At 38.4% G+C, this 72,089-nt stretch overlaps 1 protein-coding gene across 2 annotated transcripts; it reads left to right on the plus strand.

Moving 5' to 3' along the window:
* The first annotated feature begins 470 nt into the window (after positions 1–470).
* KATNBL1 (katanin regulatory subunit B1 like 1) lies at positions 471–42,397 on the plus strand. 2 transcript variants are annotated; one of them, XM_032417235.1, is made up of 10 exons: positions 471–620; positions 27,599–27,729; positions 28,638–28,678; positions 30,277–30,556; positions 34,384–34,502; positions 35,598–35,648; positions 35,737–35,826; positions 36,173–36,262; positions 37,074–37,167; positions 38,872–42,397. In XM_032417235.1, the coding sequence occupies exons 2-10, from the start codon at positions 27,613–27,615 to the stop codon at positions 38,902–38,904; spliced, it is 915 nt and encodes a 304-aa protein (XP_032273126.1). In that variant the 5' UTR covers positions 471–620; positions 27,599–27,612; the 3' UTR covers positions 38,905–42,397. The 2 variants fall into 2 exon arrangements, with proteins under 2 accessions (XP_032273126.1, XP_032273127.1); XM_032417236.1 differs by lacking the exons at positions 35,598–35,648; positions 35,737–35,826 and having other exon boundaries at positions 478–620.
* The last annotated feature ends 29,692 nt before the right edge of the window (positions 42,398–72,089 follow it).

Genomic DNA, 72,089 nt, shown 5'->3' on the forward strand with positions numbered 1-72,089 from the left:
AGCCCCACATCGGGCTCCCCGCTCTGCGGGAAGCCTGCTTCTCCCTCTCCTACTCCCCCTGCTTGTGTTCCCTCTTTCGCTGTCTCTCTCCCTGTCAAATAAATAAATAAGATCTTAAAAGAAAAAAAAAATACTTCGCCTTAGTGCATTTAAATGGGAGTGAATGAATACATCTCTCCGTGCACCTCTCCGTGCACTTATAGCAGATTGTTTCATCTCCTGGGACAACACTTAAGGCATGGTCTCCCTCACCAGACTGTCACTAGCTCAGGGTCATTCTTTGATGACCCTCAGTTCCTAGAGCTCAGTTCCTACAGCCTTATTACTTGCCGCCCCATTGCAAGACTACTGTGCGGGCCCGTGGCCACCAGGGGGCGTGATGGCCACACGTCCTCTTCCCCTTCTCTCCGGTCCTGCGCGACCCGAGGAGGGCGGAGCCAGCGTTGGGCGGAGCCGGCCAGACCTCCCCGGGGAAGCTATCCCGGCGGGCTGCGCGCGCGGCCGCGTTTGAATGGCTCAGAGTGGGGCACGGCCCGGGAGCCGAGGGACGTCCTGGGCTGCCGGGCGTAGTTGGTTAGTCCCGGGGCTGGGCTGAGGCGCCGCGGTACCATGAGGCGCCGGTAAGTGACCGCCGGGCCTGCGCGAGCCCGGCGCCCGCAGCTGCCCTGCGGAGGCCGCGCGTCTCCTCGCGCCCGGACGCGCCCTGGGCCCACCTGAGGCCCCGCGGCGGCCTCCGCTCGGCCGAGCCGGCAGCGGGGTCGGGGGCGGGGCGGCGAGGCCGCGGTGTCCGGGCGGGAGCCCCTGCCCCGCCGCGGCGAGGAGCATCCGGGCGGAGGGCGCTGGAGGCCGCCGGGAGCGGGGGGGGGGGGGGGGGGCGCCGGGGGCCCGGCCCGGGCCGGGAGAGGCGTGGACGCGGCCAGCTGTCACTTAATTTATCTGCGGGTGGGGCCGACTGCTGCACGCCGGGGAGGGGGAAGGACGGAACGCGTCTGCGGCGGTCTGTTTGAGGACCTGTTTTCCCGAGCCGCCTAGGCCGGGCCTTGGTATTTCCTTATTTTCTGACGGGTCCGTGGTTCCCTGACAGATAAGCTTTTGTTTAGCAGCACAGAAGCTTGACATAACTGCATAAGAATTGCTGATTGCAACTTTAAAAATCTCATTGTATTTTCTGAAAAGTTGTTCTGTAACAGTACTTTTACAGGCTTTTGCCACGCTTTTAAATTGGCTTAAATATGGAGATAACAAAGAGTTCAATTGTTTTCTTGTGGCTTGTAAAGTTCCTTGAAAACAGAGGTGTCTATGTCAGTTTCTTTACAGATTAAAAGAAAAAAAACTGACAAAAATTAGTTGTGTAATAGTTTAGCACTAGCAAAAAAATTCTAAGAACCTAGACCACCTAATAATAGCTTAAACTGTGTCAGTAGTTTATTCTGTTTTGTTTGAACCTGCTTCAGACTTGAATCAGAATTTTATACATTGAGGCTTTTACTTGGCTAATAACTAGCATTGTAATAATAATAATGGTAAGTATTTTGGGGGGGCATTCTATATGCTAAGCAGTGTTTGAGAGCTTTATATTTTGGGACGGACTATTATTATCCCCTTTTTGACAAGGAGGAAACTGAGACACAGAGAAGTTGAGTAACTTGTACAAGGACACGCAGCTAATATATTTGGGACCCAAGCAGGCTGGCTTCATGCTTTTAACTATGCTTCTTTAACTGCATCCTTTATATTGTGACTCTTTTTACTTTACAAAGCTCTTTCATTTATTTCTCTCAACTGGGGATATATGTGAAGTGTGTTCGTGTATATATATACATTCACACACTATTCAATTGAGTTCTCTCCTCTTGTTGACCATACTTAAATTTTGTGCACTGAGCAAAAATTCCGCTGGATATTTTAAGATAAATGGAGTTCATAAAGTTCATGTTTGTGTTTATAGTTTTAATTCCTTTATATCATTCCTGACAGTGTAGAGAACAGTTTGAAACCTATATATTCCTTAAAATATACCATTATATATTTTTGTTCTGAAATTCTATTGAGTGGTTACTCTGTATCTGGAATGATTATACTTATAGCTCCATGACAAGAAATAAAGGTTCAAAGCAAAATCATTTCATAAGAAATCAGTTTACAGTGATTTGCAGCAGAGCATTTAAATTTCATTCATCAGTTATCAAGCTTTTGATTGTCTCTATGCCCAGCAGTGTTAGGTGCAATTGTTTATACAAAAGAAATGTGCCAGGGCAACAAACCTTAGTTTGGGATATGAGATTAACAGCAACAATATAAAATACTGTTGTTTAGTGCAGACTGTATATGGTGAACTGAACTAGGCTGAACAGTATTGCTTCTGCAAAGAACCAGCTACTAAAGGATGGATGTAGGGCATTGAATAGAAGCGTGAATGAGGAATTTTAGTGAGGAAACGGTGTGTCAAAGACTTGGAAGTGAGAAAGAAATTATTTTTCTAGGAACAGTGGACCTGATCTATTTGGAAAGTTCCTTTTGAGAAAAGGGAGATTATGTGGGCAAGACTGAGAATAAGTATAATTGTATAAGACACACATGGGAAAGAAGTTTAGGCTTGACATATATGTATATACACAGATGATTTTGGAAGTTTAAAACTTTTAAATCAGTGGCTCTCAACTGGGGACAGTTTTTGTCCCTCAGGGGACATTTGGCAGTGTCATGACTAGAATTGGGGGAGGTGCTACTAGCATCTACTGGATAGAGACCAGGAACGCTGCTGCTAAACATCTTGCAATAAGACAGCCCCTCCATGAGAAATAATTACCCCCAAATGTCGGTGGTACTGAGGGTGAGAAACCCTGTTGTGAGCTGATTGTTTATATGGCCAGCCTCTGCTTCCATGTGCTTTATATAAGTATGAATGATGAATGTTAGGAGCATGAGTACAAGTAATATTAAAGCTAGGGGAAGCTGGCTCAGAGACCTAAAGAAGGAGGCTGTTGTTGGAGTCTTTCGGAGGAGGGGAGGCTGTAAGGAAATAGGATGAGGGCAGTGAGAATGACATGTAGTGGTAAAATGAGACAGTTATTTAATTGACATTTTTTTCTGAGTTTGAAAATAATGTCTCTTCACTGAAAATAATGCATGTTCATTGTAGGAAATTTTGGAAATGTAGAGAGTGTGAAAAAAAAAAAATTAAAAGCACTTAGAACCTCCCACCCCCACCCCAAGCAGAAAGAACAACTGTTAACATTTTCATGTGGTGGGTTTTTTTTAAGATTTTATTTATTTGTCAGAGAGAGAGAGAGAGAAAGTGCACAAGCAGGGGGAGCGGCAGGCCAGAGGGAGAAGCAGGCTCCCCGCTGAGCAGGGAGCCCGATGCAGGACTCGATCCCAGAACCCTGGGATCATGACCTGAGCCGAAGGCGGACGCTTAACTGACTGAGCCACCCAGGCGTCCCTTTTTCAAAAATTTTTTATGCTGATAATTATTTTCCTTTCTATAAAACTAGGATTATACATTTTTCTCCCTGTGGGTTTTTATTGTTCTGCCTTTTTTTTTGACTCAGCATGTCATGAGTATTTTCCATTGCATGAAAAATGCTCTTTTTAATAGTCACAGTCTTTGTTGTGTGTGTGTTCTTTTGAAATTGGGAATTTTGCTTATATTCAAAAGAGACATTTTGAAGGAAGAAATAGAATATGGTGACCGATTAACTATAGAAAATAATAGGGGCAAAAGTCTATGGTATCTTCAAGGTTTTAAACATTGGAAGCTAAAAGAATGGCAGAGCTACTGAAATAAATTGGAAGTCTCATAATAATTTTTTTGAGGGGGGTTTCTCATAATAATTTTCACCTTAGATGTAGAAACTGCCATCACAGACACCCATAATGAGATTTTAATGAGGACCCTTGCTGCCTGTCAGTTTACATTCTTCCTAAAACTTTTTTTTCTTCGTAAAACTCTTAAAATTAATAATCTTTCTTTGTTTTCTTTTGTTTTTTTGGTACAAAGCTTATTTTTCAATTCTTAGCAAGTCTTTTCCCTCTTCTTGAAAAGTTTTTTTAAATGCAGTTTCTATTAGAATACTAAATAAGTCTCAGGTTGGTTCATGAACCTTTGAGAGATTAAAGGACGAGTTTGAGTTTTTCAAATGTATAGATTGGAACAGTTTATAAGCAAGAAATGAGTATAACTGTTTTGTGGAGGAAGAGGCATTATCCTTAAAAATGCTTGCCTAGTGCCTCATAACATCACCCCCATCAATATTACATTACTATTTTATCAATCATTATACCCATGACCCATATCAGTTAATTTGGTGCTTTCTGATAAATGTTTTTAGGAAAGTAATTAAAAAAAAAAACCTTGAACTTAATACAAATGGTACCTTTACTGGGACCATACACTTTCAACTTGGATAAGGTACAGTTTGACTTTGCTAGATTCAAATGCTGTGTTTACTACTTCATGCTCATGTCCAAGTATCTCCTCTAATATGCATTAACTTTGGAGAAGTTTTGTATTTACTGTCTTTGTTTTGGGGACATGATGAAGGTAGAGATGGGAGAAAGAGTCTTCTGAAAGGTACCCCCAGTTAGCTTCCCCTATAACCACCTCTCAAGTTTACACACTGCCTGAAATTCTTTTTGCCTTGAACAGTCATCCAGGAACGTATCACCTATGTATGAATCATGAATGCCCATTCTAGCATCTCTCCTGCTCACTAGTGTAATCTTAAAACAGGCAGCTTGGTGTTATATGGAAAAGGCACTAACACTGGAAGTCACAGTTCTAGGGTTTGCTCTCCTACTGGTGACTGAGTGTTCTTGGGCAGATCCCTTAATCTAATTTGTAAATTGAAATTATCTCCAAGGTCCTTCCCAGTTCTAAGAGTCTGTGAATCTGTGAAGTATTTACTTTTCAAGGGTAATTATCTCTGGTGAGACTATTAGTCTTTCACATCTTAGTGTGCATTAATCAGATGATATCTGCCAAAGGCATTTGTAAAAGCTACTCCCATAATAGGATTGGGGGAGAAATTTTAGAATGGAATTTAAGTGCCACTAGCATATAAACTCCAGGAGGGCAGGGATCATTGTTTTGTTCACTCATGTTTTCTCAGTGCCAAGAATGGTAATTAGCCTGTAACATGTACTTAATATTTGTTGAATGAAAGGAATGGATTGTTGTTGAGGAAAAAACAAGCTTGTTGGAGTACTGCACAGATGCTCTGAGTATCTTGAAAGAACTCAGAATACAAACCAACTTGATTACAACCCAGTCATTCCTATAATATAAAAATACCTCTAACTGATAGTAAAGCGTCTATTGTTCACTTGGTTGCCTTTCAGAACTCTGTAGTAATTACTGACCTGATTGCCCCTCATGCTCAGTACAGTTTTGTCCATTACCAGATCTTACTTTAGTGCAACTTTGACTTTTGAGTGTGCCTTTTATTCTTATTTGCAAAAACTTAGGCCTTGCTGGGGCACCTGGGTGGTTCAGTCCGTTAAGCATCTGCCTTCAGCTCAGGTCATGGTCCCAGAGTCCCAGGATTGAGCCGCATCTGGGCTCTCTGCTCAGCAGGGAGTCTACTTCTCCCTCTCCGTCTGCCCCTCCCCCTGCTCATGCACGCTCTCTCTCTCTCTCAAATAAATAAATAAAATCTTTGCTCATGCACTCTCTTAAATAAGTAAAATCTTTTTTTTTCTGCCAATGATTTTTTTTTTAGTAAATAAAATCTTTAAAAAAACCCAACAACTTAGGCCTTGCTTATTTCCTGTACCACTTAGTACATCATTAACAGTACGTTTAGTGTTGTAACCAAAATAAATCATATAGATTGATTAAAATTAGGCCTTTCGTCTGTGGAGGATTCATGGCACAGCTGTTGGAAATTAGTACTCTTGGCACTCCTGTTCCAATCATCCTATTTCTACAACTGCCGTATAAAATAATCTTCAAGAATAGTTTTTTAAAAATTAAAAAAAGTTTAATCTCTCAACCCAATGTGGGGCTCAAACTCACGACCCTGAGAACAAGAGCCTCCTGCTTTACCGACTGAGCCAGCCAGGTGCCCCAACAATAGTTTTTAATCATATGATTCCTATACAAAGCTTCTCAGTAAGTGTATTTTGTCTATAAAATTAAAGTCCATGTTCCTGACCCAGTATCCAGGGACTTGTGCATTTTATCCAGTCTACTTTTCTAGTCTGTTTCCTCGACAATGACCTGAACTCAGTAACTAATTATTGAATAGTTGGTGTAGATAATAAACAAAAAGCACAGTTATTCTCACCTGTTTCCAGGTAAGGAAGGCTAGTAGGTATGCCTGTATAGGGTGGCATTCATTATTTGGGAAATATTTATTGAAAAATAGCATCAGGGACAAGAATTCATAAACTCCATGTAAACAGTTTTTTCTCTTCTTGTTGGCAGACCTATTTAGAAACTGAATAATAACCAGAAGGAAATTACTTGTGTATTCTTAGTGGCATCACTTGACTACTTAGTAAGACTGATTACATTATTATGTGCCCACAACATTGTTAGGATGGTTTATCAGTCTGGATGGCCTGTGTTATTTTACAGTAACAACGCCCAAATCTCAGGGCTTCAAATAACAAAGGTTTATTTCTCCTTGATTCTTCTTACATGTGAGTTATCTGGGGGCTCTGCTCTATGTTATCCTTGCTAAGGAATGTGGACAGATGGAACCTTAATCTCTGTCCTGTTGCTAGTTGCCACAATAGAGTGATGGTGATAGGAGTGAATCACAGAAAGTGATTCTCAAAGATTTCTGTTTATATTTCATTGGCAAGAGCAAGTCATGACCATACCTAACTTCAAGATGATGGGCAAATATAAACCTATCATGTATCTGAAAGGAGAATTGGAATATCATGGCACAGTTTTAATGTTAACCACAGTTAGGCACTCTCCCATTGACATTTTTAAATAATATTTTGTGACGCCTCACTCCCAGCTGACCATTATCTTTCATGGTTGACATTGTCTTTCTTTAGATAGGTTCCTTTGTTCATCAGCTATTTATTAAGCACCCCCTATGTGCCAAGCACTTTTCTAGGTACAGTGAACATGATTCCTGCTGTCATGGAGCTCACAGTCTAGTTGGGAGGACATGAACGATTAGCAAATAAGCAAACTAATTTCAGATACTGATAATTGCTCTGGTGGGAAAAAAAAGTACAAGGTGCTGGTATAGAGAATGGAGGTGAGGTTGGGGTTATTCTTGATTGGGTGGTCAGGGAAATGCTCTTGGGTGGGTAACAACTGAGCTGAGAAGTAGTAGCCCTGGGAGTATATGGGAGGAATGTTTTAAGCAGAAGGAATGGTTTGGCCACAAAATGGAAATGAACTTGGTGTATTCAAGGATAGAAGTCCAGTGTGGCTAGAGGATTTAGGAGGAAACTGATATAGTCCAAGAGAGAAATGGTGGTAGTTTGGTCTAGGATGGTGGTATCAGAAATGGAGAGAAATGAAGTTTGAGAATATGTTAAAAAGGCAGAATCAACGGATTGGAGATAGGGAATTTATGAAAAGAGAAAATAATGAATCATTCGGGGCTTTCAGCAACTGGGACGATGTTCACTGTATCTAGAAAAGTGCTTGGCACATAGTGGGTGCTTAATAAACAGCTGATGAACAAAGGAACTGAATAATTTACTGAATTAGGAACAGTTGAGAGGATCAGATTTGAGAGGATGGATATTAAGGGTTCTATTTTCAATATGTTAAGTTCAAGAATTGTTGACTGTGGAACTGACATCCACATGGTGCTACTCACAAGCAGTTGGTGATATGAGTTCAAAGTTGAGGGGAAACATTGAGAGGGGCGATTTTTTTTTTTTTAAATGAGGTTAATATGTTAAATTTGGTTACAGTTAAGTTTTAGACCTGGGTGTCATTATACCTTATTAAGGCAGTGTGATTCCTACGCTGGAAAAGGGTATTCCCTAAGAGAAGGGGGCGTTTTCAAATTTCAACATATATTCTGATTTCGGCCCAGGGGACATAATGGTAAGAAACCACTGTAATGGATAGGGATATGTGGTAATCCTTGTAAGTGTTGGAGTGTAAGAAGGATTAAGAACTATTGTTATACAGATGAATGGATAAAGAAGATGTGGTATATATATACAATGGAATATTATGCAGCCATCAAAAGGAATGAGATCTTGCCATTTGCAACGACGTGGATGGAACTGGAGGGTATTATGCTGAGCGAAATAAGTCAAACAGAGAAAGACATGTATCATATGACCTCACTGATATGAGGAATTCCTAATCTCAGGAAACAAACTGAGGGTTGCTGGAGTGGGGGGTGGGGTGGGAGGGATGGGGTGGGAGGGATGGGGTGACTGGGTGATGGACACTGGGGAGGGTATGTGTTCTGATAAGCGCTGTGAATTGTGCAAGACTGTTGAATCTCAGATCTGTACCTCTGAAACAAATAATGCAATATATGTTAAGAAAGAAAAAAAGAAGAAGAAGAATGTAGCAGGAGGGGAAGAATGAAGGGGGGGAAATCGGAGGGGAGAAGAACCATGAGAGACAATGGACTCTGAAAAACAAACTGAGGGTTCTAGAGGGGAGGGGGGTGGGAGGATGGGTTAGCCTGGTGATGGGTATTGAGGAGGGCACGTTCTGCATGGAGCACTGGGTGTTATGCACAAACAATGAATCATGGAACACTATATCTAAAACTAATGATGTAATGTATGGGGATTAACATAACAATAAAAAAATTAAAAAAAAAAAAGAACTATTGTTATAAAAGGACCCTAGCATCATCTTTTGTTGATTTGTTGAATTCTCAAAGGGCAGTCTACCCTTTTAAGGTATACTCCCCCCTCACTGTTGACTTCAAAATCAGGCACAGGTGTTATAGATTGGTAACCTTAGTCCAAATCATGAAGATAGAACATTAAAATTAGTTTATATTAGCTTGTCTTTTTTGGAGTTGTATATCTTACTGGAATATCCTTTCATACATAGAGTCTTATCTATCTTGAAAGCATCAGAAATACCTTTAGTAGCTAAACAAGGGGTCAGAAAGGATCCTTAAGGTGATGTTGTCTTTTATATGTATATATTTATTTACATTTGAGTTTAAGAAGACAGTAAGAAAGGATTAGAGTATTTTTCTTCCCTATGAATATTTCCAGAAAAATACTATAATTGAAATACTCTAATTTGAATATTCTAACAGGGAGAATAAGAGATATTCACCAAAACATGCTAAGATAATCATCTACTTGGCTTTAGAAACCCTAAGTCTTCCTAAAGATTCAGGTGTTTATGTAGCCATTTAAGAAGAGATGTATATTATACAATCAGTACATTTTATTATTTTTTTAAAAATATTGTTTTTATTTAAATTCGTTAACATACAATTTAATATTAGTTTCAGGTGTAGAATTTAGTGATTCATCACTTACAGCACTCAGTGCTCATCACAAGTGTCCTCCTTAATACCCATCACCCATTTAACCCATTTAACCCATCCCCTGCCCACCTCCCCTCCAGGGGCCCTCAGCTTGTTCTCTGTAGTGAAGAGTCTGTTGGGGGGGAAATAAAAATTTTATTTTTAAGTAATGTCTGCACTCAACTTGGGGCTCGAACTCACAACCCGGAGATCAAGAATCACACACTCTACCGACTGAGCCAGCCAGGCGCCCCACTGTCACTACATTTTAATTTAGTTAAAAAATAATACTTGCATTTGATACAAAATTCGGAAAGTCCGAAAAGGAAAAGTCTCCCTCTCATCTCATCCCCCAGCCACACTTACCCTCTCTTTAGAAGTGACTTTTGTCCCCAGTTTCTTCCTTTCAAAGATATTCAGGGACTATACAGGCACTCACTCACATACACATTTTGTACGTAAGTTTTAACATTTTTCTGCACCTACCCCTGCCCTGCACACTTTCCAGTGTAAGGCATTGAAAAAATTAAGTCTGTAGGTCCACAGTTACTGGTAAAGGTGATGAGAATTCTCAGTTCTCAGAATTCAGCTTTTTTTCCCCATTATTAATACCAGTTCCTTAATGTAGTATATTCAGTGGACTTAATTATTTAAAATAAGAGGTCATCAGTTTTATAATTTTCATTTCAGGGTAATTCAGTCATAAGAGAGTTGGAATTCAGTTTGGTCTAATTGATTGAAATGATGTATTATCATTCTTGTACCCATTGAATCTCCAAAAATCTGTATTTTCATGCTTGATCTGCCTTCCTGAATATGACATTATTTCTCAAACCAGCCTTCCATGGATGGTGGACTGAATTAATAGAAGATGTTGTGATGAATCAGCAAATAAAAAACCCTTGTGGTTTATTCCAGGTTCTAGGGGCTTTGAGTCGTTCTGAACATGGAATCAGAATAAGGGTACTTAGTTTTATGATTTGAGTGATAATATCAGGCTCTGATAACTTGGTAAATCCATTTCCTCAAGTAGGAATAAACCTAGCAAGTGCATTAGACATCCAGGAATTTGATGGGACACCATTTCCCTGGAGGCTGCATGAATAAGCACTGCTTATACTTGTTTCTGTGCTTCTTTTTCTTCTTCTTCTCTATTGTTACTCACCTCCTGCCCACCAAGCCATGACCCATGTAACTGAGATATTCTTTCAAAATGTTAACCCTCAATCAGATTCGAATCTAGACGGGATTAAAAGGCTCCAAACAGGTCAACAGAATGTATCGTTTTTCTACCAAGATGTTAGTGTTTCATTTAGTTTATAAACAGCACATTAGGGATGCCTGGGTGGCTCAGTCCGTTAAGCGTCTGCCTTTGGCTCAGGTCATGATCCCAGGGTCCTGGGATTGAGTCCCACATTGGGCTCCTTGCTCAGTAGGGAGCCTGCTTCTCCCTCTGCTTGCTTCTCTCCCTGCTTGTGCTTGCTGTTTCTCTCTCTCTCTGACAAATAAAATCTTTAAAAAAAATAGCACATTAACAATGCCATTCACTTTGTCACTTTTTGAGTACAGTGTTGCCATCTTTGTAAGCCACCTCCCCCTTGTCCAAATATACCTAAGAAAAGAATGTCACCTTTAGGAAATCATGGAATCATTTTTTTAATCTGGCTTGATATTAAAGTATCTTTTTTAGTCCTTATGATAAATTGTAACTGCTCTGCACTAGGTTACATAATCTGTTCAGCCCAACATTTGTTTTGATCATCTTTGTTATGGTTACGAAAATAAATTTAACACCTTGATTAAAATTTAGTGATACCCTCATTGAGAACACTAGGTGAATCCTACTGGACTAGAAGCTGTTGTTACTCTGTAAAATGACTTTTTTTTAGATTTATTTGTTTGGCAGAGAGAGAGCCCACGTGCACACAAGCAGGGGGAGTGTGGCAGGCAGAGGGGGAGGCAGGCAGAGGGAGACCAGGAGAGGTAGGCTCCCCACAGAGCAGGACCCTGGGATCATGACCTGAGCCAAAGGCAGATGCTTAACTGGCTGAGCCACCCAGGCACCCCTAAAATGACGCTTTAAATATCTTTGCTTTAAGCCACTCTCTTCTATTTCATAATTTAACTCAAAGAGCAATTTTTCCTCTTAAACTATTTGATAAATCATCAAGGATATTGCCACACTTAACATATTGTATTACAGTGGCTTCTCTGTGTTTCTCCCGCTATAAACGTAGTATGATGAGGATTTTGCAATAGGAAAAGTTGGGAGGCTTAAGGGTATGAGCAGAAATGAGGCAGGAAACTACTAGTTGCCATGATGTAGCTGTATATAACAGCAAAATTCTACATTGACATGATTCAGGTCGCGGAGTTTTATAATTTTACAATTCTTTTGTGTTCCTTTACATAACTTGAGAATTTGTGTGTTTCAAGGCCTAAGAAACTTGAATTTCCATCATCTTATTAATGTATTGTCTTATGCTAAAAAGAAATTTCTTTAAAATGTAATTTTTTTTTACTGTAGAAAATTGATACAGAAAAATAAGCTGAAGAAAATGATTCAACCTTAAAACTGTAGAAAAATGAACAGGAAAAAGATTCTACTGTGATACCACTCTTTAGAAAGAACTTTTGTCCTTTCAGTCTCTTTTTTATTTATTTTTTTCCTGTGCTACATGTACACATACACAGAAACATGTAGGAAACTGGTATTAAAATTTGCTGACACCACAAAGCATGTTTCTTAACACTAAAGGCAACTTGTTTCATCAGTGATGTTTATGTATAACTTAACGATAGCTAACATTTACAGAGTGATTAACCATGTGCCAGACATCGTGGCAGTTGGATTATTTTATTTAATCTTCACAACACTACTCTGAAAATAGGAGGCTAAGTAATTTGCCTACAATACATAACTAGTAAATGGTTAAAGCAGGACTCAAACCCAGGGAATCTGACTCTAGGACTTATGTCACCCTGTTACAACATACAGCCACGTCCTTTCAGTTCAGTCACCTAAGAAAAGTACAACTTCATATTACTTCTTTCAGATGCAAACTAAAACAATCTTATTTATTGTCTGTCACATTTTCAAAGTTAAAAATTCATAATACAGAATCTTCTATCATCAAGGGTGCCGATTAGTGGTCATTGCCCACCTCTGTCGGCAGGAGCATGGATTGGAGGGCGGCTGTCCATCTGCCCATTTGCCAGGCTTACATAGTTGCCCAGTTTAGTTAATGCAGCAGTTTAAGATAGAAGTTTAAAAGCATTGTTTTGGGGCGCCTGGGTGGCTCACTCAGTTAAGCATCTGCCTTCCGCTCAGGTCATGGTCACAGGGTCCTGGGATCGAAACCTGAATGTATCAGGCTCCCTGCTCAGCAGGGAACCTGCATCTCCCTCTGCCACCCCCCTTGCTGATGCTCTCATTCTCTCTCTCTCAATATTTGACAGAGAGAGACAGCGAGAGAGGGAACACAAGCAGGGGAAGTGGGAGAGGGAGAAGCAGGCTTCCCTCGGAGCAGGGAGCCCGATGCGGGGCTCAATCCCAGGACCCTGGAGTCATGACCTGAGCCGAAGACAAACGCTTAACGACTGAGCCACCCAGGCGCCCCAATAAATAAAATCTTAAAAAAAAAAAGAGCATTGTTTCTATGAAAACTAATTGGAATGCTTTATATATACAAGATGAAGGCAAGTGACTCAAAAACTTGGTTATCAACTTGGGTGTAGCTTACAAAGCTAAAGATAAGTGAAGTAAAACCATAACCATTTAGAATTTTGTACTGATCCTGCTTTGTGAGTGGCATTAGTTCTTGGGCAACTTGAAAGAAACCCAAATTAGAAATCATAGATGATGCATATGCATTATTTTAAGGTACATGTGTACAACCCTCTCTGTTTTAAATGAATCCTCATTTTAAACGATTTTTTGACTAAAAATCACCACTCCCAGTCACAATGTGAAAGCGCTTCTGTAATATATTTGAAGAGTTCAGTAATATTTTTTGACCCAGTCATGAGCTTATCTAGAGGAAATAATCAATTTTGTACAAATATCTATGTCCATCAAAGTATTTTCTGAAATAGCAAAAATAAAAATAATATTCTTATGATAAAATAGTATATAGTCATTTAAATCATTATCAAAAAGACTTTTTAATATGTAGGAAAACAATGTTAATGACAAAATGCAGCCTATAAAACTAAACTGCATGATGGGGTGCCTGGGTGGCTCAGTCGGTTAAACGTCTGCCTTTGGCTCAGGTCGTGATCCTGGGATCAAGCCCCACATCGGGCTCCCTACTCAGTGGGAAGCCTGCCTCTCCCTCTCCCTCTCCCTCTGCACCTCCCCCTGCTTGTGCTTTCTCTCTCTCTGTCAAATACATATATAAAATCTTTAAAAAAAAACAAAAACTAAACTGCATGAGAGAAGCACCAGAATAGTATTGGTGGTTGAATTACTAGTGATTTTTTATTTTTAATTTGACTTATTTTTAAAGTAAGTAATACTTGTATGAAAGGCAAAGTTTTGTATAAAGGGAGCATAAAGTAAAAAAGGTTCTCTACTATCCCCAGCTGTGTGGTTCATCTCTGTGGAAGCATTCGGTGTTTGTTAGGGTATTCTAACATGAGAGAGATCATTTTTATCCATGTTTTATTTCTTTTATTTATTTTTTTAAGATTTTATTTGTCAGAGAGCGAGCACAAGCAGGGGGAGCGGCAGGTAGAAGGAGAAGCAGACTCCCCGTTGAGCAAGGAGCCCGATGCGGCACTTGATCCCAGGACTTTGAGATCATGAGCTGAAGGCAGGCATGTAACCGACTGAGCCACCCAGGCGCCCCTATTCATGTTTATTTCTGATTTTTTTTCCTTTTATGCAACACACTTCCTTCTGCCTCCAAATCCAGGGCTATGGAGTTAGAGAGGGAGGGACAGGACCATAGACTTCCTGCCCACATCTGTTTTTTGTCCCCCGCTACTCTTGTTGAGATCAAAGTTGACTGCAGCTACAGTCATTAAGGGGAATACTATCTCTAACCCAAAGAGCAAGGACATGCCATTTAAACTATGTCATTGCAGAACATTGCTGTATACATATTTATACAGCCCACAAATAAGCTTTGCTCATTGAAGTAGTTTAGTATCTGATCTATTTTCTTTTATAAAAATTTTTAATCATATGGAGAAAGAGAGGATGGTATAATGAATATCCCAGTCACCCAGCTTCAGCTATTATCAGTGTTTCTTGTTTCATTGATTTTCCCCTACTCTGCAAATCCTAAACGTCATCTCTTTTCATCTGTATGATGTATGTATATGTATCTCTAAAAGACTCTTTAAAAAAACAAAAGATGTAAAAATAATACCATTCAACTAGAAATAATTAACAGTGATTCCTTACTGTCATACACTGCTGATGGAAATGTAAAATGGTACAACTTTTCAAAGTTTGGCAGTTTTCTTAAAAAGTTAAACATATACCTACCACCATCCCAATCCTAGGTATTTACCCAAGAGAAATGAAAGTATCTGTTCATGCTAAGACTCGTACAGGACTATTCATAGCGGCTTTATTAGTAATAGCCAAAACTGGAAACCACCCAAATGTCTATCAGCAGATGAATGGATAAACAAATTTTGATATATTCACACAATAGAATACTGCTCTGCAGTAAAAAGGAATGGACTATTGATATATGTAACAGCATGGATGATTCCCAAAATAATTACGTTGAGTGAAAGAAAGTATACCTCCCCTCCAAAAAAGAGTATATACTGTATGATTCTTTTTATATAAAGTAGTAGAAAATGCAAACTAAGCTGTTGTGACAGAAAGCAGATCAAGTGGTTGGGGAGGAATTATAAAGGGACACAGGAAATTTTTGAAGATGATGGATAGGGGGACACCTGCGTGGCTCTGTTGGTTAAGCGTCTGCCTTCGGCTCGGGTCATTATCCTGGGGTCCTGGGATCAAGCCCCACATTGGGCTCCCTGCTCAAGGGGGAGCCTGCTTCTCCCTCTCCCGCTGCTTGCTGCTTCCCCTGCTTCTCCTCTCTCTATCAAATAAATAAAATCTTAAAAAGAAGATGCATAGGTTCCCAATATTGATTGTGGTAATGGTTTAATGGGTGTATGCATGTATATATAAGTACACTTTAAATATGTACAGTTTATTATTTGTTATACTTTAGGGTCATAAGCTAATAATTCCTTATATTACATATCCAGTCAATATTCAAATTTCCCTAATTATTATACATTTTAACAGCTTTTAAAAAATAGGATCTTAAGCAATGTCCACACATTGTATTCAGTCGATGCAGTGTCTTTTAATATATAGCTTCCTCTTCTTTATTTCTTGTAAAATATTTGTTGAGGAAACTGAGTTTTGTGTCCCCAAGATTTTCTGTTTTCTGGATTTTTCTAATTATATCTCCATGGTAGTGCTTAACACGTTCCTCTCTGACTTCTATTTCCTTTAAACTGGTAGTTGGTAACAGGCAGTTGAAGCTTGATTATGTTTAGGCTAGATTTTTTGGCAATAATATTTAATAGTGTTGTGAAGTGTATTTTCTGTTGTATCACATCAGGAGACATGTAAGGTCTGATTGTCTCCTTGTTTGTGATGCTAAAGTTGGTAAGTGGTTTGGATGATATATCCATTATACAGTTCCCTGTCAGCTTCTGTATCTGTTTTGGCTTTGTATTCATGCTCAAATTGAACAACCATTTCTGGAGAAGAACTGAAAATATGGAAATAAAGCTCTAGTACATTCTGATTTTTGAGTAAGAGTTTTTACTGTGGTTGCTTAAATAGAGAGCTTTCCTTTATTTCATTTTTACAATTTCTGTTTGTCTTCAGGACTCAGATCTGGTGTGACATAAGATGTATTTCTAGATACTTGACTTCCTCTCAAATTAGATTCACTGCTGCTGCTTTTTTAGCAACCTGTACTATCTGTTCCTCTCCTGTAGCACTTATTGTTTTATAATTATTGACTTTCTTAAGTTCTTGTCATTCTTCCCCCCCACCCCCAGGCCGTGAGCTTCGTACTTACTCATCTCTTGATACATAGTAGGTGCTCAGTAAATGCATGTTGAATACATGTGCTTTCTTTCCTCTAATCATTTATAAAATGAACTTTAAATACTAGTACTTTGATTTTGATGATATTCAGTTGCTCACTAGAGGATATACACTATATACATATATATTTTCGTGTCTTTGTATATATTTAAATTAATTAAGAGTTGTTGGATTACCTTTTAGATTGTGTATCTAGAGGTGTGAAATGCAGTTCCTGCTCTGGTAAGTTTTGCAGTCTGATTGGCAAGAGGAGACGCACCTGGATCAGTCAGTGCTCACACATGTCTTCATTTAGGCCCTCAGTTAGTTGTTGATTGTTAAAGTCCTAAACTATGTGATGTTAATTTACTAAGTACCATAAAAAGGTGGTGAAGGAAGAGATCATTGAAGATAGGAATCAAGAAATGATTCAGAGAGGAAGATTTTAATTCAGTCATGGTCAGAGAGGCTGTGATGGAATGGAAAGGGATGCTTCTGTTTCCATAAAAGAAGAAACATTTTGTTTCCAAAAAAATGAAACATCAGGAAAGGCAGGAAGTATTAATAGCAAAACAAATGAGACTTATTGTTATAAAGTATGCTTTCTCTGTTTAAGGATGCTTACAATGAGTTTTTAGCCTATTCCCTGTTTCTTTTTGTGAAAGTTGTGGTTTTTTTTAAGATTTTATTCATTTATTTATTTGACAGAGATAGTGAGAGAGGGGACACAAGCAGGGGGAGTGGGAGAGGGAGAAGCAGGCTTCCCACTGAGCAGGAAGCCTGATGCAGGGCTCCATCTCTGGGACCCCGGGATCATGACTTGAGCCAAAGGTAGACGCTTAGCGACTGAGCCACCCACGCGCCCCTCTTTTTGTGAAAGTGTTAATGTGGTTCATTTCTTAAATCTTTGCCATCTTCTGGGACGCCTGGGTGGCTCAGGCAGTTAAGGGCCTGCCTTTGGCTCAGGTCATGATCCCAGAGTCCTGGGATCGAGTTCTGCATCGGACTCCTTTCTCAGCGGAGAGCCTGCTTCTCCCTCTGTCTGCCTCTCCCCCTGCTTGTGCTCTCTCTCTCTCTCTCTCTGACAAATAAAGTCTTTAAAAAAAAAAAAATCTTTGCCCTCTTCTCATACACGGACACTCTTGATCCCTCTGTGAACTTCCAGTGTTAGTGCTCTTTCTCTCCCCAGAGTTTCCCTACTGCTTTGAAATCTCTTTAATCAGTTAAAGTATTCTCTTCATCAGTTTTGACAGCTAGGTAATTAACTTATTTACCCCCCCCATTCTCTTTGCCCTAGTTATTCCTTTATTAAAAGAATAAAACAAAAACAACCCGTTTTATTGTCTGCAGTTTTTCTTCTACTTTTGGAAACAGGGTAAATACACAAACAATTTCACTTTTACAGATGAGGAGAATGAGGCTCAGCTGTTTTCAAGGTCACATAGCTAGTTAAGCAGGAAAGCTGGGGATTTGAACATGGGACTATTTGACCTAATCTTTTAGCTACACTAGACTTTAAGGTTGGATGAGTCTTTAATTTTTCACCCAGGTAGTGAGTTTTGATACCTACTGCACAGGGAGCAAAAAGTTTTCCAGAGAGCTTGGGAGAAGCAGGAGGAGCCTGGAAGCCTTTGCAGGTTAAACTTTTTTTTTTTTTTTTAAAGATTTTATTTATTTATTTGACAGAGAGACACAGCGAGAGAGGGAACAGAAGCAGCGGGAGTGGGAGAGGGAGAAGCAGGCTTCCCGTTGAGCAGGGAGCCCGATGCGGGGCTTGATCCCAGGACCCTGGGATCATGACTTGAGCCGAAGGCAGATGCTTAACGACTGAGCCACTCAGGTGCCCCTGCAGGTTAAACTTTTTTTTTTTTTTAAGATTTTTTATTTATTTATTTGACAGAGACACAGCGAGGGAGGGAGCACAAACAGGGGGAGTGGGAGAGGGAGAAGCAGACTCCCTGCTGAGCAGGGAGCCCGATGTAGGGCTCGATCCCAGGACCCCAGGATCATGACCTGAGCTGAAGGCAGACGCTTAACGACTGAGCCACCCAGGCGCCCCTGCAGGTTAAACTTTTAACTCCCACTAGCCTCCAAGTGAGAGCACTCACCCCTCATCGTTGCACACAGAGGGCACTGAGGGCATCTCCCATCTTCGGGGCCAGACAGCCCACATAGATGAGTAGAACATAGAACTAGAAGGGCGGGCCTTAGTAATCACAACTCAGAACATACATATAGTTCAGATGCTTTGAGGAATGTTTCTGGAACCTCTGACACTGAAATCTGGACTAATTCCTGGAGAAAAAGAATGGATGTGGGCCCAGTGGAACCATATTTCTCACTTCTGTCAAGTGAGTGTTGAGTGTCCAAGGAGCCTAATGAAAAGCCATGAATGACGTGTGCTTTACACCCCAGTTTTTTTAAAGTCAGGTTATTGAGGCATCACTGACATGAGTTTTGACATACACAGAGTTGTATGTGTATAATAACCACCACAATCAAGAAATAGAACATGTCCCTCACTATGAAAAGTTCCCTCTGAGCCCTTTATGATCAGCTTCTCCTTCCTCGAAACTCTGGCAGCCACTGCTGTTTTTCTTTACCTATAATTTTGCCTTTTCTAGAGTGTCATAAAAATGAAGTTGTAAAGTGTATAGCATTGGGAATCTCACTTCTCATTTTGCATAATGAGATTGAGGCATATTCATGTTGTCATGTGTATAAGTAACTTCTTCCTTTTTATTGCTGAGTGGTTGGTAATTTTTATAGAAAAAAAATACAGAAAAATCGGTCTAGGAAAGTAAATCTTTCAACCGAGATGGAGTGACCATATATCCCAATTTGCTTGTGACAAACCTGGTTTATGCATAATTGAGTGAAGAAAAAAAAAGGGTCAGAACGGATCCATGAAATATTTTGAAGAAAGATTCAAGAAGACTCAGTGATCAGTTGGAAGAAGAAAGAAGTCAAAATAACGCCTAGGTTTTTAGTTGAGAGAAGTTTGATACCAGCAATTTAAAATGTGGTAGCTAGGAAGGGCATTTAGATGGTTTGACATTGGAAGAGATTGAAGAAGTTTTAGATGTGTTGACTTGGACTACCAATGCCAGATCGGGAGGCCAAATACATAGAAGTTAGAGGAGAGACTGTGTCTAGAGAAATAGCTGAAGCCTTGAAAGCATGTTTTTCCAATTTTAGTGTAGAGATAAGAGTTGTTGAAGGAAAAGGAACCAAAAGGGAGTAGGGGAACAAGGAAACTCAAGATACTGTAGTGCTGTGTTCTATGAATAGATACTGTGCGCACGCGCGCGCATGTGTTGGGGCGCAGTGAAATGATGAAAAAGCTAAATGGTGATGAAGAACGATCAAAGTCTTTAGATTGGCTTGGCTGACCTTGATATGAGCGTTATCAGTGTTATAAAAAGCTCCCTTATAGCTTCAAGTGACCTTGAAGATGGAATTTTTTTCAGATGAGAGAACAAAATAAAATCAAGGTTGTAAAGGGTTAAAGAGAAAATGGAAACTAAAAAGCACTCATTGTAGAAGTTTGGCAGGAAAGAGAAATAGAGAAAGAGTATAGGAGTTGATAGAGGAAACCTGAGCATGTTTGAAAGCAGAAGGAGAGGAATCAGTTCAAAGGGAGAAATTGAAGATATAGAAGTAGGGCGGGGAGAGCTAAGTCCCAAATGAGGTGAGAAGGCAACAACTGAGAAAATTAGATAGAGCTGTCCTAATTTTGGAAAAGGTAAAATAGAGCCTTCCTATGAAATGTTACCTCTGTGTGTTGGCATTTACACCTTTTTCACTTTTTTACTATAAGGGAGTTTAAACTGCTTTTTATAAGAGAGTGACCTCATTAAGTTAAAGTATTTATTCAGATTATGAAAATAATTCATGTTCATTGTAGAAAATAGAGAAACCTATAAATGAAGGGAAAAAATCACCTGTAATTCCACTAGCAGTAAGTAACTTTTGTTAATGTTTTGACACAGCTCTTTTGAATGCATGGATCGTTTATATATTATATACACACACACACACATATATATAGTTTTTTTTTTTTTAAGATTTTATTTATTTGACAGAGAGAGACACAGCGAGAGAGGGAACATAAGCAGGGGGAGTGGGAGAGGGAGAAGCAGGCTTCCCGCAGAGCAGGGAGGTAGATGCGGGGCTCGATCCCAGGACTCTGGGATCCTGACTTGAGCTGAAGGCAGACGCTTAACGACTGACCCACCTAGGCGCCCCAACACGTATATATATAGTTTAGATAGCTTTTGAATAACCATTTATTTTTTAACCTACTCTTTATAATGCCATTATTTTTTGAACCTTCCACTCACAAAACATTCTTTGAAAATAGTGTTTTTATTTATTTTTTTTTTTTTTAAGATTTTATTTATTTATTTTGACAGAGAGAGACACAGCGAGAGAGGGAACACAAGCAGGAGAAGTGGGAGAGGGAGAAGCAGGCTCCCCGCAGAGCAGGGAGCCCGATGCGTGGCTCGATCCCAGGACCCTGGAATCATGACCTGAGCCGAAGGCAGACGCTTAAGGACTGAGCCACCCAGGTGCCCCGAAAATAGTGTTTTTAATATTTCATTGTAAGCATTGATCCCATTTCGATCAACTTTAGCATTCTCAGTTCCCTTTTTTATCACCTTGTTTTTTAACCTGATCCAAATTTCACTGTTAAACGTTTAAATAAGTGCTGCAGGTACCAAAGTAGTTCTTAAGTGTCTGGTAGCTGAATTTAGGTGGAGGGATCCATATCTGCAGGCTCTAAAGATTATACCAGAAAAATCTCATCTGTACCTTCTGTTCCTCTCCCCTTCGTTGAAATTCTTAAAGAAAAAAACCCATGTTTGTCCTTCCCATTCATTTTTTGTGTGTGACAGCTGCCTTATGGGGGAAACCTCTGATTTGTCTGTCTTTAAGCCTTAAAAATCCACTGGTTGTCACCACAGCACATACCCTCCCCAATGTCCGTCACCCAGCCACCCCATCCCTCCCACCCCCCCACCACTCCAGCAACCCTCAGTTTGTTTCCTGAGATTAAGAATTCCTCATATCAGTGAGGTCATATGATACATGTCTTTCTCTGATTGATTTCTTTCGCTCAGCATAATACCATCCAGTTCTATCCACGTCGTTGTAAATGGCAAGATTTCATTCCTTTTGATGGCTGCATAATATTCCATTATATATATATACCACATCTTCTTTATCCATTCATCTGTCGATGGACATCTTGGCTGTTTCCATAGTTTGGCTATTGTGGACATTGCTGCTATAAACATCTGGGTGCACATACCCCTTCGGATCCCTACATTTGTATCTTTGGGGTAAATACCCAGTAGTGCAGTTGCTGGGTCGTACAGTATCTCTATTTTCAACTTTTTGAGGAACCTCCATACTGTTTTCCAGAGTGCCTGCACCAGCTTGCATTCCCACCAACAGTTAGGAGGGTTCAAGAAGATAGTTGGAAGAGAAAAATGAAGGGGGGGATCGGAGGGGGAGACAAACCATGAGAGACTATGGACTCTGAGAAACAAACTGAGGGTTCTAGAGGGGAGGGGGGTGGGGGGATGGGTTAGCCTGGTGATGGGTATTAAAGAGGGCACGTACTGAATGGAGCACTGGGTGTTATATTCAAACAGTGAATCGTGGAACACTACATCAAAAACTAATGATGTGTGGTGATTAACATAACATAATAAAATAGAATACTGTCCAGCCTAAAAAAAAAAAAAAAATCCACTAGTGGGATTTAGAAGAGAGAAGAAAATGTTACCCTTATAGGGTAAGGGAAGGATAGGAGGTAGGACTCCTTTATAGTTTTATGTTCATTTGTCTCTCTCCTGGCCGCTCCTTAGAATTGTACTCTCATCTTATTCAGCTATTCTGGATTGAAAGTTGACTCTACTGTGGTTAGGAATCAGTTGCATTGGATTAATGAAAACAAAGTTGTGGTAGAATAGCATGGATTCTGTGCCCTACACTCTGCCACTAACTAGCCTAGTGTCTTTGGGCAAGTTACTTGATCTCCTGGGCTAAAAAAAAGTTAAGCTAAGGCTTTAAATTCTAAAACCTCTTTATTATTTATGTATTTTATTATTACATAATAATGGTTATGTACAGTTCTCAACCTCAAGACTTTTGGGGAATACCATTCAAGACCTTTGTGCGAGTCTGTGGTGGTAATTGGAGAATACTTGATACCAGGAATATTATTATAATTCTTTTTACACAAACATGCTTTGCTTTTTTTTTTTCATGCTTTGCTTTTTAAGAAGAGGAATGAAATTGCCTAGTGAAATTGCAGAGTTAAATGCAATGTAAATGATTGATATACTATAATATATTAATATAAAAAGAAAGCTTAAATTAATTTGATTTTGAGCTGTAACAAGTTATTAGAGACAAAAGTCTGGACGTGTTTCATTCCTGTATGATGAGTTTTTCTCATTGTTGTGAGTAGGTAGGGAGTATGTGAACACTTAGAGCTGTTTAATCTCTTCATTTGGCAGCCATTGTAGTAGATTATATGAATAGATCCCTTTTCATCTTTCTGATAAGAGATAGCTACTGTATAAGGGGAATTCAACCCTCCAGCTCTTTCTACCAGCCAGTTTTTTCCTACCTTTTCAAGAAAATATCCGTAGCAATCACTGTCTTACCTTTTTTTTTTTTTGTCTTATCTTTATTTAAGAAAATACATGTTGTAGTCAACGTTCAGAACAATTATACGTGAAGTTAGTATTTTGGTCTCTTCTCAGTATTTCCCAGACCTTGCTCTTTATTCTCTTTAATTCTTTATTCTTTTGCATTAAAAGAGTATCCTTTCTATAATCATTGTCTTCAACCACTCTTAATCCCATTTCAGATTATTCTCTTTTTGTATATTATCAAACAGCACTGTGGAAACACCTAGGAGCCTCAACAGTTGCTTTTTTTTTTTTAAAGATTTTATTTATTTATTTGACAGAGAGAGAAACACAGCGAGAGGGAACACAAGCAGGGGGAGTGGGAGAGGGAGAAGTAGGCTTCCCGCCGAGCAGGGAGCCCGATGTGGCATTCGATCCCAGGAACCTGGGATCATGACCTGAGCCGAAGGCAGACGCTTAACGACTGAGCCACCCAGGGGCCCCCACAATCTAATTTTAGAAAATTCCATTACCACCATCACCCCCAGAGAAACCTTGTGTCCATTTGCAATTATTCTCACTCCCCCCTCAGCCCTAGGCAACCATTAATCTACTTTCTGTCTCTATGCTCTTTACTTTTTTTTCTTTTTGAGATGTTATTTATTTATTTGCGAGAGGGAGCATGAGCAGGGGGAGGGGCAGAGGGAGAGAGACAAGCAGACTCCCTGAGTGGAGAGCCTGACTTGGGGCTTGATCCCAGGACCCGGAGATCATAACCCGAGTTGAAGTCAGATACTTAACTAAGCCACCCAGGAGCCCCTCTATGCTCTTTACTTTTATGGACATTTCATATAAATGAAATAACATAATATCTTTTGTGTTTGGCTTCTTTCACTTAGGGTGATGTTTGTACATATTGTTGCATCTATTAATATTTTGTTCATTTTTGTTGTTGAGTAGTATTCCCAACAGATATATCACATTTTGTTTTTCCATTCACCAACTGGTAGACATTTGGGTTGTTTCTACATTTTGGCTATTCTGAATAATGTTTTTATCAACATTTGCATACAAGTCTTTGTGTCAACATAAACTTTCATTTCTCATGAATAAATATGTAAGGATGGAATTGCTGGGTCATATGGTAAATCAGCATTTAGCATTTCAAGAAACTGCCAAACTTTTTCAGAGTCACTATGCCATTTTACATTTCTATGGTAATGTGTGAGGGTTCCAGTTTCTCCACATCCTTCTCAGCATTTGTATGTCATTTTTATTATAGCCGTTCTAGTGGTTGTGAAATAGTACATCATTGTGGTTTTAGCTTGTATCACTATCATGGCATGTCCGTGTTCTGCTGTTGTTGGTTGGAGTTCTCTATCAATGTTGATTTTATCCTGTTGGTGATGGTATTGTCTCATAGCCTTGTTGAATTTGTCTATTTGTTCCATCAGTCATTGGGAGGGGATATTGTTTGTTTGTTTCATATGTTTTCAGATTCTCTGGTGCTCTGAAATTTGACGATTATGTGCCTTGTTAGGTCTATTTTCATCCACAATGCTGACCCTCATTGTGCTCTTTCAGTTTATTTTTTTTTTAAGATTTTATTTATTTATTTGAGAGAGAGAGAGATGAGAGAGAGAGGGAATGAGCGGGCAGCAGGCTCCCACAAGTAGGGAGCCCAAGCAGGGAGCCCGATGTGGGGCTCAATCTCAGAACCCTGGGATCATGACCTGAGCCAAAGGCAAATGCCACCCAGCTGCCCCTCATTGTGCTCTTTCAATGTGGAAATTCGTGTCCTTCAGTCCTGTACAGTTTTCATTTATTTATTTGATTTCTTCTTTGTTTTCTCTACTCTTTCTGAAATTCCCTTTATTTGGATATTGGTTCCTCTAAGCCAATCTTACCTATTTTTTTTTTTTCTATATTTCAGGAGACACCCTCAAGTTTCTTTTCCAGCTTCTACTGATTTTTTTGCTATCTTATTATATCCTTTTTAATTTCCAAATCTTTGTTGTTTTTTGTCTCATTTGTGTTTCATGTATACAATTTGTTCTTATCTCTCAAGGATTTCTTTTTTTTTTTTTTTTTAAAGATTTTATTTATTTATTTGACAGAGAGAGACACAGCGAGAACAGGAACACAAGCAGGGGGAGTGGGAGAGGGAGAAGCAGGCTTCTTGCCGAGCAGGGAGCCCGATGTGGGACTCGATCCCAGGACCCTGGGATCATGACCTGAGCTGAAGGCAGAAGCTTAACGACTGAGCCACCCAGGCACCCTCTCTCAAGGATTTCTGAAAGTCAGGCTTATTAAGATATAATTTACATATAAAAATTCACCCTTTTTTGTGCATAGTAATATTAGTTTTGACAGGTAACTACCACCATAATCAAGATGGAAAACAGTTCTTTGGGAGACTTTGACCATCACTGATGTCAATATTTTTAGATGTGTGTGTGTATGTATGTATGTATGTATATGTGCTTTCCTCTAGGACTGATCAGAGTTCCCAAAGAAGGATCTTCTGTACTCTTCCTGGAGTGTATAAGGCTAGCCTCAAGCTTCCATGAGGCAAATGGTAGAAAGAAGCTTAGATCTCAACATTTAGTATGTAAACTTTCACTTGATCCCCTGTTAGAAAATACTCCTCTCCTTCATTTGTGCCTGGTGTTTCCTATCCCAAGGACTCTTGTTTTAAGTTTTCCATATAATAAAATTTTATTGGAATGGGGAAAGGGATCTAGGGGCTAATTGTGTCTTAAATGGATATTCAGTCATTCTCCTTATTCTTAAGCCCACATTTATCCCCACTTCTTGAGATCCTCAATATTGCCAAGTCCTGGGCCTTTTGGGGATTCTGTTTTTTACCTTTCCTCATTGCTGATTTAGGTCTTGGCTTTCTCAGATCTGCTGTCATTTATCACTTCTGCTTTGCAGTTTCCAAAATGTTATTGCCATCAACTCATCTTTTCTTCTTTGTCCTTATGGGTTTTATGCCTATAAAAACCTTTTACTATCATTGTAATGAGGTTTCAGGGAAGGGTAGAAGTAATTGCTTAAGTTTAGTCCATTATCTTTAATAAAAGTCCCTCTTTCTTTAAGAAAGAAAAGCTTACCTTGTGCAAAAGATCCTTTATGATCCAGCTTCTATCTCTCCAGCCTCAGTTTTTACTCTGCTACAACCCACCTCCAGCCTAAGATCCAGTCACATGCATCTTCTTAAGAGATTGCCAAACAAGCCATGTTGCTTCATGCCTTTCAGTTCTGCACATGCTATTTTTTCAATGTGCTTTTTGTCCTTTAAGTCTGCTCAGTGAAGCTTTGCTGACTCACATGACTGCCCCTCTGTTGGAGTGTTTATTGTATTACTCTATTTTTTTAAAAGTCTCATCCTAAAGGTTTTTTAATCTAGGGGTGCAGCTGGATGGATTAATGGCCAGAAATCTTAGAATACCCTGAAATTATTTGCAAATTTTCATGTGTTTGTGCATATTTTTGGAAAGTTCTCTAAGGCAGATTTTCTTCTAAGAGTGTGCATCAGAAATGCTGTGGAGCTTTTTAAAAATATAATTGCTTTGGGCTTCACTCCAGAGACCTGCTGAGTTATAATCTGAAGTTAGGGCCCAGAAAGATGTATTTTCTAAAAGCTTCCCAAATGATTCTTTAGAAGAGCATCTCTGGTCTGTCATCTACATTAATTCTGGGGCCTGGCATATAGTGAATGCTCAGTAAACATTTAAAAAAGGAACGAGGGAGGAACTTGTGTTCAGTCATGGCCTGAAATAAACTTCCTATGTGAAATGTGAGTGCAAGTGGGGGAATCACTAATTTATTCTGTTATATAAAGGAAGTAATAGTATCTATTTCCCCCTCTTTGGATATAATTGAAGGAATAGAAAATTGTGGATTGTTTTTTCAAAGGTAGAGGAAAGCTCTGGAGAACTAACTGTAAGAATGAAAGAAAAATTTAAGGATTAGGCATAAAACAAATCAGATATATATAGTTTGATTTTTGTTCCTCTGCTGCTTGTAGTTGTATTTGACCCAGTGATTTGATTCTAAGACTAGGCTTCCATACATTTGGATGTCATTGATACTTACTATATAGACCTGATTTCATAACCTGTAAATTTAAATTTAATATATGGCTGGTGATATAGAAAATAGGGAGATTGACATGTTGCATTGGCAAAAAATATGCCATATTATTGTTAACTGGCTGCAAATAAAGAATGAGAACAGGAGCCTAATTTCCTGGAATGCCCTGCCTTCTGTTTCCTTTGTTTAAGGTTTTAAAATGTGTATAAATTAGAACTATGTTCTCTGCTTTACTCATGAACCTCTTTTACATAGTGTTATATTTTTATATGTCTGTTAAAGATCAGGCTCTTTTGCTTTTTGTATTTTCCATTTATTATTTTTGTTTTGTTGTTTAGGTATTTAAGAGATTATGGCATCTGAAGCCCACAATGTTAAAAAACGAGCCTTTTGTAATAATATTGAGGATCATTCCACTGATCTTCCTAGAAAAAGGATCTCTAATTTTACTAATAAGAACATGAAGGAGGTAAGTGCATGGTTTCTAGGTAATGGGTAAGACGGTATCTTCATCTTTTCATGCTACTATAGCAGAATACGATAGACAGTGACTTATAAACAACAGGAATTTATTGCTCACAGTTCTGGAGGCTGGGCAGAAGTCCAAGATAAAGACCCTGGCCAATTTGGTATCTGGTTGGAGCCTCTTTCTGGCTCATAGTTGGCTGTCTTCTCTGCTGTTTCCTCACGTCGTAGAAAGGGCAAAAGAGCTCCCTGGGGTCTCTTTTATAAGGGCACTAATCCCATTCATGAGGGCACCACCCTCATGACCTAATCACCTCCTAGAAGCCCCACCTCCTAATATCATTCATTTTGGGCATTAGGATTTCAACATGAATTTTGAGGAGACATGGTCATTCAGTATATCACAGATAGTTTAAACTGTTAAGTCTATGGATAGTTCTGGTTAAATTATTTAAATGATAGGAAGGTGATACTTTGCTTATCTCCCAGAATTAAGTACAATTAATGAAATACTAAAAACTTTATATTCCAAAAGCTCTATAAAGTTTATGGACAGTATGCTGTTTTGATATGATATCATTTGAATATTATAGTTTAATTCTAAAGAGGAATCTCAGAGGTGCTTTTTGTTCACCATTGCAAGGCTCATTCATGCTGATATAATTTCTTTTAAACGATATTATAAGTCAACACACTTATTAAGTACCCTGTAAGTAAAATATATGACTAGTGGCATGGAAAATAGGGAGATGGATATATTGCTTTGTCAAATATATCTATGCACAGTGTTGTTGTAACTACAGACTGAGACTGCTGCTTTAATCTGAAAAACTTAACTATGGAATTTCAGATTTGTTGATATCAGTCACAGAACTTAAATATGCTGTTAACTATCTACCTTTTATTTTTCAGGTTAAGAAATCTCCAAAACAGTTGGCTGCTTACATAAATAGGTAAGAGCTTCTTTAAAGTTTGTGGGAAACAGAAATATTGAAAGCTAGGTAAGAATGAAAAAGAGGGAGGGAAAAAAAGTCTTCTCGGGGCACCTGGGTGGCTCAGAGGGTTAAAAGTCTGCCTTCAGCTCGGGTCATGATCCCAGGGTTCTGGGACTGAGCCCCACATCTGGCTCCCTGCTTGGTGGGGGGCCTGCTTCTCCCTCTCCCTCTGCTGTTCCCCCTGCTTGTGCTCTCTCACTCTCTCAAATAAATAAATAAAATCTTTAAAAAAAAAAAAAAGAAAAAGTCTTCTCTTTTATTATAATAAGTAACTTATTGTCAAATAGCTCCTGTGTGCCATTCTCTGTGGAAAACACATCAGTATTATCTCTAATCCTTACAACAATCCTACTAGAAAGGTATCATTGCCCCTAACAATTGATGAGAAAAACTAAAGATTTGTGATTTGTTCAGGGTCATACAGCCAGAAAGTGGTAAAAATGACATTCGTTCCCAGATCTTCTGAACTCTAAAAGCACTTTCTACTAAACTACTGCTTCTCAGAATGGATCTGAGGACAGCGGGGGTTCCTGGAGTCCTTTCAGGTAGTTTATGAGGTCAAGACTATATTCATAACAATAACATTAATTCACCTTCTTGATTTTCACTCTTAGAAATAGAGTTTTCCAGGGACTACATGATATTTGATACCACAGTAGATTGAATGCAGAAGCAGATATGAGAATCCAGCTGTCTTAACTAAATATTAGAGATTTTGCACAAATGTAAAAAAGTGCCATTCTTCTCACTATATTTTGTTTTGGGAAACGGGTTTTTTTTGGTAAAATATTCTATGTTAATATGTAATAAGCTTATTATTACTTAAACGAATCAGTAAGTTTCCTCAGTTTCAGTGTCTGATACAGTAAATATCAGTAGATATTGCCCACATAAAAAAATTCTTTCGAAATCTCAGTAATTTTTAAGAGTTGCAAAGTATCCTGAGGCCAAAACATTTGAGAATCACCGTATGAAACTGTGAGATTTGCTCTATTGTGTCTTATCTTATTTAAACAAATTAAATATACTTAAGTTTAATCAAAATAAGTATTCTTGGGGCTCTTGGGTGGTTCAGTTGGTTAAGGGTCTGCCTTCGGCTCAGGCATGATCCTGGGGTCCTGGGATCTAGCCCCGCGATGGGCATGCTGCTCAGGGGGGAGTCTGCTTCTCTCTCTCCCTCGAACCCTCCCCCTGCTCATGCTCTCACTCCCTGTCTTTGTCTCTCTCAAATGAATAAATAAAAAATCTTTAAAATATATATGTATATTCAAATTTGCACAATTCAGATATATTTCATTTTTAAAGCATATAGTTATGCTTCTTCAGTTTCATTTAGTATAAAGTATTCTCCTTTTCATTGCTTTCCAGTAGGTTTGTAATTTTTTCTCTTTAATTTTCTTCTTTGATCTAAGAGTTAGGATTTTTAAAATTCTGTTTACTTCTAATTTTAGTGGATTGTGATCACAAAATGTGACCTATTAAATCTTTCTGCTTAAAAAGTTGTAAAGGTTTTCATGTAGTTCTTTTTCATTTAAGCAAATCAATTCTTCTTACAGAACAGTTGGACAAGCTGTGAAAAGCCCAGATAAACTACGTAAGGTGATCTATCGCAGAAAGAAAGTGCATCATCCTTTTCTAAATCCTTGTTACAGAAAAAAACAGTCCCCTAGAACTGGGGGCTGTGACATGGCAAATAAAGAAAATGAACTGGCTTGTACAGGCCACCTGCCTGAAAAATTACGCCATGATAGTCGAACATATTTGGTTAACTCCAGTGATTCTGGTTCTTCACAAACAGAAAGCCCATCATCAAAATATAGTGGGTTTTTTTCTGAGGTAAGTCATGAGCTTAACTTTATTCCTGTTATACTATTCGCTTTTTCTTTGTCATATTCTGCTAGCAGAGTCGTTCATTGCCTGTTGAATTCAGACTCTGAGTGATTCTAACTCCCTGAGACAGTTTTCTAGATTAACCAAATTTGAATCAGTAGTTACTCCATTTCACTAAGTTAGTGATATCTGAGATGGAATGAAATGGTTGACAAGCTGCTATAAATATTCAAAATGGCAAGTTGGCCAGCAGAGATTTAAAGGAAAGGAAAAGAAGGAATCTGGCCTAAAAAGTAGACCACCAAAGCCAGTTAGTTATCCAGGAACAAATGTTTTGCTTGGCTCTCAGAATTGCCATTGGAAGCTTTGTTCAGGAAAACATGCTGAGCTTTGCTGCTCTTCTAGCTCAGGTGAAATTAGTTGTTTGAACAGGCTCAAGGGAATTTGGGGGGGGTGGTGAAAGAAATATTCTAAAACTGGATTGTAATGATGGTTGTATAATTCTGTCATGATCTGTGAGAAGAAAGGAAGCAGGGGGGCACTGGGTGGCTCAGTCACTTAAGCCTCTGACTCTGTTTCCACTCAGGTCATGATCTCAGAGTCATAAGATTGAGTCCTGTGTAGGGCTCTGTGCTCAGGGTGGAGTCCGCTTGGGATTCTCTCTCTTTTCCTCTCCCTCCCCTTCTGCCCCTCCCTGTGCGTACATGCGTGTGCTTGCTCGGTCACTCTCTCTCTAAAGTAAATAAATAAAATTTTTTTTTTTTTTTTAAAGGAGGGGCACCTGGGTGGCTCAGTCATTAAGTGTCTTGCCTTTGGCTCGGGTCGTGATCCCAGCGTCCTGGGATTGAGCCCCACATTGGGCTCTCTGCTCAGCGGGAAGCCTGCTTCTCCCTCTCCCACTCCCCCTGCTTGTGTTCCCTCTCTCGCTGTCTCTCTCTCTGTCAAATAAATTAAATCTTTAAAAAAAAAAAAAGGAATCAAGGAGAATTTGATTTAATAGTGAATTATCATGGACCCTGGAGAATAGGATGGTAATCAAACTTAGTATTAAAGAGAATCACTGTCATGCAGATTCATTCACAAATACTTACTGAGGGCTCCCAACTGTGTAATGCATTCTGCAGGCTCTGAGGAGTTACATCGGTAGATGAAAAACAGACACTGCTCCTACTTTCATGTAGTTAGAGAAGTGATGGGGCCAACACTAATCAGATAATCAAAGAAACTACATACCCTGAAGAAAAAGAACATATGATTATATAACCCAGAAATCTGGCCTAGATTGGGACCTAGGTTGGTTCATCAGCTGAATTGAGGGAATGGACATTCTGAGTGCAAATACCTTTATTAAAAAAAAAAAAAAACTTCAGTTATACATTTGAATTAGTGCCATGGTGAGTCATTTTTCAAGGTCCCCCTTTTACTTTGCTCTCAGTTTGATTACTTTGCACAAACCTTCCTTAGCATGACACTTAGCTAATAAGTTTATTGATCTTTTCTTTTTTTTTTTTTAAGATTTATTTATTTTGAGAGAGAGCTGACTTGTGCATGCAGTGGGGAGGGGCAGAGGGAGAGAGAGTCTTAAGCAGACTCTGTGCTAAGCACGGAGCCCAACACAGGGCTTGATCTCACAACCCTGAGATCACAACCTGAGCCAAAACCAAGAGTCGGTCGCTTAACTGACTCTGCCACCCAGGAGCCCCTGATCTTTTGTTATTTCATACCTTTTTTACTGACTCAGTAGTGCCTGCTCTAAAAACCTAAATCTAAAAGTGTTAACATTATTTTGTCAAAGTTCAAATACACATAACCTTTTGATCCAACAGTTCTGTGCCTAGGTATATACCCAAGAGAATTGAAAACATATGTCCACACAAACACTTATAAACAGATGTTCATAACATTCATAATAGCCCAAAGTAGAAACATTCCAAATGTCCTTCACTTGATGTATGGATAGATAAAATGTCATATATTCATATAGTGGAATATTATTTGACCATTATAAAGAGTAAAGTACCAATATATGCTACACTATGTATAAACCTTGAAAACATTATGCTGTGTGAAAAAAGCCACATCAAAAAGGCCACATATTGTATAATTCAAATTATATGAACTGTCCAGACTAGGTGAAGTCATAGAGACAAAAAGTAGATTAATGGTTGCCAAGGGCTGGAAAGAAGGGAGATTGGAGTTCAGGGTTTCTCTTAGGGGTGATGAAAATGTTGATTTTAAAATTAATTGTGGTGGGGCGCTTGGGTGGCTCAGTTGGTTACGCGACTGCCTTCAGCTCAGGTCGTGGTCTCAGGGTCCTGGGATTGAGCTCCGCATTGGGTTCCCTGCTCGGCAGGGAGCCTGCTTCTCCCTCTCCCTCTGAGGCCCCTCCTCCCTGCTTGTGCTCTCTCTCTCTCTCTTAAATGCATAAATAAAATCTTTTAAAAAAATAAATGAATAAAATTGATTGTGGTGATGGTTGTACAATCCACAGATATACTGAAAACTGAATTGTACATTTTAAGTGCTTAAGTTTTATGGTATGTGAATTAGATCTTAATCTGTTATTTAAAACAATGAATCTAGTTGTTCCGGTGCTAAAAATAATCTTACCGAAATATTTGTATAAGTGCACATATTTACATACATAAGGATGTTCACTGATGCATAGTTTTAATAGGGAAAAACCAGAATCAATCTAAGTAAATTATGGTGTATAAACAACTGGAGATTGTTTTTTAAAAATGAGGTTGATCTGTGTTTTTTTGTTGTTGTTTTTTTAAAGATTTTTTTATTTATTTGACAGAGAGAGACACAGCAAGAGAGGGAACACAAGCAGGGGAAGTGGGAGAGGGAGAAGCAGGCCTCCCGCTGAGCGGGGAGCCTGATGCGGGGCTTGATCCCAGGACCCTGGGATCATGACCTGAGCCAAAGGCAGATGCTTAACGACTGAGCCACCCAGGCGCCCCGAGGTTGATCTGTGTTTTGACATTAAAATCTTTATGTGAAAAACAAGGTTTTCAAAAATACAGGTATTATAATATTTTAATTTTATATCTAATTTGTCTGTCTAGAAAATGGTTTGGAAAGATACATACCAGTCTGTTAACTGTGATTACTTCTGGGAAGTGTTACTAGATTTTATCTGGGTAGATAGAGATTATTCACTTTTTCTTTGATACAGGTCTGTGCTATTTGAACATTTTACAAGAGGAACATATTACCTTACTATATTAAAAAAAGGAATGAATGAATTTAAATACTGGTCATAGAACTGAATTTTTGTGGTTCCCTTCCTGTGTTATTCAGTATATATCTTTGCTTTTAATCCACATAATAAATCCTAGGTTTGTAGGTGAGTTAAAAATAATTTATTTTACAAATTATTGAGATTTAAAAAGAAAATGGTAGCAAATAAAAAGTATTGATAAAAAAATAAACAAGTCCTGGGGTACCTGGGTGGCTCAGTCGTTAAGCATCTGCCTTCAGCTTGGGTTATGGTCCCAGGGTCCTGGGATCGAGTCCCGCATTGGGCTTCCTGCTCGGCGGGAGGCCTGCTTCTCCCTCTCCCACTCCCTCTGCTTGTGTTCCCTCTCTCGCTGTGTCTCTCTCTGTCAAATAAATAAATAAAATCTTTAAAAAAATAAACAAGTCCTAAATTTATTCAGATCATTTGGTTACTTTGTTCAACTGCAACATTCCTTTTTTGGGGTCAGTAAAAGGAGTCAACTCTGCATAATTTTAAAATATGTCTACCAGAATAATTTAACTGGAAAAAAATGGTTTCATGTCATGTTTCAGTGTGCTTTTTAACAAATTAGATTACTGCCTTTCAGGTTTCTCAGGACCATGAAACAATGGCACAGGTTTTGTTCAGCAGGAATTTGAGATTGAATGTAGCTTTAACATTCTGGAGAAAGAGAAGTATAAGTGAACTTGTAGCTTATTTGGTGAGGTAAGTATGACCTTTTATGCTTTTGTTCAGTTAAAGTAATTTCCATGTTTTATCTTGAAGTGCCTGTTCTTTTTTATGTTATACTGGCTAAAATTTTAAACTTCTATATTTAGGTTCCGTAGCAACAATATATTTTAAATTATATTTATCACCAGTCTAAGAGTAATCAATATACAGAAAACCATATGTTTCATCATATGGAACAAAGCTATTACCTTCTCTAGGGTTCTTATATATAAAACCAAGAGATACCAGTATGGGAAAAGTAACCTTTTAAAAATCCTCTTTGAGTCAAAATTTTAAGCATGGCTTTCCTCAGTATATTCAAGTCTCTTCTCAAACATTATCTTTCCCCCCCCCCCAGAGAGAGAGGGTGTGTGTGTGGGGAGGGGGGCGTTGTCAGGCAGGCAGAGAGGGAGAGAAAGATTCTTTGAGCAGGCTCTGTGCTCAGAGCCCCACGCAGGGCTAGATCTCATGTTCCTGAAATCATGACCTGAGCCAAAATCAAGAGTCAGATGCTTAACCATCTGAGCCAACCAGTCACCCCCACTTCTCCAATATTATCTTAATGAAGCCTTCCCTGACCACCTTATTTAAAAATACATATTTCGGGGCACCTGGGTGGCTCAGTTGTTAAGCGTCTGCCTTTGGCTCAGGTCATGATCCCAGGGTGCTGGGATCGAGCCCCGCATCGGGCTCCCTGCTCAACGGGAAGCCTGCTTCTCCCTCTCCCACTCCCCCTGCTTGTGTTCCCTCGCTTGCTGTCTGTCTTTGTCAAATAAATAAATAAAATCTATTAAAAAATACATATTTCTTCACTCCCTGTCTCTCCTGTTTTATTTTTTCCCATAGCACTTACTACCATCAACTTGCTCTATATGTATTTTACTTGTTATCTGTCTCTGTCTTCTTCCACACCCCATCCCTACACACACTCTGAAATACAAGTACTGTATCTCTTTGTTTACTGCTGCATCCCCAGCACCTGGCTCATCATAGAGACTTAGATTCTTTGATGAATGAGTAAATTTTTCAAAAGCAGTGTGAAAGTTACAGATAAGGAAATCAGCACTCTAAGCAATTTTGTACCCACAGGATAGAAGACCTTGGAGTTGTTGTGGATTGCCTTCCTGTGCTCACCAATAGGTAAAAAAAAATATTTTTCAGAAAAAAAGTAAGTTTAAAGAAGGACAAATGACTTATTCATAATTTTACAACTTAGTATTTATTTTAGTTTACAGGAAGAAAAACAATACATCTCACTTGGCTGCTGTGTAGATTTGTTGCCTCTAGTAAAGTCCCTACTTAAAAGCAAATTTGAAGAGTAAGTGCTAATGTGACTCTCAATTCATTTTTCTCTTACAGCAACCTTGATTTTGTTGCTTGTGAGTACATAGTGGTAGTTTGAACTCCATGAGACATGCATGGCGTCTGTTTTCAAGGAGCTTATAGCCCAATTAAGAAAAGAATATGAAATGATTAAAGATTAATTACAAAAGCATCTATAAACAACTTACATAAAATACAGCTTTTGAAAGTAGTGAAATAAAATTTTTAAAGGGGAAAAATCAGTGTGTGTATGTGCTTTTTGAGGTGGGAGCTGAGTATCTTTTTTTGTAAAGGCTTGTTGGGTGAAAACACTTGAATTCTGTAACAAAATGTCATTTCAGATATATAATAGTTGGTTTAAACTGGCTTCAAGCAGTCATAAAAAGGTGGTGGTCAGAACTATCATCCAAAACAGAAATTATAAATGATGGGTGAGTATATCTTTAAAAATAAACTCATTCTAATAAAATTTTTTTCAGAAAAGCAGTTTGATTAAAAGATGATAATTCTATTCCATGATCATCATTAAATAAAAATTTATTTTCTTTTCAGAGAAATATTAAATTGGAATAGTGTTCACATGCGAAAATTACATATGAAAGTTGAATTCCAGAGCCCAGTAACCCCCTCTATCTCTTTTTCTGGCAGAACCTTACACTTCATTTTAGGAGGAAAAAGCACAACAGTGCTTTAACCCTCATACCTGTTATAATGAGTAAGGGAGAAAAAAAGAGATGGCTTTTGGTGAGTTAAGTATTGAGGCACAGGGATGGAAGCATCCTGCATCCTATAGGTCTTTGACTACCTAGACATTAACCTGAGAATCCGATGTGGATGATTATAATTCTAAAAACTATACTATAATCATCATAATTTGAATATTGCCTTGATGTAAAAATGTGTGTGTATTCTACTAGATGAACCAGATTATCATGAAGCTGCAAAAAAATATCTCCCAACAGTCTTCTTAAAGATTTTTTTCTCTAGGCTCTCAAAAATTTCCCACTTCATACCCAAGACCAGGTTGTCCAAATGCTGCTCCAAATGCCTAGTTTTCTTTCCTGCTTTAACAAATAAATAATCTTTAATTTCCATGATGGGCAAGTATTATTTTAAAGAGTTACTTGATTTCAAATGGTACAATTTCTCTTGATAAATACTTGAAAATTTGAAACTGTGTTCATTAAGTGTATTTACTAAGTCCATATTCTTATATTTGCATTCTTTTTTCTTTTCTCATAGAAATATTCAGATTTTAAAACAACAATTAAGTGGATTATGGGAACAGGAAAACCATCTTACTTTGGTTCCAGGATATACTGGTAATATAGCCAAGGTAATCCACATTTAAGCTTAAAATCTCTATTTAAGCTTAATTAAATATTAGAAATAATATATTAGTATTATGCATTTATAAATGAAGTCTTTCAAATATTCAATACAGTATATATATATATTTTCAAGATTTATTTATTTGACAGAGAGACACAGCGAGAGAGGGAACACAAGCAGGGGGAGTGGGAGAGGGAGAAGCAGGCCTCCTGCCGAGCAGGGAGCCCGATGCGGGGCTCGATCCCAGGACCGTGGGACATAACCCAAGCTGAAGGCGGACACTTAATGACTGAGCCACCAGGGCGCCCCTACAGTACTACTCTAATAAGGCCTAAAGTCAGTTTCGTATTTACAGATGCTTAAGGTCCTCTGGATATGAATATGACTTTGGCAAGGAACACAGGAATTAGCCATTGAATGTATTTCAGATGCAGCTGTGGAAATGATGTGCTAGAGGGAATTTAATGAACTAGCTCCAATTAGAGAAAAGGTTAAGAACCCAGGTTAGGAAAGCATCCGAAAAGAGAGTGACACTCAGAAAGCAAGGGGTGAGGAATGTAATCAAATGCTTTCAGGGTATTATTTTGTACTTGGCTTTTGCTAATGTCATGCTTTTGGGAAAGTAAATGTTCAAATCACAGTATGAATTTGACATTGTGCTTTATTTACTTTCTTATCTCTTAAAGGAAAAGATATATTGCTAGTTTGGATTTTAATATTTAAACTCCAGAAAACATTGGTAGTTAAAATATAATTGCAGGGGGAAAAAAATCACTGTTAAGAAATATTTACACCCTTTTACTGGGCGTACTGCTATCATAAATGGGCATTAATCAGAAATATACAAGCATTCTTTAGTTTAAAAAATACAGTATTCTAAGTAAGAGGTATTATGTTGTGAACTTAGTTGTGAAATTCTCCTTGGATACCTTCAAGAAAAGAAGCAAAATGATTTATCAAACAAGTGTGTGACCCCTGTGTATAATTTTACTCTGTAGAATTCTTAACGATGAAAATCTCATAAATATCAATTTCCCAGTTTTTTGTTGTTGTTTTAGTTGTTGTTCTTTCAGTAATGGGAAAATGAAGTAAAAGTTGATAGAAAATGGATATAGAGTATGTATTACATATCACCTTGTTCTGAGGCACCTTGCATTCTTGTTAGTAGTACTGAAAAAATATTGTCTCCTTAGAAATTTCCTTTCAATTACAATTTTTTATAAAGAGAAATTTTGTGGTTATGACCCTAGATACAGTATTTATTATTGAAGAAAATATTGAGTGATTAAAAAAGTTCTGTGAAGTTCCTTAAGTTGTGATAAAACCTCTTTTATAGTATTAAGCCCTCAATTGTAATTTTTCAAGGGTAGAAATCAGAAAGGCTGTCCTCAGGCTGGCCTAGAGTGTATATAGCAATGAAGGAATTGCTGGGAATTAATGATCTTGCTTAGCTATAAAAGCAGACTGATTTGATCACAGGAACCAGAACATTCACTCAGCACTTAACAGACATTTATTGAGCATGTGCTGTGTGCCAGACGCAGTGCTAAACAAAATGCAGCTGAAAAAGTTCAGTAAGACACATTTACCCTCAGAAGGTCACAAGAAGCTAAAGCAAATCACGTAACAAAAAGGGAGAAGAAAATGGGGTGTGCATATGTGTATTTGCTGTACCAGCTAATGAAATGTTTTTGTTTTGTTTTCTAAGGATGTAGATGCTTATTTATTACAGTTGAATTGAGAGACTTCATCTACTAAAGAGCATTTAATTATTCAAAACGTCCCCAGACTAAGATTTCAAAAACAAAAAAGAAGTCTCATCTGAGAACTGTGAATCGTGGAAGAAATCAAAACCTTTTTTTTTCTTTAAAAAGCCACATATGAAACCACTAATGAAACCCTAACAATCTACTTCACATTGAAGTGGAAAAATATCCAAAAGGAGCGGCTTCAACTTCAATGAGGTGAAAGTGCACTATGAAGATTGTTCGCCTTTGCTGCATTCGGGATTTATATGGTTATTTGGTAACATTGTTTAAGAACTACTGGGTCTTAATGCAATCCTGCATAAGACTATAATTTATACTATGTCAAAAAGAAGACAGGACTTACTACTAGGAATCACAAAGACCAATCATCGTGACTTTTTTGAAGATTGTGTTTTATAAGAAAACACTTAAATGTGTGCAGCTATTTTCTTATTTTGAAGACTTTGCAAGTTTAAAATGTCATAGCAAATAATCAATACTAAAAATTTGTCCACACTGAGATACTGTGTATACAAAATGCCTTAATTATTAATAAGCCAATGTGTATGATACCAATACGTGTTTAAAAAAATTAAAACCAACCATGCTTCTGGCATGATAAAATCATGGAATTACATCAGGGGTTTCCACTCATGTAGAATGTTGTTGTTAAAACTTATTCCATACCATTTTTAAAACTTGAGGATATTTTTCATATCTCTGAATTTTTTTTTTGCCAGAATCATTGTGTCATGTATGTATGTGTTATTTCTACATAAAAGAAAAAGGTGAATATGTATTTGTATGAATGCTTAACTAGAAATGTCCATGGAGTTGGCTAATTTATATTCACTTTTTATTGTATATAGATTCCTAATATTTTCAGTTCTGTATCATTTAAGCTTTCTTCATTTGAGTAAATTCACTAAATATTTCTATTTTTTGCTTTTTTTAATTCTGCTTTTATATCAGTTTAATTCTTTTTCACTACTTATGTTTTAAAGAATTACACACAGTGCTTTAGAAATGTTTACAGTTAGTGCTGACCTTGTGTTCTAAATTCCAACACTTTACTACCTCCTCCAATGGTTAGTATGAAATACCAGCAGATTGTATGAGGTCTTTTTTTTTTTTTAATATCATTTTTAGTGTCAGTGAACCCATTTCTGGAATGTCTTAACAGCTACATATCTTATCTTGAAAGTGATTGGGATTTAAATACCACTATTGGTGGTTTGTGCATCATCTCATCTGAGTAAAGATTTTTAGTAATTGATTTTTCTGCAGTAATCTTACAAGCACTTGAATGTAAATCTTTAGCATTTATCCAGTTAGCCACTACTGATGTGAATCCCAAGCAACTTTTTTGCTTTAAAAATGTTATCTTTCACTGAGTTCTATTTTTTGTGTAGCTATATTTGATATAGCTGTGTATTCCTCACAGTGAGCATCAATTTTAATAATTGGTTCTTAAGTCTTTAGAATAATTTAAGATTACTGCATCTCTGTGATTTGAGAGTTGAGTTATATAAGAAGTTGTTTTTCAGGAGGTGGGAATTTGAATCGTAAACCTGCGTCATCTCTGTGAAACCTTAAGATGATGAAATAGAACCTTTCTTTGTTCCTATTCCTTTAGTTATCACTGTCTTATGTAACACTTTGCACCAGTTAACTCAGTTGGAGCATGGTGCTAATGAGGCTAAGGATAGGAGTTCAATCCTTTTATAGGTTCATTAACTTTACACATACACAGAACTATTCATGGCCACAGATTGCAACTTCTCGTAGGTATGTATCTCACAATTCAGCTCTTAGTCACAAGGAAGATGATGTGTATGACATAGCATAAGCCTTTCATCTCAAATGGAAAGACAGCTTAAATAATTGGTATATGTGATACTATAGACTTTAATATTTAAATTAAACATAATTAATGTAATATCTAAAATATTGTGTCACTATAATTTTCTCAGGGTAAGACCATTTCCTAAATAGTATCTTTTAAAAATCAAGTTTCAATAAATTTCAGTAAAAATTAGATACAAATACAAATAAAACATAGTAAGAAAAGGTAAAATCCTATTAACACTGAGTTCTTGTGCCTAAGTTTGGGTTTGTTAAAGGAAAGTATACTCAGTGCTGTCTAAGACAGCAGAATCTTTAGCTCACATATATTATTCAGTATCACACAACTCCTAATTTCTGTTCTTGGCGTTTGCGGTTTACATTAGTGTCTACCTTTCTCAGTTACTGAGTTATGATTAGTATTTTTAGTACGATTTTTGGATAAAAGATGTTAAATAAGTAAATATTGTTGAACACTTTGGTTGCTGTTAAGCTCCTCTCATGCTATGTAATCAGAACAGTGTTGATTTGATCTCCAAAAAGAGCCAAAGAAAGTGTTTACAAAGTATTTTGGCTGTTGTATTGACCTAGATTAGGACAATTGCTGTCTGTCATTGCTCATTTATTATTGTGCTGCTAAGCAGTATACAGAACTGAGGGACTACCCAACGTCTCTATGCCTTTTTACCTCTTCTACCTTCTTAGGTATTCTGTACTTGACTTTGCTAACTTTGCAGGTCTAGGGACAGGAAGTTTATTGAGGTGATGGAGGGTTATAATCAAGTAATTTGCTTCTACTAGAAATAAAGTGAATGGATTTTGTAATGAGTGGTCATGATCAGAATTAGGGTTAAAAGGAAGCAAGCATTATCAGATGGTTTTTAAAATTAATCTTTTGGCAGTAATTTCAGAAGTAGTTGACACAGATTATTTACTTGAATCCTGAGATGTGAGGATTTGGATATAAATCCTGTATCCACTTTGGGGAATCATTAATATCAGCACTAAACTCTGAGGGCTACTGATGAATTAAATCTTAATGCCCTTGAACATTTTTGATACATGTTATGTCCTAATCTTAAAAATGGTCATGTAGATTCAGAGCTACATTTCTGGCCTTCGAAATAGGCCAACTCAGAACATTTCTGTATTTGGCAAGTTGATATAATTAACATTAATGGATGATTTGAGAAATTATTATTAGCTATTAAATATTGATAATAGGAATAATATTTAAATAGTTACTTAAATTACTTAATCAAGGGGCTTGAAAAAGCAAAATTTAAGTTAATATTTTAGCAGTCATTCCCAGTTATCTTTCTTCCTATTTAAGAGCAAGATGGTAATGTCAGTTGCCTTTGTTGATTTAAAGAAGAAAAAAAAAAAAGAATCACAAGCAACTGATTTAACTGGAGTGATCCATTTGGATACACTACTTATCTTTCAATACGAACTTTATTTTCTGGATTACTTCAAATGGAAATAATATTGCTGGACATTTGTTGGTAGGTATTTATTTACTCCTATTCATTCTCCCTTAATTTCTAACTATGAAAATTGTCATAAAACTTTGTGACCAACTATTCCTGCTCCTTTTTTTATTCTGTAACAAGAATATAGAATAAAAAATTCATCCCTAAACACTGTATGCTCCTAATTTGTAAGATAGCTTGATTGATTCAGTGACAGCATTAAGTGTAACAATAAAAACAAATACTGCATATTATATACCCAGTATAACAAGTATATTTTCCAATGCTGTACTTAAAATAATATTTAAAATATTGTAGTCAGTGTAATGTTCTCTGGGTCAGATCATTGACTTAATAGCATCTGCTAAAATCAAACGTCAGTAAAAATTAAGTACAAATAAAACATAGTATATACCCCAGTATTTTCCCTTATAGACTATAATCATAAAACACAAAAAGACAGTGACTGTGTACCAGTTCTGTGAAAGGGCAGCCCCAGAGCTACCAATATTTTTCATAGCAAAGCTTGTTATACATTATTGCTTTGATAAACAGAATTATTATTATCTGAGCTACAAAGTTTTCAGATAAGAGATGTCAAGAGTCTAGATGAGGATTCAGCCCCCAAATACACATGAAGTAGTATTGATTCTTTTTTTTTTTTTAAAGATTTTATTTACTTGACAGGGAGAGACACAGCGAGAGAGGGAACACAAGCAGGGGGAGTGGGAGAGGGAGAAGCAGGCTCCCGTGCGGAGCAGGGAGCCCGATGTGGGGCTCGATCCCAGGACTCTGAGATCATGACCTGAGCTGAAGGCAGACGCTTAACGACTGAGCCACCCAGGTGCCCCTCTTTTTTTTTTTTTTTTACATGTACACCATTTACTACACAAGGTATACCTCAAAAAAGTAATAATAAAGGTCAAAAGAAAAAATTTAAAAGTATTGTTTATATCACCCACCTTAAATAAAATATCATAGATACAATTGAAACCCTGTATGTACCTTACCATGTCCCATTATTTCCCTCCAAGGTGACACAGCCTTTGTCATGCCCCTATGGGTTTTACAATTTTTATGTAAATAGGGTCACACTACACATCCCTGTGCTCGCTTCGGCAGCACATACACATTACACATCCTTCTGTAACTTGCTGATTTTGCTTAAAATTATATTTCTTTTAAGATTCATGTCTGTCAGTACACATGGCTCTAGTTCATTTGCTTCCAGAATGATATGATATTCTATTGTGGAAATATACCCTCATGTATTTGTCCATTTTGTTGGTGATGGACATCTAAGTATTTGAATGAGTATTGATTCTTATCCTTTACAGTATTACGTATTTTCATTCGGATTTAAACCAGGATTTTTTTTTTTAATGTCCCGGACCTGGCCAAGACTGTTGTGACACTATGAATTTACACCAAAGCTGAGAAAAGTTGATCCAAGTATTTTCTAGGGTAAGAAAGAGTTGTCGCGGGAGTCCTGGAATACACTGAATTATTAGAATTATTTGCTTCTAAAATTAACTATGTTGCATTTATCAACCAAACCTGCAACATGGAGCCTGGATTAGAATTAGACCTCACCTTCCAGAAGTCGGGAAGAGAGTTTTAGCATTCATTTACTTTTCTACTTTGATTTAAAAAAGAGTGAGAGAGAAAAAAAAAAACTTCATTAGCCCTTTGTATAAAATTAGTTAAATAGGTGAATGAGGCCCTAATTCACCCCTCACTTGCCCAGCAGTCCGTTCACCAGTTCCTTTCTGTACAACTGTAGTTTAGCCTCAACAACAGCAGGAAAAGATTGATACTTTTAGGCAGATTCTAAAGCTTAAAAAAGGTTTAGAAGAGGCCTATCTTTCCCCTTAGCCATCTGGATTCCTTTTCCTCTACTTAGATTAGAAATCAGTAAAGGGGACAACAAACTCACTTTTCAGTCTCTTCTTTTGAAGGCTTCTCTGCCTGTCCCTTAGATGTCGGTGCTCAAGGTTTTAAGGTCTCTTCTCACTCTACCAGTTCCTGAAAAACATTGTTTATTCCCAAGGCGTCCTTTACTATCTACATTAATTGTTCTCATTTTGGGAGTGGACAGGAGGCCATTTTTTTGGTGGATCAAATGGACATGGATATTTTTAAAGGTTGTGAAAACAAACTGTATGTTTTATCATTCTGAAATATAGATCTTGCCCTAAATCTCTTAGCTCATAAATTATATATGCAATTGCCTACTGGGAACGTCCATTGGGACATCTTGTAGACATGTTAAATTCAGTATATCCAGAATTGACCTCATTCTCCACCTCCACTCCCCTCCACCAACCCTACTCACCCCTCACTCCCACCCCCCAGGGACAGAAGGTATTTTGGCTAGGTCCTGGGTTTCCATTCTCACTGAATAGCCCTAATATCAGCAATTCTCAAGCTGCAGAACTTTGAATCATCTCCAAAGCACTCATCAAATCCTGTTGGTGTGACTCCCTCAATTTTTCTCATCTTTCTGTATCTCTCCACCTCTCCTGCCATTATCTTAGTCTTCATTATTCCAGCAGCCCCCAGGCTGGTCTATCTGGCATTGGTCCTGCATCTCTATATGCTATCCTCCACACATGCTGCCCCAGAATAGTCTATAGAGCACAAATTTTACTCCTTAAAGCCTCTTAGAATAAACAGTATGATTTATAATCTGTTGACCACACCTCCTCTTCTCTTCCAGTACTTCAGCTAGAATGAACTTGTTTCAGTTTCTGGGAAAACTGCAAATGCTGAAAATATTCTTTGCAAATGTTTTGTTTGAACATTCTTCCCCAAGTTCTCATTTATCATTTTCTCAACGTTCAGGTCTCAGCTTAAACACAGTTTAAATACCTCTTAAACCTGTTAGAGGTATCTGCTGAATGCTCTCATCTTAACCCTATTCTCCTAACACTACTGATATATCAGTGTTTTCTAATTGTTCATCTGTCTTCCCAGCTAGACTGGTAATTTCATGAGGCCCGAGACTGTGTTCTCGTTCACATCTCCAGTACTAAGCACAAAGCCTGGCAGGCAGTAGGCATTGATTCTCACAAATTAATGCAAGGTTGTGGCATCTTTGGGCATGTATCGAGGAAGTAATTGAATAATCCAAAGCTGTTTGTGATAGCAGCTAAAAATGTGTAATTTTAGAAGAAAAATACCCAGTTCTCTTCACTTTTTTGTTTTAGGATATTGGTTTGTAAATGTTCATGCTACATACAACAGGATAAAACCTTAGCTAAAATGTGTTTGATTCTTAAAGATTGTTACAATTGTTTTTCTATTGTATAGTTTCTACATTTCACACAAGATCCATGTAAGAGAGGACCACCTATAAAGTGCAAAGTGAAGGTATTTTCATGTAATGTGTAAAACACATACATTTGCTTGAAATTTAGGACATGTCTTTGGTATTTTGTGTTTCTCTTATTTTGTCTTAAAATAATTGAGAATCATGTGAGGTACAATGGGTTTTTTTTCCCTGTGAGTTTCTTTTTTAAATTACAAAAGTAGTTCATACTTATTTTTGAAAATAGAATAATAAAAAGAAAATTATCTGTAATCTTATCCACCTGGAGGAGCCAATGTGTCTCTCCTTCCAGATTTTCTTCTGGGTGTATGTATATATATATATATATATATATTTTTTTTTTAAAGATTTCATTTATTTGAGAGAGAGAGAGAGCACAAGAGGGGGGAGCGGGAGAGGGAGAAGCAGACTCCCTGCTGAGCAGGGAGCCCGATGCGGGACTCGATCCCGGGACTCCAGGATCATGACCTGAGCCAAAGGCAGTCGCTTAACCAACTGAGCCACCCAGGCGCCCTGGGTGTCTGTATATTTTTAATGTAAATGGATTCAAACTCTACATACTGATATTGGGTATATTGTATCCTACTCTCCATACACTGGAAAAGCTTGACGGTAACTGAAAAACATTTTTGCCTATTAAAGCTATATGTTCTGAGCAGTTATTAATTTCTGTGGGGAAATTGGAAGTAGCCAAAAAAATATTTGAGAATTACTTTTGAAGCATTCTTAGTATAGGAGTCTGTTTTCTTTGACCACTGCTAATTATTACCTAACTTTTAAAAAATGCTAGCAAGAGGGCTTATAAGTAAAAGCAATTTCTCTATTTTGAAAAAGAAACATGTAGGTATGTTTAAATGATCTTAAGTAATTAGGAACAAAATTTCAACTTATATTCTGGTGTATTCTAGCCATCAAACATAATTTTCTAATTAGGCCACCCTTTATTTCTGAAACTGATAATGTTAAGCAATACTATGACTATCAAGTCAGTATAAAACTAAGATTTGATTTTTAAGATTCGGCACTATCTGAATAAATCAATTCCTAATAACCTGACTCTCAATATATTTTCTACAGAAAGTCTATTTAATGAAGTGCTTCTAACTGAATAATTTTCTGCCTAAATAATTTTCCTTAGATTCTTTTTTTTTAAGGTTTTATTTATTTATTTGAGGGAGAGATAGAACACAAGTGGTGGAGAAGTATGGAGGCAGAGGGAGAGGGACAAGCAGACATCCTGCTGAGCAGAGAGCTTGATTCAGCTCCATCCCAAGACCCCAGGATCATGATCTGAGCCAAAGGCAAATGCTTAACCAACTGAGCCACCCAGGCAACCCAGATACTGTATTCTTAATTAAAAAGTAATCATTGCATTGTGTCCTGGAGGAAAGTCATGTAATGCTAGAAATGGAGAAACATTAATTAATGGTGAGTAATAGGAACAGAGATAGGTAAAGCAAATAATTATACACACACACATTCATGTATATATATTAAAAATGTGAATATTCTCCTATTCCTAGACTCAACCTATTATCCTATGCTGTAATCAACCATAAAGATTGTTATATCTTCATACAGAATAAAGGGAGGAGAATTTTCTTTTTTTTTTTTTTTTTTAAGATTTATTTATTTGACGGGGCGACTGGGTGGTTCAGTCCGTTAAGCGCCTGCCTTCAGCTCAGGTCATGATCCCGGGTCCTGGGATTGAGCCCCACATCAGGCTCCCTGCTCAGTGGGGAGCTTGCTTCTCTTTCTCCCTCTGACCCCCACTCGTGTTTGCTCTCTCTCTCTAGTGCTCTCTCTCAAATAAATTAAATCTTTTAAACAAAGATTTAATTTATTTGAGAGCGAGCAAGCATGCCAGCACGGGAGCGGAGTGGGGCGGTGGACAGAGAGTGAGAGGGAGAGAGAATCTCAAGCCAACTCCCGGCTGAATGCAGAACCCAACACCAGGGCTCAACCTCCATGAGATCATGACCTGAACTGAAACCAAGAGTCCAACAGCTCAACTGACTGAACCACCCAGGCGCCCCAGGGAGGAGGATTTTCTTACAAATGGATGCAGTAATGACTTTTACTGAATTCTGCTATACCATATTAGTGTTTTTATACTACTAACTAAGTAAAATTCCTTAGTCTTTGTCAACTCTAAGATCACACTTTACATTGACTTGCTTTCACATCCATTTAGATGTTTGTTTTAAAGAAGAGCAATAAAATTTTATTCTTCACATTATTTGTAAAGTTATTGGTGATTTAGCCAAGTATAGTTTTGTTTTGTTTGAACTCATTAAGACAATTAACAGCAAAACAGATCAACAGAAAATTGTTAGTACCCTTCTAATTAATAATTTTAAAATTTTCAATTATTTTGTGATTTTTTGTTTTGTTATTCATAAACTTTAAAGATAAATTAATTAAAGATAACTATATAGCAAATGAAACAAAATAAACCTAACGTTTTAGGCTTCTAAGAATGTCTGATAGTATTGATCCAGGGCCATGTTATTGTTACCTTAGTCTAATAGTCATTTCTGCTTTGTCAGAACTTATGTAGCTAATGTATGTAATGACTTCATTCTACAAATCTTCAAAATATGAAATAGCAAAAGTTTGCTTTAAAAGTTTTTGATGATAATTAGAAACTGTACTTTGGTAAAATTATTCATCTAAAGTAATTTTCTATAATTATTTAAATATTGACATAAGTTTAGAATTAAATAATGAAAGCTATAGTGGTTATGATAATTGATGTATGTTTGATGTAGTCTTCAAAAGAGTAGCCGATGTTTTAGAATCGTATTACACTGTTTATCCTCTTAAAGTTTTCTTGGACTAAGTTTTCTTGATATACTTTTGTAATTTGAACTAAATGAAAATAACATGACTTTCTTTTTCTGTTATCTTTATTAGGTAGTGGGACTGAATAATTCTTTGAAAATATAAGTTGATATGGGAGGACTCAGTTACAAGTTTTGTGTTTAAACGACATGAAACTTAGTGCTTTTAAATGTTAATTCAGCTGTTGACTAGTGTGATATTTGAGGAACTGCATTATATCCTTGAAATCAAATACTTCAATTAAAAGATATTTATAAAATACTGCCTCCATGAGCTGCTTGTAGCAGCTGGCACACTCCCATTTGTCATATCACATGTGTGTGAGTTTCATGTCTGCTACTTTTATCTCTTGATCAGTCTTTTCAGAAAAAAAGTGACAGCTGACTATATATAAGGAAAAACTTCCTCAAGAACATCCTAGTAGAATTTATTAGCAGTGATCTGAGTAAATTCTAACACTGATAGTTTAGAAATATGTATGTACAGCCAAATGCGTACAGATACCAAAGGTTCAATAATTAACAAGTCACTAACAAATGTTTTATTTAAAAAACAGAGCCTCAAAATTAAAGTTGAATCTATGGATTTTTTTTTCCTTTTTCAAGTTAGACTAATAGAAATTTCTCCTGTTAGTCTGATTATGCAGCTCTCTAAGAGTCGTATTTCAAGTGTCCCAAAACTTTTATTGGAAAAGTAAGGAGGTGGTTTAAGTCCCAATGAATGCTAACAAGTATGATTGAGGCTATGTCTAAAGTTCTCTATTTACCGCAGGTGATTATTTCCTGCAAAACAGAGGCATTGAGCTATGAGATACCCAATGGGTAATAAGATGTCAATTGGTTGAGGTAGCGAAGCTGTCCATAATCAATAGATTACTTGCTATATCCTTATTGATCTTAAGCACAGGTACAATCGCTGTCCTCAGAATTGTTCTAAAATACTAAATGTATTTTATTTCTAATTCTAAAACCATACTATTGGGAAAGACTTTGAAAGCTTTAGTTCTTAATTTATACTTTTAGGAAGATTGAAATTTAAGCAATTTCACACTCAAATGCATAAGGTACTATACTAAACGTTGTAAAGTTTTTTCGTTATGTAGTGCATGTTACTATTTACTAGATGCCTGACTGCAGAAGAGGGAAGCTATTTCCCCTGGTGTTGATAAGTCCCTCCAACCTTTATAATCAAAACTCAATAAGTTTAATAGGGAGTTTTGTATACCCTGTTTATTTTTAAATTAGATACATGAGATTCACACTTACATTTTAGCTTATTATCCACACCGATGTCTTTTGAGAATAGTGGCATCAGTGGGTTAAGGTACAACTTTCAGGGACATTTTGTCTTTCCACCCTTTCCCTGCATATTACGACTTATATAATGGGTAGCTGCTGGGAAGTTTTCCTTACAAGAACTTGACCCAGAAGAATTCTGATTACACCATTTCTAGATCATCTTCAGCTCGCTTTAATGTTTTGGGTTTTGTTTGTTTTTTTTTACAGCTCTACTAAGGTATAAATGATATACAAAACCTGCACATCTTTAATGCATACAATTTGATGGGTTTGGACATATACACAGATGTTTACCTGTGATACCATGACCACAATCAAAGCAATAAACAAATCCATCATCTCCAAAGTTTCCTTGTGTCCTTTTTTGTGTATGTGTGATAAGAATATTATGCAGCCATCAAAAGGAATGAGATCTTGCCATTTGCAACGACGTGGATGGAACTGGAGGGTATTATGCTGAGCGAAATAAGTCAAACAGAGAAAGACATGTATCATATGACCTCACTGATATGAGGAATTCCTAATCTCAGGAAACAAACTGAGGGTTGCTGGAGTGGTGGGGGGTGGGAGGGATGGAGTGACTGGGTGATGGACACTGGAGAGGGTATGTGCTCTGGTAAGCGCTGTGAATTGTGCAAGACTGTTGAATCTCAGATCTGTACCTCTGAAACAATGCAATATATGTTAAGAAAGAAAAAAAGAAGAAGAAGAATGTAGCAGGAGGGGAAGAATGAAGGGGGGGGAAATCGGAGGGGGAGAAGAACCATGAGAGACGATGGACTCTGAAAAACAAACTGAGGGTTCTAGAGGGGAGGGGGGTGGGAGGATGGGTTAGCCTGGTGATGGGTATTGAGGAGGGCACGTTCTGCATGGAGCACTGGGTGTTATGCACAAACAATGAATCATGGAACACTATATCTAAAACTAATGATGTAATGTATGGGGATTAACATAACAATAAAAAAATTAAAAAAAAAAAGAATACTTACCATGAGATCTACACTCATCAAAACTGTAGTTTAATACAGCATTATTCACAATAACCAAGACAAGAAAGCAACACAGATGTCCACTGTGGATTTTTTAAAAAATGTGTTGTATACATACAATAGAATATTATTAGTCTGGGGTGGGGGGTGGGAATCTTACCATTTGTACCAACATGGATGGACTTGGGAGACATGCTAAGTGACATAAATCACAGAGGGACAGATACGACATGATTCCACTTACATGAGGTATCTCAAATTTATAGAAGCAGATAATAGAACGGTGGTTGCCAGGGGATTTGAGGAGGGGGAAACAGGGGTTGTTCAATGGATATCAAGTTACATTTGTGCAAGAGGAGTGAGTTCTAGAGACCTGCTGTACGACATAGTGCTTATCATTAATGACAATCTTGTTTAGCCATTAATCCCTTTGGAAGTGAAGGTGAATGCTCCATTAAAGAAACCAGTTTAAATTTTTACTAATCGTGAAATTGTTTTTCACCTTCCTTTTTCTTTTTTTTAATAAAGACTGATTTTTTTTTTTAAAGATTTTATTTATTTGACAGAGAGAGACACAGCGAGAGAGGGAACACAAGCAGGGGGAGTGGGAGAGGGAGAAGCAAGCTCCCCGCGGAGCAGGGAGCCCCATGCGGGGCTCGATCCTCACCTTCCTTTTTGATGCCTCTTTATTTTCTTCTACGTGCCAGGTATACCCTTGTTTGTATTGAATTTAGATTGTAAGCCTGCTAGAGCGCACGTGCCCTCGGTGCTTGTGTCCTGCACCATACTGAGTAAATGGCTGTTTAGTAAATGTTGGTAAATTCTAAGTATCCATTTTTCACTTTTTCTTTCCTGAATTGTTACAGCAACATTCTAAGTTGCTATTTTGGCTTTTCCGGGAAAAGTCTCAGTTTAATTATAAATTCTATGCAAAAGCAAAATGGTAGATCTCCTTTGGGTTTGTGATGCCATTATCTTTTATAGAAAAAAAGTTATAAATTATGTGAAATCATAGCCTTTAAATATCCCTACTCCCCGAGATACCAGTTTAGCTAAAATACCACGGCCTGGTGGAACTGGCATTGTACGGCGGTTATGCAACGAGTGCACATTACATTCCTAACGCAGACAGAAAACCCCACGTCAAAAGCATGCCCTCTGTAGGGGTGTGGTTAGCCTAAAATAAATACAGTTCCTAAACTTTTCTCAAATGAAATTGCTGAACTACTAATTCCAAAGTTGCTTATGTTCTGGTCATCTGAGTTTTTCTTTTTAAGAATTCAGAAGGAGGGCGCCTGGGTGGCTCAGTCGTGAAGCGTCTGCCTTCGGCTCAGGTCATGATCCCAGGGTCCTGGGATCGAACCCCACATCGGGCTCCCTGCTCTGCAGGAAGCCTACTTCTCCCTCTCCTACTCCCCCTGCTTGTGTTCCTGCTCTCGCTATCTCTCTCTCTCTGAAATAAATAAAATCTTTAAAAAAAAAAAAAATTCAGAAGGAAGCTGTTCCCGAGCACATGCTGAGTCACAAGCAGTGTGACAGAGGGGAAAGAGCACAGGACTAGAACCGGGGCACCCTGAGTCTCAAACACCTCCAAACAAGCTCAGAGAGGTTATTGGGTGAAGTAGGTTTTATTTACGTGGATTAGGAGAAATGAGTCTGACTTCAGCTCAATACCCCAAAACAATGATTAACTCAGGTTCATGGTAGTAAGTCCTCAGCATACTATGCAACCTCTGCTTGGATACCACAGGGGAGGAGCATCATGATAAAGCTATGTCAAATTTGGCTTGGAAAGAAAGATTTAGGCAATATATCAAATGAGACCTTTTTATAATTATGAAGGCGAGGCCAGAAGCTGAGCTACATCCTTAATCCGTAATAAGCTTACCTCCTTCACCATAGTCTGACTTGCCCATTTTTTTGTATACCTAGGATATTAAAGATCTCAATAAACATACAACCGCTAGCTGGTTATAAGCTTTGAGTTTCTGTAATTATAGAAACATTACACTTTGTTTGAAGAGCATTCAGTAAATTGATTACCTTCTAACAGGATTTGCTGAGTCACTTGATTCAGTTTGTGATTTCTGCAGTATTTTTAGGGAACTAAACATTTCTGTGAAGCACCAGCAGAGCTGTAATCATGTCCCATGAGCACATTTTTGATTCCTATGTTCAAATCTTGATACCCACTCATGAGCTCTTCCAACATGTTATACCTATTTACCCAAGACTATTTGCCCAAGTGAGAGATTTATGAAAATCAGATGATTCTTTTTTCTCCTCCCTGGTCCCTATATTTTTCTCCCAAGAGTTGTTAGTGTTTGACTTTGCTAATAAACATTTTTCTAATCATTTGACTTCTTGTTGACATTGACCATATCTGTGTGTTATTGAAGATCAAAGATAACGATAAAGAATGCAAATATTTCACTCTTTAGAAGCTCTTGCTGTATTTGAAGGCCCTCAGAAGAAAAAGTTTCTAAAGATCATGATGATAGCTAACACTTACCGAATACTAATTGTGCACTAAGCAGTGATCTGAGCGCTTTACATGTATTAAATCATTTTGTCCTCAGTGATATGGTTGGTACTATAATTGTTCTCATGAGGAAATGGAAGTACAAAGAATTTAACTGACTTGCCCAAGGATATGCAGTTCATTAAGTGGCAAAGCAGGCAACGTGATTCTAGAGTCTTAGACCTTTAAGCTATATTCCTCTCCCAGAATAGTAAAAGAAAGGAGGTGGGAAGGAGGGGTCAAGGTAGGGTGGTTTGAGTAAAATTTGACCTTTGAATATGGCATTAAATTAAAGAGGTACTACTATCCTCTGTGAAAATATGTGAATTGTGATTCTTCAAAGAATATTTTACTCTCTCGGGATACGCATCTGATATTTTTTCTTTTGTGTGATACATATTAAATCTTTTTCTGTGAGATATTAATTTATTATTTTCCTAAGTGTTAGTAAATGAAAAAACTAAGTGGGGGTTAATTGATATGACATTTAAACATCGTCTTACCAGTGAGTATTGAAGACTAAAAAATGTCACAACTGTATATTTAAAAAGTATTTAAAAGTAGTACTAAACATAAGCTGAGTAATAGAGAATACTTTTTCTATACTGTATATTAAATGCAGAAACTCCAAAGATAATTACCAAGGCATTTAGTAAGCATTGTTGGTGAATAAGGGTAAGTGAATGAGAAATGAGAAAAAATACAAAGTTCATCTCTGGCAAGCCAGAATTTTTTCAAAAAATGAAAAAGGACACAATTTTTTCTTCTTTTTAAGGTTTTTATTCAAATTCCAGTTAGTTAACATACAGTGTAATATTAGTTTCAGGTGTACAATATAGTGATTCAACACTTTCATACAACACCAAGTGCTCATCTCAAAAAGTACCCTCCTTAATCCCCATCACCTATTTCACCCTTCCCCCTGCACACCTCCCCTCTGGTAACCATCATTTTGTTTCCAATACTTCAGAGTGTGTTTTTTGGGGCACCTGGGTGGCTCAGTCGGTTAAGCATCTGCCTTTGTCTCGGGTCATAATCCCAGGGGCCTGGGATTGAGCCCCACGTTGGGCTCCCTGCTCAGCAGGGAGTCTGCTTCTCCCACTCCCTCTATTCCTCCCTCTGCCCCTCTCTCTGTCCCTCCTCTTGCTCATGCTCTCTCTCACTATCTCTCTCAAATAAATAAAATCTTTTTTTTTTTTTTTTAAGATTTTATTTATTTGACAGAGAGAGACACAGCGAGAGAGGGAACACAAGCAGGGGGAGTGGGAGAGGGAGAAGCAAGCTTCCCATTGAGCAGGGAGCCCGATGCGGGGCTCGATCCCAGAACCCTGGGATCATGACCTGAGCCAAAGGCAGACGCTTAACGACTGAGCCACCCAGGCGCCCCTCAAATAAATAAAATCTTAAAAAAAAAAAGACTTTCTTGTTAGCATCTGCACAGAAAAGGAAATAATAAAACTAAAAGGCAACCTAAGCAATGGGAGAAGATATTTGCAAATGACATATCTGATAAAGGTTTATCCATAATACATAAAGAACTTATAAAACTCAACACCCCAAAAATGAATAATTCAATTTAAAAATGGCAGAAGATATGAATAGACAGTTTTCCAAAGACATACAGCTGGCTAACAGACACAGGAAAAGATGCTCAACACTGCTGACCATCAGGGAAATGCAAATCAAAACTACAACGAGATAACATGTCACACTTGTCAGAATGACTAAAATCAACAACACAAGAAACAACAGGTGTTGGAGAGGATGTGGAGAAAGGGGAACGCTTTTGCACTGTTGGTGGGAATGCAAACTGGTGCAGCCATTCTGGAGAATAGTATGGAGGTTCCTCAAAAAGTTAAAAATAGAACTACCCTACAGTCCAGCAATTGCACTACTAAGTATTTACCCAAAGAACACAAAAATACTAATTCAAAGGGATACATGCACCCCAATGTTTATAGCAGCATTATCAACAATAGCCAAATTATGGAAGCAGCCCAAGGTCCATCGACTGATGAATGGGTAAGATGTGGCATATATATATACATATATATATTACTTAGTCATAAAAGAGTATGGAGTCTTGCCATTTGCAATGACATGGATGGATCTAGAGAGTATTATGCTAAGTGAAATAAGTCAGATAAAGACCAGTATCATATGATCTCACTCATATGTGGAATTTAAGAAAAAAACAAATGAGCAAAGGGGGAAAAAGGAGGCAAACCAAGAGACAGTCTCAATTATACAGAACATATTAAATCTTAATGGATGTTTTGATTAGTTTCTACTCAGGCTCAACTTTCTTGAGAATCATTTCTCCATAATAAGGTCTAGAATATATCTTGTGTGTTCACACCTGTTAGATACATACTTTTAACCATGTATCTTTGCTACCACAGCAGCACACAAAATATCCCCATGGCGCTGTGCCTTCCCAGTTATAGGTGGAGCAGGAAAATAAAAAGTTCTGTCTAAAATTTATTTTACTAAATATAACCAAGAAACAGACTCTTAACTATGGTTGATGGTTATCCGATGGGAGGTGGGTGGGGGATGGGATAAATAGAGGGGGAGCACTTGTTGTGATGAGCACTGGGTGTTTTATGGAAGTATTGAATCACTGTGTTGTACACCTGAAACTAATATTACACTGTATGTTAACTGGAATTTAAATACTTTTGAAATTTTATTTTGCTAAATATAGTAAGAAATCAAAGGTGTTTCTGCTTTTATTTTTCCTTAACTGTGGAGATTTTAGCAGATATCAAAACCTTCCTTGCATCAAAATTGGCAAGATCAGGTTTAATCTGTGGCTAAATTATAATCCATTGATACCCTAATAAAGATAAGCAAAACTATTTAAGAAAATTGATGCTAAATTATTCTTCTGGCTCCCTGCACACAGCAAAGACCCCTCACCACCTAGTGTAGAGAAATTTTCACCTTATGCACCTGAAGCTGAAAATGGTTGATGCTCACTCTTCTAGCTTCCCTTGCAGCAGGGATGGGGCCTGTGGCAGACACACCTGCCCAGGTATGAGGCCAGGTCCTTCCAAGCCTATCACTCAGCTACATTAAGGCTACATTCCTCATGCTTACAATTGTATGATACAAAGTTAACAAATACTGCGAAAAGAGGGTGGTCCTGTATGTCCAGTTACTGATTTCCTAATGGTTAAAATAAGCCCAGTTAACAGAGCAGAGTGCAGCTAAGATTTAAACATTATTGTTTCAAAGAGATAATTTCATACCCACGTACATACAACATTATTCATAATAGCCAAGAGATGGAAACAAAACAAATTGTGATATGTATATAATGGAACATTATTCAGTTTTAAAAAGAGAGAAAATTCTAACACATGTCACAACATGGATGAACCTTGAGGACATAATGCTAAGTATAATAAGCCAGTCACGAAAAGACATATTATATGATTCCACTTATATGAGTAGACTATCCTAGATAAGTCTACTACTTATCTAGATGCTACTCTGGATAAGTCAAATTCATAGAAACAGAAAGTAAAATGGCAGTTTCCTGGGGCTAGATAGGGAGGGAGAAATAGGGAGTTGTTTAATAGGTATAGAGCTTCACTGTTTAATTTTGCAAGATGAAAACGTTCTGGAGATTTGTTGCACAATAATGTGAATATACTTAACACTGTACACTTAAAAGTGGTTAAGATGGGGGGGTGCCTGGGTGGCTCAGTTGGTTAAACATTCGACACTTGATCTTAGCTCAGGTCTTGACCTCAGGGTTGTGAGTTCAAGCCCCATGTTGGGCTCCATGCTGGGTGTGGAGCCTACTTTAAAAAAAATAAGTGGTTAAGATGGTAAATTTTGTTATGTGTTTTTTACCACAATTAAAATAAAATAAATGTATGGTGTTTATGAACAAGAAAAAAAGAAAAAGGTGATGCTAAAATAACTAATAAGCCTGTGCTTTAGTTAAGGCAGAGGAAAGAAACAATTATGTTGCTATTATATCTAGTTTGTTTTAAAAGGCAACCTATTGGGGGCACCTGGGTGGCTCAGTCGGTTAAGCAACCGACTCTTGATTTCAGCTCAGGTCATGATCTCAGGGTCACGAGATTGAGCCCTGCATCAGGCTCTATGAGCAGCAGGGAGTCTGCTTGAGATTCTCTCTGCCCCTCCCCCACTCACACACACACACTCTCTCTCTCAAAATAAAGAAATCAATAAAATCTTTTAAAAAAAAAGAAAAAGAGGGGCACCTGGGTGGCTCAGTCGGTTAAGCATCTGCTTTTGGCTCAGGTCATGATCTCAGGGTCCTGGGATGGAGCCCCACATCGGGCTCCCTGCTCAGCGGGGAGTCTGCTTCTCTCTCTGCCTCTGCTGCTCCCCCTGCTTATGTTCTCTCTCTTGTTCACTCTCTCTCTCTCAAATAAATAAATAAATTCTTAAAAAAAAAAGAAAATGAAATTAAGAAAACTATTCCATTTACAAGAGCACGAGAAGATAAAATACTTAGAAATAAATGTAACCTAAGAAATTTCATACTCTGAAAACTACGAAACATCGTGGAAAGAAAAATTTCTTTTTTTAAAGGTTTTATTTATTTATTTGACAGAGAGAGACACAGCGAGAGAGGGAACACAAGCAGGGGGAGTGGGAGAGGGAGAAGCAGGCTTCCTGGGGCTCGATCCCAGGACCCCGGGATCATGACCTGAGCTGAAGGCAGACGCTTAACGACTGAGCCACCCAGGCGCCCCCGTGGAAAGAAATTAAAGAAGACCTGGAGAAATGGGAGGACATCCCATGTTAATGGTTTGGAATACAAATTGTTAAGATAGCCATACTCCCGAACTTAATCTACAGACTCAATGCAATCACTATCAGAATCCCAGCTGACTTTGCAGAAATTGATAAGGTGATCCTAAAATTCATACAGAGTTTCAAGGGAACTGAAGAGCCAAAACAATCTTGAGAAAGAAGAATAACATTAGAGGACTCACAGTGTGTGATCTCAAAACTTATAACAAAGGTACAGTAACCAAGATGGGTGGTGCTGGCATAAGAATAGACTTATAGATCAATGAAATGGAATGGAGATTGGAAAAAAACCCTTGCATCTATAGTCAGTTGATTTTTCCACAAGGGTGCCAAAACAAATGGGGAAAGAATAATCTTTTCAATAAATGCTGGGACAATCAGATGCTATGCAAAGGAACTATGCAAAGGAACGAATTTGGGCCTTCACATCACCCACAAAAATTAACCTAAATGGATCAAAGACCTAAATATCAGAGCAAAACCTATAAAACTCTTGAAAGAAAACAGGTATAAATCACTGGCCTTGAATTAGTAAATAGTTTCTTACCTATTAGCACAAGCAACAAAATTTTAAAAATCAGATAAATTAGACTTTATCAAAACCAAAACTTGTGCTTCAAGGAACACTAGCAAAAAAGTGAGAAGACAGCCCACCAAGTGGGAGAAATTTTTTGCAAATCAGATACCTGATAAGGGACTCATATCTAGAATATGTAAATAATTATTACAACTCAATAAGAAAAAGACTACCCAATTAAAATATGGGCAAAGGATCTGAATAGGCAGTTCTCCAAAGAAGATACACATGGCAAATCAGCACAAGAAAAGTTGCTCAAATCATTAGCCAGCAGGGGAATGCAAACTGAATTCACAATGTGGTATCACTTCATACCCACCAGGACAGCTACAATAAAAAACACAGATAACAGCAAGAGTTGGTGAGGATGTAAGGAAATTGAAGCCTTTGTACACTGGTGGGAATGTAAAGTGGTTCAGCCACTTGGGAACACAGCGTGGTAGTTGTTCATTTAAACAGAGATGCCATAGGATATAGCCGTGCTCCTCCTGGTTATATATGCAAGAGAAATGAAAACATATGTCTATTAAAAAAAACTTGTACATGAAAGTTCATAGCGGTATTATTCATAATAACCAAAAAGTGTGTTATGGACAGAATGTTTATGTCCTCCTACAAATTCACATGTTGAAATCCTAAGCCCCAAAGGTGATGGTATTAGGAGTGGGGTCTTGAGGAGGTGATTGGGGCATGAAGGGGGAGCCATCATGAGTGGGATTAGTGGTCTTTAAAAGAGAACCTGGAGAGCTCTCTTGCCCCTTCCACCATGGGAGGACACAGTGAAAAGACAGCCGTCTATGAATCAGGAAGCAGGCTTTCACCAGTAGGGCATTGATCTTGGACTTCCCAGCCTCCAAAACTATGAGTTAGAAATGTTTAAACAACCCAGTCTATGGTATTTTTGTTATAGAAGCCTGAATTGACTAAGACAAAGACTAAATGATCCAAATTCCATCAAATGATAAATGGATAAATAAAATGTGGTATAGCCATATAATGGGATATTATTTAATAACAAAAAAGAATGAAGTATTGATGTATGCTACAACACAGATGAACCTTGGAAAGAGTATGCCCAAGTGAATGAAGCCAGTCACAGAAGACCACTTTGTATGATCCCATTTATATGAAATGGCCAGAACAGGCAAATCTACAGAAACAGAAAACAGATGATTTGTTGCCTAGGGATGGGAGGAGGGGTGGGAGGATTGGGAAGTGACAGCTAAGGGACATAAGATTTGAGGAGTGGCAGGAATGAAAATGTTCCAAAATTGATTATGGTGATGGACACCCAAATGTATGAATATACGAAAGCCATTAAATTGTGCACTTTAAAGGGGTGAATTATATGGCATGTGAATTATATTTCAGTAAAGTGTTTTGTTTTTTTTTTTAAGTTGTGGCATTAAAAAAACCACTATTTTATTATGCTCACAATTTTGGGAGTCAGGAGTTTGGGAGTCAGGAGTTAAGGCACAGCAGGAACAGCTCATACTGACTTTACTAGGACTGGATCCTCAGCTGGAGGGACCTGACTGGATCGCGTCGTCTGGTATGTCTCAACTACTGTCACAGGCACTGATGTGCTGAAACCAGCTTGCTCCAACTTCTTGGACAGCTGCTTGTGCACATCCCAACTCTGCCTTCAGTGGCATGCCGTGATAGTTGTCATGGGTCACGGTGGAAATAATTACACCACGGACATTGGAAAATGCTATAAAGCAAGATTTCTTGATTTTAGTATTAGGGCAAGGTACACAAGAAAATGAAACAGAATGACAAGAGAAGTCTTTCTGAAAGAAGCCAGCAATCATTTTGTGCTTTGTTGTTTGTCTGTTTCTAACTGAAATTTTAACATAAAGGATAAGCTGTTAACACGTGTCTCTCCCTAAAGTGGCTGAACGAACATTAAGACTAGAACATTCTCACGCTGCAGTACGGCAGCCTGGTCATGGGTTTTCCATGTGACCATCACCACATGACTCTAAGACAGGGAAACTGAAGGGAGACCAGGAAAGACTGCTTTTCTTGCTGCCTCTGTTCTAGCTAGGACCTACACCCTCACCTTACACACGCCTTGTAGTTCGGATAATGTACGTCCTCCACGTAAAGGTCAAGAAGTTAATGATTTCTTTGAAGTCTTCCAACACAACAGATGCCCTCTAAGGAGCGACCTAGCAAGGTCATCATGCAGGTTTTCCAGACCACTGACTCACCAAGACCCCTGGTTCCAGGTCATAAGTAACTTGTGAGGACATCTAAACACTTGTCGTGGTACTAACCAGTTCCTGGATGCCTGAGAAGACATGTACACCAGACCACAACCCTCAATAAAAACCCCAGATCCCAAGAAAGGTGAGACTCCCTCTCCTTTCCTTCCCAAGTCTCCCAGATGCTCTGGCTGTAACCGCACTCCCTCCAGGTCTTCAATAAACCCTGCTCTCACTTCCTCGTCACTTGCATTTGATTTCTATCCTGTGTGAAGCCCAGAACCCCCTTGGCTGGTCCTGCAGGACCCCTCTGGGTCCTTGGGCCTAGCCAGCCCTTATCAACCCTCTATTTCAGAAAAGTAAAGGTCGGGAGTACCACAGAGCACCATGAAAAGCCCAGGAATCAGACATTTACCCTTCAAGGATAACAATTATAATTTCAAATATTTTAAATGTAAAGTTTTTGCAATGGGAGGGACATATGAAATCAGCACAGTTAAGGTCCCTTTGGCAACCCTCTTGTCTGTGTTGGGAATGAAATCTTTTGGGTTGACCTGTTTAGAAGTCCCTACTACTTTACTTTTCCTGTCCGATTCAACACCAAAGTTTGAGAGAGCATGAGCTCTGAATTGAGTTTTCAGGTGTGTTGTGACCAACAGATTGTTATACACATAAACACACAGATTTAAAAACATATCATCATTGCAAAAAGACCCTATTATATGTACGTGCTGTGTACAAGGTTTTGTAGGCTCTATAAGGAAATACACGGGAGAAAAATTGAAGTAAGTGGCATAAAACATGTAGGGGAGGGGTATGGTTGTGTGTATTGTTTTTGCTTATATTTTCCTTTTTTGTGGATGTGGTTGGATAGAGAGCAATTACTTTAGCCTGAGCGAATCTGGAAAACATGGTCTCTGCCCTCAAATTAGCAATTTCAGACAGTATGTATCAAATACCAAATTTGTTCAAATACCTTATAAGCTTATGGTAGATAGAATTTCTTCACCTTTGTCTTTCAATCGGAACAGTTTTTTTTTTTTTTAAAGATTTTTATTTATTTATTTGACAGAGAGAGACACAGCGAGAGAGGGAACACAAGCAGGGGGAGTGGGAGAGGGAGAAGCAGGCTTCCCACTGAGCAGGGAGCCTGATGCGGGGCTCGATCCCAGGACCCTGGGATCATGACCTGAGCTGAAGGCAGACGCTTAACGACTGAGCCACCCCAGGCGCCCCTCAATCGGAACAGTTTTATTACTGATATAAACCAAAGTAAAGTGTTCTTCAATTTTATGGCTAGTTGGGATTAGATAGGTTTTAGAAAGATAAGGAGTGAAAGCACCAACACCTACAGTAGAAACAAAAAAAGCCAAGCCCTCTTTATTTTTTTAATATGTAGCTATGATTATTTATTCATACATAATGTCTATCACATATGAGTTAATGTTACAATAAGCCAGTCGCTGACTCAATGTTAAATGGTAGATCCAATTCTGCTGCTACTGACCACCTTCACTTTATTTTTTATTATGTTCAGTTAGCCAGCGTATAGTACATCATAAGTTTTTGATGTGGTGTTCAACGATTCATTAGTTGCATATAACACCGTGCTCATCACAACACGTGCCCTCCTTAATACCCATCACCCAGTTACCCCATCCCCTCACCCCCTCCCTCTGAAACCCTCAGTTTGTTTCCCAGAGTCCAGAGTCTCTCATGGTTTGTCTCCCTCTCTGATTTCTTCCCATTCAGTTTTCCCCTCTCTTCCCCTGTGGTCCTCTGTGCTATTCCTAATGTTCCACATATGAGTGAAACCATATGATAAATGTCTTTCTCTGCTTGACTTATTTCACTTAGCACAATCCCCTCCAGTTCCATCCATGTTGATGCAAATGGTGGGTGTTCATCCTCTCTGATGGCTGAGTAATATTCCATTGTAATATGAACCACATCTTTATCCATTCATCTGTTGAAGGGCATCTTGGCTCCTTCCACAGTTTGGCCAAGGCCTCTTTAATTTGGCTCAGAATCTGCTTGGAGTTCATCACTTTACCTCAGGGCTGCTGGTGACCCAATTGGACCTTCCTGGCAACTTTAGTATGGTTTTTGTAAATTTACAAAATACCACAGGCTCCTGTTTGGGATGGTAAAATTTTATGAACCTATTTGGCAGGTTGTCTTTGAGGCAGGAGTTGGGAGAATGACTAAATCTTCTCTCCTCTTTTGTAACAAACAGAGGGATCTTTCCAACTTGCAATCATTTCCTGATTTGAAATTCCTCAGGGATTGTCTATTGTCTCAGGATTAAGTGCTTTGGCTTACTCGACCGTTTGTGTTCCTGGTTTTGCTTTCCTGTCCAGCCTCATCTCAACTTGACATCGCACGTGCACGCACACACACGCACGCAGGCACCCTACTGGGAGCTAGTGCAGGCCTCAGCCAGTGTGTCGGACACACCCTGCAGTTTCAGTTCCAAGCTTTCAAACGTTCTCCTCCCTGTGCCAAGAACTCGCTTCCCTTCCTCTCTGCCTCTTCCCTCCAACCACCCTCCCCACCTTCTCTTAAAATAATTTTCCCTTAAACCTGTGAGTCTTTTTTTTTTTTTAAGATTCTATTTATTTATTTAACAGAGAGAGACACAGCGAGAGAGGGAACACAAGCAGGGGGAGTGGGAGAGGGAGAAGCAGGCTTCCCGCAGAGCAGGGAGCCCGATGCAGGGCTTGATCCCAGGACCCTGGGATCATGACCTGAGCTGAAGGCAGACGCTTAACGACTGAGCCACCCAGGCACCCCGACCTGTGAGTCTTAGTTTCTTCTTCACTTCCAATTTTGGTTTACGTCAGGTGTTCCTTCTTTGTGCTCTGGGGGGACGCCGCACTTCCCCTCTCGTGGGACATAGTATAATTGAGTTACTACATTTTTACCTATTTACTTGTCAGCAGCTTCTCAGGCAGGATCAGTCTGTTTAACTCACCATTTTATCCCCACCTCCCAGCTTGGTATGTCCTAAATAAGAAATGTTGACACAAAAAGATGGAAAAATATTCCATGCTCATGGATCGGAAGAATAAACATTGTTAAAATGTCTATGCTACCCAGAGCAATCTATACCTTCAATGCCATCCCGATCAAAATTCCAATGACATTTTTCAAAGTGCTGGAACAAACAATCCTAAAATTTGTATGGAATCAGAAAAGACCCCGAATCGCCAAGGAGATGTTGAAAAAGAAAAACAAAGCTGGGGGCATCACGTTGCCCGATTTCAAGCTATATTACAGAGCTGTGATCACCAAGACAGCATGGTACTGGCACAAAAACAGACATATAGATCAATGGAACAGAATAGAGAGCCCATATATGGACCCTCAACTCTATGGTCAAATAATCTTTGACAAAGCAGGAAAAAACATGCAATGGAAAAAAGACAGTCTCTTCAATAAATGGTGCTGGGAAAATTGGACAGCCACATGCAGAAGAATGAAACTCGACCATTCTCTAACACCATTCACAAAGATAAACTCAAAGTGGATGAAAGACCTCAATGTGAGACAGGAATCCATCAAAATCCTAGAGGAGAACATAGGCAGTAACCTCTTTGACATCGGCCACAGCAACTTCTTTCAAGATACATCTCCAAAAGCTAGTGAAACAAAAACAAAAATGAACTTTTGGGACTTCATCAAGATAAAAAGCTTCTGCACAGCAAAGGAAACAGTCAACAAAACAAAGAGGCAACCCACAGAATGGGAGAAGATATTTGCAAATGACACTACAGATAAAGGGCTGGTATCCAAAATCTATAAAGAACTTCTCAAGCTCAACACCCAAAAAGCAAATAATCAAGTCAAAAAGTGGGCAGAAGAGATGAACAGACACTTCTCTGAAGAAGACATACAAATGGCTAACAGACACATGAAAAAATGTTCATCATCATTAGCCATCAGGGAAATCCAAATCAAAACCACACTGAGATACCACCTTACACCAGTTAGAATGGCAAAAATGGACAGGGAAAGAAACAACAAATGTTGGAGAGGTTGTGGAGAAAGGGGAACCCTCATACACTGTTGGTGGGAATGCAAGTTGGTACAGCCACTTTGGAAAACAGTGTGGAGGTTCCTCAAAAATTTAAAAATAGAGTTACCCTATGACCCAGCAATTGCACTGCTGGGTATTTACCCCAAAGACACAGATGTAGTGAAAAGAAGGGCCATATGCACCCCAATGTTCATAGCAGCAGTGTCCACAATAGCCAAACTGTGGAAAGAGCCGAGATGCCCTTCAACAGATGAATGGATAAAGAAGATGTGGTCCATATACACAATGGAATATTACTCAGCCATCAGAAAGGATGAATACCCAACTTTTACATCAACATGGATAGGACTGGAGGAGATTATGCTAAGTGAAATAAGTCAAGCAGAGAAAGTCAATTATCATATGGTTTCACTTATTTGTGGAACATAAGGAATAACATGGAGGACATTAGGAGAAGGAAGAGAAAAATGGGGAGGGGGAATTGGAGGAAGAGATGAACCATGAGAGACTATGGACCTGAGAAACAAACAGGGTTTTAGAGGGGAGGGGGGAGGGGGGATTGGTTAGCCCGGTGATGGGTATTAAGGAGGGCACGTACTGCATGGAGCACTGGGTGTTATACGAAAACAATGGATCATGGATCACCACATCAAAAACTAATGATGTATTGTATGGTGACTAACATAACATAATAAAATTAAAAAAAAAAAAGAAATGTTGGATTACAAATTTGTTGAATAAATGAGTAAACAGAGGAGCAAAGGGCCACTGGGTGTTTTTACTAAACTAGAATATTCAGATAAGACCCAGGTGCTTGTACTTATCAGCCACCCATTCTTGGCTGTAGCCACCAGCTCGCACCTGTTTTTCTATCAAGGGACGAGTCACTCAGTAACAGAAGTCCTGTAACAGGACCCCGCTGTGCTGTCAGTGAGCACATCTGCAAACCCTCTGTTACTACCGTTGGGATTTGCTGCCTTACACATGGATCATCGATGTGAGACTGCCTATTTTGTTGCAGGTTTAATGTCAGGTGCTTGCTCAATAAGGTACCCAACACAGTATCTTTTGGGGTTTCATTGTTTGATAGATGTGTGCAGATCATAATGATAAAACCCGGGGGGCTGCGAGCAGCTCATCAGGATCTAGCCTGAAGGTTATTGCCCTCAGCACGCTGGCCGCTCCTCTGACCGGTTCCTCGAGAGGAATGTGAGTAGGGAGCTCAGCAGGTCTGGCGTCAGTGCCGTCAGCCTCTGTTCAGGGACTTCACCCTTAGCTTCGGAGCCTTTCTCCGCCCTTACCTCCCCTCAGCCCTCCCCGTACAAAATCGTAGTATCCAGGAAATGAAAAGTTATCCTTATAGAAGAAGATTAGAGATCTTTGAGAACCAGAGTTGGGCAAATCTGGGATAGGGGGATTGAACTGCTCTATTGGAAGTACAGTTGTTGACGATTATTTATCTGAAAACTGGTCATATTCATTTTTTTTAAGATTTTATTTATTTGACAGAGGGAGACAGCACAAGCTGGAGGAGAGGGAGAGGGAGAAGCAGGCTCCCTGCTGAGCAGGGAGCCCGTCTCAGGGTTTGATCCCAGGACCTGGGATCATGACCTGAGCCAATGGCTTAACCAACTGAGCCACCCAGGCACCCCTGTTCATATTCATTTTAATTTAATGGGTCAGAGCACTCCAGCAGAAAGATCAACGGTTGTTTGCTGATTACTATTATCACTTTTCTGTCTGGTGTTAGGACATATGCTTGTCACCACTGAAAGACTAATTTCTTTTTTGTTTTAGAAAAGCGTTCCAGTTTGGAGGGAGAACTTTGATCTGAGTATAAAATCAGTCCTCCAAATCTCAGATTTCCATAGCTCATGTGTCTGCTGTGTGGTCTGGAATATGACACAGGCAGCCCGTTCAAGGCATTATTTTTTTCTCTAAAATCCTATCCCTGTGATAATAGGAAAGTTTATTTCTAAGTGATATAAACAAATGAAGAAGGGAAAGGACTAGATAAAATGACTTACTTTAAAATAGATAAAACATTGATTTTTATCTATGTTTCACCCTCCCCTGGAACAAATATATGGTCACAGCTCATTAAATCGATCCTATTTCGAATCCTGCGTTAATCACAGCAAGGTCACACTGAAATCATCTAGTGATTAGTCATCATAATAATAGTACTTCCATTTATTGAGTGCCTTCCACATACCTGTAGATGGGCTAGATGCCCCACTTATATTAGTTCATTTAGTTTTCATAACAACCCTGTGAAATAGGTACTCTAAAACCTGTTTTTTTCCACCTGAGGAAATTGAGGCGTGACAAAGTGACCACTTGGCTAAGGTCTCCCTGGTAGTAATTGACACAGCCAAGATTCAGGTGCTGGTTCAACCCCAGAGCCTGTTTGTGTATTCTTAACCCCTACACTTTTTTTTTTTAAGATTTTATTTATTTATTTGACAGAGAGATAGAGAGAGAGAACAAGCAGGCAGAGAGGCAGAGGGAGAAGCAGGCTCCCCGGCGAGCAGGGAGCCCGATGCGGGGCTCGATCCCAGGACCCTGGGATCATGACCTGAGCCGAAGGCAGCCGCTTAACCAACTGAGCCACCCAGGCGCCCCAACCCCTACACTTTTAAGAGTTGAGTTGGAGCTAAAGCGAAATGCGTTAGTAAACTGATACATGGACATAATAATTTCTGCTTCTGGGCTAACAATTAATAGCCACACAGAGAGCATTCTGCTGGAAAATAAAAGTCAGCATTTATATTATACTTGGTTTTCTAGGAGCTTTACTAGAAGGTACTTTGTTTAATGCAAATGTTTCTGCTGAGCTAGGTCAGCAGCTTTCAAAATTGGGGTGCATCAGAATCACCTGGGGAGCTTATAAACCTGGAAATACCCAGGGCCGCATCCCAGACCCACTGAGTCAGTATCTCCGTGGGTGGAGACGGGCATCTGGTGTTTAATAAGCTTCCCAGGTGATTCTGACACATAGAAGGTTGAGAATCACTGAGGTCTGTGAATGGTAGGAGGGCTTTTTTCAGGAAAGATAATCCTCATGTTTGTAGATTTACTGAGGGCCTCACAGGAAGCGTGGCGATGGCTGAATTATAACACATAAATTTCAAACCATCATCCTGTCTAAATTTATAGAATAATTATCAATTGGCAACATCTGTGGTCTGATCGCTCCTAATGGAACTGATCGTCACCTCATTTTTCCTTTCCCTGTTGAAAGATTGTTTGTTAATGATAATAGCTAGCACTCTGTTTTGTGTGTGTTCGTCTTTCTTACTCGGCATGTGAGCAATGGTAATTACATTTCCTGTAACCACTATTAATAAAATCTCAAGCAGTTTAAAACAACAACTGTTCAGACTCCAACTAAAGAATCACAAAATCCCAAGATTAAAGTCCTCATGTGCAGCCATATGTTACTTGATTCTCCTTCGCGGCATCTCTGCCCAGTGGCTAAGTGGCCTGTTCCTGCGAGAGAGCTGGCACTAGCTGAGAACAGTCTATTCCGTCTGACTTAGAAATCCTTCCCTTTAACAAGGTGAAACCTATTTCTCCAGAGCTTTCATACACTGGTCCTAGTTCTAACTCCTCTATCAGAACGTCTTAGCCAAATCAGCCAAAACGTTGGCTCAAGAAAGCAACTCCCTGATTACTGTTTTCTGGGAAGTTCAAAGGATGACTTACTATTTGACATAAGCTGTTTGTCCCATGGCCAGGGCATCTGTCAGGCTATTTTCTGACAGAGGCACTTAGAATTATAGGACTTCAACTAAATTCGTGATTCATATTTTTAAAAAAATAAATTTTAGCAATTCTATAGAGAGAGACTTATTTGGGGTATCTAAATATAGAGGTCCAAATGACAGAAAAAGGAATGTGATCTTACATTTTCTCAAAGCATTCTAAGTGTTCCCTTTTATATTAATATCATTAGCATGCTATGCTGCTATGTTAGATGTCGCCACCAGATTGAAGGTTTAAGATGTTGTTTACTTTCTCTGTGAGATGTTCAGAACCTTCTAAAAACCTGGTGGTGGTTAACAGGTTTCTTCTAAATGAGAAATATTGTGCACACCAGCTTCCTGTGATTGATTTGCTCCTTTGAAGCTCGAAAAAAAAAGCACATTTATGTCTTTACTGCCCAAGAACTTCTGACTCTAACACTCCTTCTTTCAGGGATACATTTCCTTTTCACCATCCTTTCTTTTTTTTTTTTTTTTTTAAAGGTTTTATTTATTTGCAAGAGAGAGAATGAGAGACAGAGAGCATGAGAGGGAGGAGGGTCAGAGGGAGAAGCAGACTCCCTGCTGCGCAGCGAGCCTGATGTGGGACTCGATCCCGGGACTCCAGGATCATGACCTGAGCCGAAGGCAGTCGCTTAACCAACTGAGCCACCCAGGCGCCCTTCACCATCCTTTCTATAGACCAGAACTTGAGACAGTCCCTTTTCCAATATCCTTTACCTGGGGCCAGAATGAGAGGTCACCATTCTCCTCTGTCTCCCCTGATACTTGCAGCCTGTTACCCTTGTATCGTGGATATTCTTTCCTGAAGCTACTCTGATCTCTCTTTGTTGCTCTGAGCCAACCTATTTGAGACATTTTGCCACCACCTCCTTAGTGGCTGGACTCCTACCATCACTGATGACCTCTCAACAGTCAAGTTGATTCTTCATTTTTTTAAAAAAAATTTTTTAGAGAGGGAGAGGGGAGGAGGGGCAGAGGGGGATAGAGAGGGAGAGAGGGAGGGAGAATCTTAAGCAAGCTCCACACTCAGCGTAGAGCCCAACACAGGGCTCGATTTCATGACCCTGAGATCATGACCTGCGCCAAAATCAAGAGTTGGACGCTTAACTGACTGAGCCACCCAAGCGCCCCTCAAGTTGATTCTTCAAATGTAAAACAAAGAACAATAGTAACAAAAACCCATTTATGAGTCATTAGTATTTATTTTATAAGAGAATAATATGAACATATAGACATGCTCTGACAATTGAAAATTACACCGTGGGAAATTATATATCTGCTTTAGCAAAAGGGACTGAATGATTGACATTTAGAACTACAATAATACATGTATGTTTTAAAGTCTGGTTTTTGGAAAAACACATTGATTTGTGTCACTAAACTTTCTAGGGTTAACTCCCACACAAACTATATCAGGTAAAGTACCCTAGCCGTGGTTTATAATTAAAAAGCAAGAAGAGCAGCAATTGAAAATTATGACCAACTCATAAACCTGCTGATGCAGTGTTTCAGACAGCATCCTGCCTGAAAATTGTAGGAATTCTAACTATCTGACTGCTCATTAATTGTAGGAGCTCAGCAGCCTGCCAAGTATTGTATGACTGCCAGCATTCCTCATGGAATTCTGATTTAGCTTTGGCAAACCAATGCCAACTTATGTATTAAGCACGGTAGGCACAATGCCTAGGGCCCAGGAGACTTTTAGGGAGCCCACAAAAATACCTTAGTTTCTTTTAAAATAAGAAGAAAATAAATAATAATGAATCTGCCTGAATTATATTTGTCTTTATACCAGTGCAGTTATAAAATAAAATTTTAATTTTTTTTTTTTTATGGAAGAAGGGGTCAACAGAGGCAAAAGTGCCTAGGACCTCCCCAAATCATAAGGCCCTGTGGTAAACTCTAGTACTCTGTTAATGTAGCCCGTGGATGCCAAATTTTAATGGCTCTTAATAACATAAAATATAGCATTTAGTGTTATATGAAACTCTATGGAACTGTTTATCATGTAATCATAAGAAAGAACTTGAATTTTAGCATCTGGACTGGAGGATACTCATAGCCTATCTATGACTGGAGGACCACTTTTATTGATTACAGCTCTCCCCCACAACGTTCCTACTCAAAATATAGTCCATGGTCTAGCAGCATAAAGGAGTTTGTCAGAAATGCAGAACCTTAGGCCCTACCCAGAGCTTCCTAATCAGAATGTGTTTTTGGGTTTGTTTGTTTTTGTTTTTGTTTTTTACAAAATCCTCAGGTGATATGTATGCATGAGAAAATTGAAAGGCACTGTCAGTTTTAGAAGAATCTATACCTAGGAACTATTCTGCATTCTAATAGGGAGGAATTCTCCCAAAGTGACATGATTGGGGGGGAAAAAAAGAGAGAGAGAAATCCTTGGTCAACACCACCTCTACCCATCAAAAAATGAGTAGTTCAGATTCCACAAGAAGCAGAGGAATCTTCCAACAAGTGTGGAAAAGGTGGTCGTAAAAAGACAGCAAGAAAACTATAAAACTTAGAAGAAAATGTAGGAGAAAAGCTTCATAACTTTGGATTAGGCAATAATTGCTTAGATATGACACCAAAAGCAGAGGAAAAAAGTAAAAATAGATAAATTGTACTACATCAAAAATTTTAACAGCTTTATTGAGATATGTTACATTCCATACAATTCATCCATTTAAAGCTTTTAGTGTATTCACAGAGCTCTGAAACCATCACTACAATCAATTTAAAAACATTTTCGCCACCTCAAAATGAAACCTCGTATATATTAGCAATAATTTCCTCACTTCCCCCAGATCCTGGCATTAGTCTGCTTTCTCTTTATGGATTTACCTACTGTGGACATTTTATATAAGTGAAATCATACAATCTGTGGTCCTTTTTGGCTGGTTTCTTTTTCTTAACATAATGTTTTCAAAGTTCATTCATATTAGAGCATGTATCAGTACTTCATTCCTTTTTATAGCCAAATAATATTTCATTGTATGGATATACCACATTTTGTTTATCCACTCATCAGTAGATGGACTTTGAGTTATTTCCACTTTTTGACTATTATAAATTATGGTGCTATGAATACTCATGTACAGGTTTTTGTGTAGACATATGTTCTCGTACCTATTGGGTACATACTTAGGAGTGGAATTGCTGGGTCATATGGCAACTCTGTTTAACATTTCAAGGAACTGGCAGACTATTTTCAAAGCAGCTACTCTACTTTATATTCCTATCAGCAATATATAAAAGTTTCAACTTCTCTACATTCTTACCAATGTGTGTTATTATCTAACTTTTTTATTATAGCTGTCCTACTGTTTACGTACATCACATTGTGATTTTGACTTGCATTTCCCTGATGGCTACTGGCGCTGAGCATCTTTTCATGTGCTTATTGACTATGTGTATTTCTTCTTTGGAGAAATGTCTGTTTAGATCCTTTGCCCATTTTTAAATTGGATTATTTGTCTTTT

This window comes from Phoca vitulina, unplaced genomic scaffold, assembly GCF_004348235.1.
Source record: "Phoca vitulina isolate PV1807 unplaced genomic scaffold, GSC_HSeal_1.0 scaffold20, whole genome shotgun sequence".
NCBI lineage: Eukaryota > Metazoa > Chordata > Mammalia > Carnivora > Phocidae > Phoca > Phoca vitulina.

Coding starts and splice junctions, on each gene's coding strand:
- KATNBL1 (XM_032417235.1), top strand. CDS start 27,613: ATGGCATCTGAAGCCCACAATGTTAAAAAACGAGCCTTTTGTAATAAT. Junction 27,730..28,637: donor CTAATAAGAACATGAAGGAG/GTAAGTGCATGG, acceptor TTTATTTTTCAG/GTTAAGAAATCTCCAAAACA. Junction 36,263..37,073: donor ACAGAAATTATAAATGATGG/GTGAGTATATCT, acceptor CTTTTCTCATAG/AAATATTCAGATTTTAAAAC.